At 45.4% G+C, this 70977-nt stretch overlaps 6 protein-coding genes and 1 long non-coding RNA gene across 7 annotated transcripts; all 7 read right to left on the reverse strand.

Annotated features, from left to right (window-relative positions):
- Positions 1–4678: 4678 nt before the first annotated feature.
- LOC309489745 lies at positions 4679–17428 on the reverse strand. The gene is made up of 4 exons (XR_014202506.1): positions 17025–17428; positions 15818–15876; positions 13287–13320; positions 4679–4843 (listed from the first exon to the last, which is right to left on the reverse strand). It is a non-coding gene; the product is annotated as an uncharacterized lncRNA (long non-coding RNA).
- Positions 17429–31989: 14561 nt separating this feature from the next.
- On the reverse strand, positions 31990–33458 carry LOC309491062 (histone H2B-like). Its single transcript, XM_082160483.1, has one exon. It carries the CDS (start codon positions 32822–32824, stop codon positions 32450–32452), a length of 375 nt encoding a protein of 124 aa, XP_082016609.1. The 5' UTR covers positions 32825–33458; the 3' UTR covers positions 31990–32449.
- Positions 33459–33589: 131 nt separating this feature from the next.
- Positions 33590–34231, reverse strand: LOC309491070 (histone H4). Its single transcript, XM_082160497.1, has one exon. The coding sequence runs from the start codon at positions 34176–34178 to the stop codon at positions 33867–33869; it is 312 nt and encodes a 103-aa protein (XP_082016623.1). The 5' UTR covers positions 34179–34231; the 3' UTR covers positions 33590–33866.
- A 1014-nt stretch (positions 34232–35245) lies between these two features.
- LOC309483627 (histone H3.2) lies at positions 35246–35744 on the reverse strand. Its single transcript, XM_082149537.1, has one exon. It carries the CDS (start codon positions 35713–35715, stop codon positions 35305–35307), a length of 411 nt encoding a protein of 136 aa, XP_082005663.1. The 5' UTR covers positions 35716–35744; the 3' UTR covers positions 35246–35304.
- A 12219-nt stretch (positions 35745–47963) lies between these two features.
- On the reverse strand, positions 47964–48443 carry LOC309492418 (histone H2A). Its single transcript, XM_082161381.1, has one exon. It carries the CDS (start codon positions 48400–48402, stop codon positions 48016–48018), a length of 387 nt encoding a protein of 128 aa, XP_082017507.1. The 5' UTR covers positions 48403–48443; the 3' UTR covers positions 47964–48015.
- A 515-nt stretch (positions 48444–48958) lies between these two features.
- LOC309492417 (histone H1-like) lies at positions 48959–49873 on the reverse strand. The gene has a single exon (XM_082161380.1). It carries the CDS (start codon positions 49806–49808, stop codon positions 49182–49184), a length of 627 nt encoding a protein of 208 aa, XP_082017506.1. The 5' UTR covers positions 49809–49873; the 3' UTR covers positions 48959–49181.
- Positions 49874–51348: 1475 nt separating this feature from the next.
- LOC309483631 (uncharacterized protein) lies at positions 51349–54615 on the reverse strand. Its single transcript, XM_082149552.1, has 5 exons — positions 54534–54615; positions 52833–53100; positions 52324–52416; positions 51905–52111; positions 51349–51788 (listed from the first exon to the last, which is right to left on the reverse strand). The coding sequence occupies exons 1-5, from the start codon at positions 54564–54566 to the stop codon at positions 51706–51708; spliced, it is 684 nt and encodes a 227-aa protein (XP_082005678.1). The 5' UTR covers positions 54567–54615; the 3' UTR covers positions 51349–51705.
- Positions 54616–70977: the final 16362 nt, after the last annotated feature.

Raw genomic sequence — 70977 nt, forward strand, 5'->3', positions numbered from 1 at the left:
CTATTGACACAAACCAATCTCCTTGGCGAATCTGCACAAGGATTTGTCTGGTCGTGAGCATCCTGAACTGTCGCTTCACAAGCACTTTGTTCAGTTGCCTTAGATCTAGTATGGGTCTGAGACCCCCGTCTTTTTTCGGTACCAGGAAGTATCTGCTGTATAGCCCTCCTTCGCTCTGAACTTGAGAGAGAGGCTCTATGGCCCCTTTGCTCAATAGTTTCGCCACTTTGGCTCGAAGTAAATGTGCTACTTCTGTTTTTACCGTGGTCTCGACGCGCGCCACATAGCGGCGAGGGCGTCGGCGAAACTGCAGCGAATAGCCTCTTTTTATAATGTTCAGCACCCACTTCGAAACCCCGGGCAGCTTTGCCCATGCGTCTGCATGGATAGCTAGGGGTTGAATACGAAGCGCGCTCCGCTCGTTCAGCGATGGAGAAGCTTCGGCGTGCTGCAACACAAGCATCGCGCTCGTGACATTTGAGGCATGGGGCGCGCTGATAACAGCGGGCAGATTGCCCACGCTCGACTCCTCTGCGGTGGTCAACCGCGAGGGGGAGGGCTGGGCGGTTCCCGTGGGAACTGTCATGTCTATGTGTGGATGTGGGCGCGGGACAGCGGGCACATTTATCACACCGAAAGCATTGTTCGCTTGCTTGAAGCGAGTGCACGTTGGTTTCGTTTTTACAGAAACCGTGAGACATGCATAACGCGGTGTTAGTGGGCACTGGGTAGTGGGCACATTCACCATGTTTGAAGCGCAACCGATCTGAGTCGGTTTTATGTGCGCGAGCCCTGTGTGACAGGCTGTGCTTGTGTGTAGGGATGGGCACTGGGCAGTGGGCATTCTTACTACACATGAAACACCATCGGCCGTGGCCGGGACACCAGAAAATACACTCTTTTGGGGATTTATCTGGGTAGCCGTGAAAACGGCATTTGTGTGCAGGCAAGCGGGTGACAGAACCGACTTGTTGGCTGCAGAAAACACTGGAACAGTCACATTTGCTGGAACTGGACGAGCGAATAGCTTTGGTGTGAGTCTGGCCGCAGCGGGACTTAAACACCGTCGTTTTCCTAGCTGTGCTAGGACGACTTCGGGGCCTCGGGCTTCACCGTAATCCTAGGTCGCGGGCCACGTACGGCGGGGCGGCGACCGGATGAGCGGGAGCGCGGTCTCGCGCTTCGGGCCTGGCGGCGCTGTGAAGTGGAGGCAGTGGACGGTGGCTGTGGCTGTGAGCTCTGAGCAGACGGTTTCGCACGGCCTGCTGCAGAGCTGGAGCGCTTCGGGAGGAAGTGCTTCATAGCCTGTGACGCTTTTTGTACCTCTGCGAATCTCTCCGCGAAATCCTTGACAGAGGATCCAAAGAGGCCTGTGGCGGAAAGCGGGGCGTCGAGGAACGCAGTGCGCTCAGACTCGGCCATTTCCGAGAGCGTCAGCCAAAGATGTCTCTCAGTCACGGTGAGAGAGGCCATATTCCGTCCAATGGCTTGCGCTGCAGACTTAGTAGCACGGAGAGCGAGGTCCGTGGCACTCCTTAAGTCCGGCACGCAGATCGCGTCAGGTCCTTCCTCATCCAGCTTACGGAGGAGATCGGCCTGGAAGATCTGAAGCGTTGCCATGGTGTGCAGCGCTGACGCAGCTTGCCCGGCGGCGGAGAAAGCGCGGCGGAGCAGGCTTGACGTCGTGCGGCAAGCTTTAGAGGGTAGGGCCGGCTTAGCACGCCGTCCAGCGGAGGGCGGGCATAAGTGGGCCGCTATCGCCTCTTCGACCGGCGGCAGCGAAAGGTATCCTTTGTTCTTGGCATCGTCAACAGCGGAGAATGCCAAAGAAACAGCAGGACGCACTCTAGCCGAATAGGGGGCGTTCCAGGACTTGGCGACTTCTTCGTGTAACTCAGGAAGAAAAGGCGCCGGTCTGGACGCAGGCGAAGCGCGCTCCCCAGGCAGGAAAAATCCATCCAGCCGGTTGTGAGCGGGCTGCTCAGGCGAAGACCACTCGAGGCCGAGGCTCGCCGTGGCCTGTGCGAGTACTCGCATGAGCTCCGTCTCGATGGACGCTCTCTTGCCTGACGACGTGCGGGCAGGGGGCGTGGGGTCCTCAGAGTCCGCCCAATCCTCACTGCCTGACGCCAGGATAGAGCAGGAATCATCCTCTCCCAGCAGGGCTTCCTCATCCACGATGTCAACGGAAGCGGTGGCAGACGGCGGCCGCTGTCCGTCAGGAAGCGAGGCTGACGAAGCCGGGGAAGCAAGCGGGCGAACCGGCGAGCTTTGGCGGCTGAGGGAGGGTTCCGGGGCCCGCTGGGCACGGCGCTTTTTACGGCGCGACGCCGCGGCGGGGGGGGGAGCAGTCTCGGTGAAGAAGGCTAGGCGAGTCCTCAGAATCGCCATTGCCATCAGCTCGCAGTGAGGGCAGCCGCCGTCAGCGAGCGCGAGAACTGCATGTTCCTCACCCAGGCAGGAAACGCAAACCACGTGGCGGTCCCCGTCGCTGAGTGTGGCTCTGCACGAGCCGCAGGAAGGCATCTTTAAAAAGACGCTAGCTCTTTTAGAATGTGTGTCGCGGCGACACACACACAAATAGAGTACAGTGTAATCAGAAAGGATATAAGCGCCGGAAAGCGCAGCAGGAAGTCAGGAAGGCGGCGCGGCCAGCGACTTCAGTGACTCGTCCCGCTGAAGGTGCTCTCTCTCAGACGGCGCGGCTTCTTCTCCAGCTCCAGCGATGCGTGTGCTTCGCTTGAAGGATGAAAAATCAGATAATAGCTGCCTGCGAGCGGTATTTATAGGCCTAGACCACGCCCATTTCGGCGGCCTCGCTCGATAGGCTGCTGCAGTTGCCGCAGAGCAGCCAATAGGCGCGCGAGCTGCCTCGCCTATGTCTGCATGCTGCCGCAACGCGTTTTGCATTATTACAAAATTAAGGATAATTTTTGGCTTCAATATCTCGCGGAAAAAGGATTTTCCCCTAGCGTAAGATATCTTACGCAGTACGAGAGACCTCTCGTAAGAGAACCGTTCTAGGTAGGGCTGTTGAGTTACTGATGTTATGAGGTGTATATATATATATATATATACACACACATATATCAATCATGGGTTTGCATACATAATATGGGATTTTATACACAGGAAAAAAGAACCTACAAGGTTGAATATCGTAATATATATTTTCTTAAATAATTAGTTATAATACACTTAAAAAAATCATTTTTTGTTATTTATAGGCCTAGGCCTGAGGGATGAAACGAGAGTTAAATTCATCAAGAAAGAGAGGAAAATATAAAGCAGTAAGCCACTTTTGCTTGTGGCTGAAAATGTTTGGATATAAAATAAAGAAATTAACAACATATTCAAGAGATGACAATTTTGGGATTTTGTAATAAAAATAAATAATATCGTTAAGGATAAAACGGTGGGTCACATTAGTAGGGTTAAATATAACCCAGCGAGCAAAAAGTCGTCTAGAAGACGTCTAAAAGACGTCATTCTTAGACATCCAGAAGACGTCCTCACAGGAGCCAGAATGAAAGTTTTTTATACGTCTTTTCTGGACATTGTATAGACGTCAATTAAAGACGTGCTAAAGACGTCATTCTTAGACATCCAGAAGACGTCCTCACAGGAGCCAGAATGAACGTTTTTTATACGTCTTTTCTGGACATTGTATAGACGTCAATTAAAGACGTGCTAAAGACGTCATTCTTAGACATCCAGAAGACGTCCTCACAGGAGCCAGAATGAACGTTTTTTTTACGTCTTTTCTGGACATTGTATAGACGTCAATTAAAGACGTGCTAAAGACGTCATTCTTAGACATCCAGAAGACGTCCTCACAGGAGCCAGAATGAACGTTTTTTATACGTCTTTTCTGGACATTGTATAGACGTCAATTAAAGACGTGCTAAAGACGTCATTCTTAGACATCCAGAAGACGTCCTTACAGGAGCCAGAATGAACGTTTTTTATACGTCTTTTCTGGACATTGTATAGACGTCAATTAAAGACGTGCTAAAGACGTCATTCTTAGACATCCAGAAGACGTCCTCACAGGAGCCAGAATGAAAGTTTTTTTTACGTCTTTTCTGGACATTCTATAGATGTCAAGTAAAGACTTGCTACAGACGTAATTGTTAGACATCTAAAGGCAGTCAGAATAAAAGTTGTATTAGAAGTGTTTTCTGTAGTAGAAATGTCAAAGACTGTTAAAGACCCATACTGACATGGAAATCCTATATGTGCATTTTTCAAGGATCCTACTTTAAAAAATATTTACTTACAAATATTTACAAAACAGTGGCAGTGAGGGAGCTAGTTCTCACTGAGAAAAACCCAGTTACTCAAAGTTAATGGTTGTCGTGTCATGAAACTGCAGACACACAGACCATAGACCTAAATAAGATTTTAAAGAATATTGATAATATTGAATATTCAATTGAATAACTGTGTAGTGTATATACTTGCATTTGTATATCTTAACAATATAACTGTAATAAACTGCTTACCATTTTCCTGTAAAACAAACTAATCACTCCAAGAAATCAACTATTCAAATCTCAAAATATATTTTTATTACTATTTTGTTCTGCTGGACCAAAACTTAACAGCCGGAAGACTAAAGTATAAATTAACACAATACAACTTAAAAGCCTGAACAGTAAAGTTGTTCAATTTCCCTTTAAATAGTCTATAAAATGTTGTTAAAACAATAACATAACAATTAACAAAATATGGCTGCTATAAGGTTCACAAGCTTCATTTATAGCAGCAAGCAGTTTCAGATGATCGGCTACAGACTTTATTTGGGCCTCTATTGCAGCTGGGTCCCATTTCATGACAGCAGCTACAATCAAAGCAAAAAAATCCACATGTTAAATAAATAAATAAATACAAATGCCACTGTTGTGGTTTAGCTTATAGCAGAGATACATAGTTGAAAATTTTAGTACTCGAATCAATTAAATGAAATAAATCACAAATCAAGTAAAATTACATCAAGCCTGATATAAGGCATTCCACACACACACACACACACACATATAGGTGCCATTTACAACTGCATGCGATTTTAGTGATCGGATAGCTATATGATCTTGAAAAGACCAGGATTAAATGGCCTCCGAAACGCATTCGTGACGCATTTGAATCTGATTGCTCAAACCACTTCAGGAGGTGGTCTGGGCCGCATTCCAGAAGAAACTGGACAAGTGTAAATGCATCTGGTTGTTGAAACCACATGTAAATTTTACTCCTCCCAAAAACGCTCTAAAATAAAGTTGTGAGAGCGTGTTTTAGGCTATATGTCATGTTATAGCAAGTTATGACGACGCTACTGCCGCATCGCCGCTGACCATCTAACGTTATTCATTAAGCCAACGTGCAAACTATCGCAAATTAAAGTGAAAGTAAGTCCCCGATGCTTAACACACAGTTATCATCATTAAAAGTAAAGAAACGAAATGATCTTACCAGGGCTGTTGCGCTCTCTCCTATTGCGGTCTTTGATTTAGAAATTTTAACGGATGATCAATAAAATGCAGCTCATATCTGTTGCTTTCGGTGACGTGAACGCCATTAAATTTGCATAGCGAGGGAATCGAAGATCTGATTTATATCCATTTTGCAAAAACACATTTATGTGACCAGGTGTAAATGGAATTGTTGTGATAAAACAGATAGCTATCCGATCTGAGAAAACGCATCAAGTGGCCAGGTTTAAACAGCCCCATATATACACACACACACACACACACACACACACACACACACACACACATATTAGGGGTGTAAGTTAACGGTTCACAAAATTCATGGTTCGGTTCAATACGATACACTTGTGTCATGGTTCGGTACGTTTTCGATACAGGAAAAAGAAAGAAATGCCAGAGAAATTTCCTTGATTTAATATAAAAAAAAAAAAAAAATTTGTATTAAACGTAACATCATAAAGTATGATTTTTTTTTTTTACTTTGAGGAATGATGAAGCTATAATTGACTCTTAGAAGCATGTAAAACAGCTACTTGAAAAAAAATGTAATGTAATATTGTAGTTATAAACAAAGGTTTATTTTAGTTCAGATTAACTTTGAGGGCAGTAATTTTATTCATGTCAAAATAAAACGTACTCGGTTACCTAACGTAACCTCTGTTCTCTCTAGAGAGGGAACGAGTATTGCGTAAGTTTAGCTTACGCTACGGGTAAAGTCATCTTTTCTCGAGATATGAAGCAAAAAATTATCCTTAATTTTAATATCTTGTCAACGCAGTGCGGCAGCAAGCTGACCTAGAGCAGGCAATCTTGCGTGCTCATAGGCTGCTCTGCGGCAACTGCAGCAGCCTATCACTGAGCCCTTGGCGTGACGTCACGTCCAATGAGCGCGAGCAGCGCGCCTACGCGTCACGGCCCGAGGCGGGGCGTGGCAGAGGGTATAAATACGGGCTGAGAGGCTGCTTTCACTGGTTTTTGTCGCAGAAGCGAGTGAGCTCGTGGCGCGAGCACGGCGGGTTACGCAATACTCGTTCCCTCTCTAGAGAGAACAGAGGTTACGTTAGGTAACCGAGTACGTTCTCTTACGAGAGGTTCTCTCGTATTGCGTAAGTTTAGCTTACGCTACGGGAACTCCCTTGTCAACGCCGTGCGCGCCCGGCATCCACTGAATGAGTCCCAGGGAAGCCCGGGGAACACGAGAGTGTGAGCCAGGCGGCCAATGATATGGCTAGCGCAAGTACATAAGCACATAGTAGGGGGAACAGAACGGCGCGGCCGGTCTGACTAACCAACCCTTATATTGTACAGCTCAACCAGGAGGGCTAAATCAAACAGCAGTAGCCCGCGCACAGAAGTGGGCCGGCCTACGCGAGATTTAGACTGATAAAAGTTTAGCCTGCAGGGCGGGAACTTCTAGATTGTAAAATCTAACAAATGTAGACGGGGAGGCCCAGCCCGCCGCCGTACAAATGTCATGAATAGAAATTCCGCTAGTCCAAGCCCATGACGAGGCCATGCCTCTAGTAGAGTGGGCTCTGATGCCCAAAGGGCATTGCAGGTCTTTAGACGCATAAGCAGCTGCAATAGCGTCCACTATCCATCTGGACAGAGTGTGTTTCGAGGCGGCGAGACCCTTGGTGCGCCCACCAAACGAAACGAAAAGCTGCTCCGAGCGCGTCATGGCGGCGGAGCGCGTAATGTAATTTCTCAGCGCTCTGACAGGGCAAAGGAGATTACTGTCAACTTCGCTGCCGGTAGCCGGCAAAGCTGAGAGAGAAATGACCTGTGCTCTGAAGGGTGTGCCCAACACCTTGGGGACATAACCGTGTCTCGGTTTGAGAATAACTTTAGAGTCATTAGGTCCGAACTCGAGACATGCCGCGTTAACTGATAACGCATGCAGGTCACCCACACGTTTGACTGAAGACAGGGCTATCAGAAAAACGGTTTTGAGCGTGAGGTATTTCATATCCACAGTTTCCATGGGTTCAAAGGGATGCGCTTTCATGGCCTCTAAGACCAGGGAAAGATCCCAAATAGGAACCGAGGGGGGTCGCGGGGGGTTCATCCTCCTAGCTCCTCTAAGGAAGCGGATAATGAGCTCATTCCTCCCTAATGCGCGGCCCAGCGCCGAGTCGGAAAAAGCTGATATGGCCGCAACATATACTTTGAGCGTGGAGGGGGACCTGCCCATGTCCAACAGCTCTTGGAGGAAACAAAGCACACGCGACACCTCACATGTTTGTGGATCCAGCCCTTGGGCGGTGCACCATTTATTAAACACAGACCATTTAGATGTGTAGAGCCGTCTCGTAGAGGGAGCTCTAGACTGTGTGATCGTGTTCACAACCCCTATTGGCAAGTCAACGGGTATCCGTTGACTATCCATACATGCAGAGACCAGCGCTCTGGATGAGGATGCCAGATCGAGCCGCGGGCTTGAGAGAGAAGGTCTCTTCTCACCGGTATCGGCCAGGGGGGTGTGTCCGCCAGCCGTATTAGATCTGGGAACCACGTCTGATTCTCCCAATACGGGGCTATGAGGAGCACCGTGTGGCGCGCTTCCCTGATTCTCCCGATGACTTGTGGCAGCAGAGAGACAGGGGGAAAAGCGTAAAGCGGGCCGCTGGGCCAGGTTTGGGCCAGCGCGTCCTCGCTCTTGGAAAAGAACCGTGGGCAGTGCGCGTTGTCTTTTGACGCAAAGAGGTCGACTTCCGCTCTGCCGAAACGGCGCCACAGCGACTGGACTGTTTGGGGATGCAAAGACCACTCCCCCAGGGGAACATTGTCCCTGGACAGTCTGTCTGGACCCTCGTTCAGGAGACCCGGCACATGCGCGGCTCTCAGCGAGCGCAGTGAGTGCTGAGCCCATACAAGGAGGCGTTCCGCCAGGGCGCAGAGAGTTTTGGATCTGACACCGCCCTGACGGTTCACATAGGCTACCACTGACATGTTGTCCGTGCGGACTAGTACATGGTGGCCCTGTAGGTATGGGAGGAAGTGCTTGAGCGCTTTCTCGACCGCCAGCATCTCTAGACAGTTTATATGAAGGTGACTCTCCTGGTCTGACCAAGGGCCATAGACCGGTCTGCCCTCTAATAGCGCTCCCCAACCTAGGTTGGACGCATCTGTCGAGACAACTTTCCGGTGCGAGACAACTCCCATCGTCACTCCCGTACGATACCATTCGGCTGCTAGCCAGGGCTGCAGGGCTGAAACACAGCCATGATTCACTCTGACTCGTAAGCGGCCGGCCGTCCAGGCTCGGTGAGGCACTCGCGCTTTCAGCCAGCGTTGAAGCGGGCGCATGCGCAGTAAGCCCAGCTGGAGCACTGCTGCAGCTGAGGCCATATGCCCCAGGACTCGCTGGAATGTCCTCAGCGGAACCTGACTGCCCGTCCGGAAAGACGCGGCGAGATGTCGAATGCGGCGCGCGCGCTGCTCTGACAATCTGGCCGTCATAGCCACCGAGTCCAGTTCTATTCCGAGAAAGGAAGTCGACTGGCGGGGTAGTAATGAGCTCTTGGTCCAGTTGACCGAGAGACCCAAGCATTCCAGATGGCTGAGAAGCGCTGTTCTGTGAGACAAAAGCTCTGCCTCTGACTGCGCGAGGACTAGCCAGTCGTCCAGATAATTCAGTATCCGCATTCCTTGTCTCCTCAGGGGAGAGAGAGCCGCGTCCATGCACTTCGTAAATGTACGGGGTGCTAAAGATAGACCGAACGGCAGGACGGTGTACTGATATACCCGACCGTCGAAGGCGAATCTCAAGAATGGCCTGTGACGGGGTATTATCTGAATCTGAAAATATGCGTCCTTTAGATCGAGAGAGATGAACCAGTCTCCCGGGCGAATTTGCGCGAGGATTTGTCTGGTTGTGATCATTTTGAACGGCCGTCTCATGAGAGCTTTGTTCAAATGTCTCAGATCTAAAATAGGTCTCAGCGCTCCGTCCTTCTTGGGTACGAGGAAATAACGGCTGTAAAAGCCCGACTCGCTCTGAGAAGGATGCACCTGTTCTATAGCCCCTTTGTGCAGCAGCTTTGCTATTTCTGCCTGAAGCAGATGCGCTACTTCTGTATTCACTCTCGTCTCTGTCCGTGCTAGAAAGCGCGGGGGACGGCGAGCGAATTGAAGCGAATAGCCGTGCATTATAGTATTCAGCACCCATTCTGACACGCCCTGGATAGCTTGCCATGCTTTCGCACACATAGCTAGGGGTCGAATGATCTCTAGGTTCGGATCGCCGCGCTGGGCGGGATGGGGAACCTCTATCAGAGAGGACGGGGCGGCGCGCGCGCTGCCGGTGCTCGAATATGGGGGCTCGCGAACAATGGTGACTGGCTGTACAGCACATAACGGCTCGGTCACTGGGGACGGGGCACATTTTGATGCTAGAAACCCGTGGCGCGAGAGCGGCATGAGGTTTAACGTGTTTGATAGTAAGTGCGCGCGCTCGTGAGCGGGCACAGGGCTTACATATGCAACACGGCCAGTGTAAGGGAGCTTTAGAGGATCTGCGTCCCGGGATAACTGTGTGACAGAGCGGGCAGTGGGTAGGTGTGGGCTTGGAAGAGCGGGCACATTCTCTACCTTTAGCACTCGAGCGGCGCGTGCCCGCTTTATGAGAGTGCGCTCTGTGAGCGTTACCGGGGAGATCGTGTTTGTGTGTAGTGGTGAGCACTGGGGCGTGGGCACAAATTCTACACTCATGACACCTTCGGCGTGAGCCGGAAAACCCGAAACCATACTCTTTATGAGATTTCTCTGGGTCGCCGTGAAAACGGCGTTTGTGTGCAGGCGAGAGAGTTGTATTACTGGCTCGTTGGCTGCGATGTAAGCTGCTGCAGTAGCCTTTTCTAAGGGGACTGGCAGAGCTGGGCGCTTTGATGGCGGTCCGGCCGCAGCGGGACTCAGCCATCTTTTCCTCCTTGCAGCCGCTAGGAGGACTTCGCGGGCTCAGGCTTGAGCGTCACCTTGGGCCGGGGTCCCCGGGGGGGAGGCGGTTTGTGACGGCTGGTTGAGCGCGACCTAGGGCGGCCGCCCTGTCGTCGCTGCGAAGACGGAGGCTGGGCAGAGCGCTGAGAGGAGTTCCGTGCAGGAGGCTGCTGAGAGCGGCCTGCAGACGAACTCGAGCGGCGGGGCAGGAAGAGATTCATCGCCTGCGATGCCTTCTGCACCTCCGAGAAGCGATCGACGATCCCGGCGACCGCTGGGCCGAACAGGCCGGTGGGAGAGAGCGGTGCGTTGAGGAACACTGAACGCTCGGATTCGCTCATATCCGCCAACGTCAACCAAAGGTGCCTTTCGGTGACGGTGAGCGAGGCCATAGCTCTCCCGATGGCTTGTGCAGCGGACTTTGTGGCGCGAAGGGAGAGGTCCGTCGCGCTACGCAGGTCCGTGAGAACGGCGCGATCCGGGCCTTTCTCGTCCAGCTCTCGGAGGAGATCGGCTTGGAGGATCTGGAGCACAGCCATTGAATGCAGGGCGGAAGCAGCCTGGCCGGCGGCGGAGAAGGCGCGGCCGACGAGTGCTGATGTGGTCCTGCAGGCCTTGGACGGCAGGGCAGACTTTGAGCGCCATCTGGCGGATGGCGGGCAAAGGTGCGTTGCCACAGCATCTTCCACCGGGGGAATTTGAGTATATCCCTTCTCGGCGGCCCCGTCCACTTGGGAGAGGGTCGAGGAGACCGGTGAGCGGAGTCTAGCGGAGAATGGGGCGTTCCACGACTTAGAGAGCTCAGTGTGGAGCTCAGGCAGGAAGGGTGCTGACCTAGAGGCAGGCGCTGGGCGGCGGCTAGGCAGAAAACACCCGTCAAGTCGGTTAGGCGCGGGCGCCCTCGGTGGGGACCAGTCGAGTCCCAATTGTTCGACCGCTTTGGTGAGGAGGCGGAGCAGTTCCGCGTCGACACTGGCGCGGGACCGGCTAGACTCCTGTGCAGAGGAGGTGGAGCCAGACCACTCCTCGCTGTCCGAGGCCAGGATAGAGCAGCTGTCCGTCAAAACAGCGTCGTCCGCTTCATCCCCCGAGGCGACGGCAGTGCGGGCAAAGGCCGGCCGCTGCGCGTCGGGAAGGGGGGGAGGAGATGGAGATAGCGAGGCTCGCGGGAGGGGCTCCGGCGAGCGCTCAGCTGCTGCTGCGGGTTCCGGTGGCCTCTGAGAGCGGCGCTTCTTCTTGCGCGGCCCGGTGGAGGCAGACGGAGAGACAGCTGGAGCGTCGAACAAGGCGAGTCGAGCCCGCAGGGTCGACATCGGCAGTTCTTCGCACATTTCACAGCCACCCGCCGCGAGGGCGAGGGCAGCGTGGTCCGGTCCCAGGCAGAGAGCGCAGATAACATGGCGGTCTCTGTCGCTGAGCGGAGCTTTACATGAGATACAATGCATAATAGAAAGGATATGTTTCGCCGGATAGCGAAGCAGGCAGGGATAGCTGAAGGCGGCGAAGGCGGCCGGCTTCCTCAGGCAGAATCCTCGGCTTGCAAAGCGCTGGTTTCAACGGCGGCTTCCTCAAAGATCAGCGATGCGAAGAGCTTCGCTGAAGAGACAAAAATCAGTGAAAGCAGCCTCTCAGCCCGTATTTATACCCTCTGCCACGCCCCGCCTCGGGCCGTGACGCGTAGGCGCGCTGCTCGCGCTCATTGGACGTGACGTCACGCCAAGGGCTCAGTGATAGGCTGCTGCAGTTGCCGCAGAGCAGCCTATGAGCACGCAAGATTGCCTGCTCTAGGTCAGCTTGCTGCCGCACTGCGTTGACAAGATATTAAAATTAAGGATAATTTTTTGCTTCATATCTCGAGAAAAGATGACTTTACCCGTAGCGTAAGCTAAACTTACGCAATACGAGAGAACCTCTCGTAAGAGAACCAACGTAATGTAACTTGAAAGCATTATAGCCTACTATTCCTGCCAAACTTCCATGGTTACAGTTTGTTTTACTACAGTAAATCCATGGTGAATGTTGCTGATCTGTGGACACTGGATTGTTCATTCATGGCACAATATTTCCATGTCAGCGCTGTTTGATCCGTTAATAACAGAGATATATGAATGCTTCTCAATAGATCTCGCAGCGATGTTATTACTTCAGTGGGGATCTCTTAGCGCCGTGTAGTAACAGTGTCGATTGATCAAGATCGGCTCGCGCTGCACTGGACCAAACTGATAAACGGCCCGTGAAGCACATACAGTAATAACAGCACCTGCTTTCTGGTCAGTTAGCCTGCAGTACCTGCTTTCTGGTCAGTTAGCCTACAGTACCTGCTTTCTGGTCAGTTAGCCTACAGTACCTGCTTTTTTTGTGGAAACCAAATCTTTTGATTGTGAGAGAGCCATGTGTTAAAAGTCAGATGGCACTTTGCTACTTTATGATTTGCCCTATGTCTGAACAAAAGAAATAAAAGTGAACTATCTATACCATATTGAATTGCATAGCATCATATTTTTGCAATGCGTTGAATTGAAATCGAATCGCACCGGATCGTAATAAAAGTGAATCGTATTGCATTGCATCGGTAGCTGGCAGCTGCTTATTTGTATCATTAATGTATTGTATCGTTGGCTATGCATCGAGATGCGTATCGTATTGGCCTCAGTTATGGAGATGCACATCCCTAATACCTATATAGGAAAAGTAACTACATTTACATACTGTGAATCGTTTTTGCATCGAAAATCGCAATTGTATCGAATTATGACATTTTCTTAATCTTACACCCCTAATATAAACACATATAGTACTTTGGAGACCAATAGTGTTGAAATAACATTGAGACAAAGGAGGTAGAGGACGAATACTCACTTCTCTTGGTAGCTGTTCTGATGAATGACGGATCCTGGCCACAGAAAGATAAAAGAGAGAGGTAAAAGGGGGGAATTAATTAGCATGGGTCACATTTCATTCGTTTTGTCTGGTATCTAAAACTTATGTCTGATAGAAAAATGTGCATCACCAAAAGAAGGAACATGTAGATTAACACAGTGGATCTGTCCAAACGGTAATCGTTTTAATAACATTGTCATCTGTACAAAGAAAAAACGTTTCCGTTTTTAGTACATTGTTGATGTGTAAAAGTTCCTTAAGTTTGTGTGTTCTTGACGTCTTTTCTTTTAACCCTGCAGGTAGTTACATTAACGCATCTGTTAATAAAAGTTTTACCTATGGAACTTCGGTATGATGAAAATGTGTGTAATATAGCAAACCCAAACAAACAACTCAATTATTCTATGTTAAACTTAAAGGCACAATATGGGATTTTTTCTCCACTAGGGGTCGCTAACCTATTTACAATAACAAAGGCGTAGATTGATGACGCAACATTTGCTATGAATTATGGATTTTGTCGTCAACGTCAAGCCGACCGATCTAATAATGTATATGGATTACTGAATACATCGATGCTTTTATCATGACTGTGATATGAAGCAGGTCGGGATTGCTAAGAGACAGCTATCAGCTCCACACGCGACGCGAGTCCCGCGGATATAAAAGGAATATGGACATTTCATTCTACCGAACTACACGCAGAATTACTACTCACAGGTCAGTTTATTAGACAAATTAAACTTGAGAGGTAACGCAGCGCTGTTTCACTCGGTCTAACATTACACTATCACACTAAACTGCATTTGAATGTGTTGAAATGTATGTGTTAACGTTAGTTTGTCTGTATGAGACTAGCAGTAAGCTAGATCAACATTAGAATAACATACAGATCATATTCTAACATTTCATCATGTTGAACTATATAACCTTGATTAGTTTTATGTAAATGTGCTCACCTGTTTAATACAGTACATGTAGGAGTTGTCGAAGTCTCGGACATGGAGCTCTCGTTTATATAGTGTCCATGGGAGCTCTCGACATCTCGAAAACACAGCGCTGATATTGATTCTTGGTTTAGTTCTCCTTTTTTATCCAAAGTCTGCTTGCCATGGTCCATAATGTTTGAACGAAACAACAACAGCGTGCAAATAGACATTGCGAACTACACAGTTGTCCGCGTCAGTTTGGTTACTATCAGAGGGCTCTGGTTCATAGCTCTGGTTGCCATGGCAGCACGAGCGGAAACCAGAGACAACACGGATATGACGCCATTGACGGCGACAAAACGGAAATAAAGACACGGTCCGTGTCTTAGAATTAAAATATTAATTTCTCTGGATTTAGAAGTTAATTGGAACTGTCGGGATAATGTAAATACACAACTTTAAAAAATATATAACATAGATATAGTGATTTTTTATATAAAAAAAAAAAAAAAACATATTGTGCCTTTAACTCTTCCACCCTACTTTAAAATGAAACACAGGAACTTGCCATCCTAGGTCACATTACCATAAATATAATATAAAATTACTATAAGATAAAATTACTTCAGTTAATTTACCATCGGATGCATGTCCCCCTTTGCTAACCCTTTTGTGGAAGGGCTCTTTGTGAAGGGATTTAGATGTTTGCTTCGAACACCCCTTTAATTGTACATTTATTAAATCACATGTAATGTTTATAAATAATACTAGGTAAAGGAGAGCAAACTGATTCCCCCTTCATTTTATCTACCTTATGCCGACCAAAAGGTATATGATTTTCTTTCTTCAGATGAAAACACATATTTTAGAAAAAATAAACTAGACTTTTAGAAATATTATCCATCTCTTGTGTTTGTGTGTCAAATAATGCAAGTGAATAGACACCAAAATGCTGAAGGTCGAAAAAGTCCAAGAGCATTGTAAAGCTCACATGATAAGTGCAGAAAACATCTTGTGTGAACAACACAGCAAGCTGTGAGTACGCTGTATGAAGTTTCTGGCGTATGCACTTGCATTATATTGGCTTACAATAATGGATAATTTTTCAAAAAATCTTTGTGGAAAGAAAGTCAGATATATATCTAGAATGGCACGAGAGAAGAAAAAAAGAGATCATTTTTTAATTTCGGAGTGCATTGTGCCTTTAAAATTGACTGCGGATTTAAATACTGGGTTACACTTTATTTCGATAGTCCACTTTAGACATTCTACTAACTATAAGTAACTTTGCAACTACATGTCAACTATCTGTCATTAGAGTATTAGTAGACTGTCTGCTTAATATTTGCTAACACTCTGTTTTGTTGGTCCCCTAACAGACATTCTACTGACTATAAGTTACTTGGCAACTACAAGTCAACTTATTCTCCTAACCCGAATCCTAACATCTAAACTTAACCTACCAGTCTATTGACTGTCTACTACAGCCTACTAATACTCTAATGAGAGTTAGTTGACATGTTAGTGAAAGTGGACTATCGAAATAAAGTGTAACCAGAAGATACTGCAGTGGATACTTACTAGTGATGGACTTGTTTCTCTGTTGGTGCCTATTCTGCTCCGTAAGTCCAATGCTTGATCTAAAAATATATTTTTTTTTTTAAAGAGTTTTAATAGGATTATTGATCGCGTAACATAGGACCATTTTTTAATGTTCCATAAGTGTTATATAAATCTGGAGAACCCTTACTAAAAATTAACAATGTTTTGCGACACTAACCAAATGGTAATAAATTATTGTAATACGTAAAATAGGAAAGAGGCCGCACTATGCATAAACTTTTATTTGCAAAAACAGGTTTCGGCACGTGCCTTCATCAGTTTCCACGTGCCGAAACGCATTTTTGCAAATAAAAGTTTATGCATAGTGCGGCCTCTTTCCTATTTTACGTATTACAATTATCCAGGCCAGCACTCTAAAAGTTTATTAATATATGCAGTGAAGCCTGCTCCTATACTCACTATCCACCATAAAAACATGGTTTCTACACTATAATAAAAAACATGGTTAATTTAGCAAATGTCCTTAAAGGATTAGTTCACCTCAAAGTTGAAAATTGTGTCATCATTCACTCACCCTCAAGTTGTTTTAAACCTGTATGAATTTCTTTCTTCTGCTGAACACAAAGAAAGATATTTTGAAGAATGTCGGTAACCAGACAGACTTGGGTCCCATTGACTTCCATAGTAGGGAAAAAAAATACTATGGAAGTCAATGGGACCCAAGTTACAGACATTCTTCAAAATATCTTTCTTTGTGTTCAGCAGAAGAAAGAAATTCATACAGGTTTGAAACAACTTGAGGTTGAGTAAATGATGACAGAATTTTCAACTTTGAGGTGAACTAATCCTTTAAAAGAACAGCTCATCCAAAAAAAAAAAAAAAAAAAAAAAATAGAGTTATCTCATTATGTAGCTTACTCACCCATATGTTGAAATTGTATGAGTTTCTTATGTAGAACCATAATTAAGATATCTTGAAAAATGCCTTTTATTTTTGTCATAGGCAACAATGCATACAGTTGTTTTATTCCCCAAATTCTTGTGTTTCACAAAAGTAAGTTATACAGGTTTGAAAATACTTTCATTTTGAAAGACATTTATTTTTGGGTCAGCTAGGCCTGTAAACTCAAGAAGATAAAGCTTGTCTGGAGGGTTTGAACCAGTGCATTTGAGCAGATTCACAGATTCTGCCTCTATTTCACGTGTATTTTATGACAATACTCACCGCATCTGAACATCGTGTGGCTGGATAATATTTATTCCCCAAATGCCTGGATCATGAAGGAAACACACACATACACATCAATATTAGTTATTTGTTTTACTTACTTACGGAGACATTTGCAAAAGCTTGCTAAATTGACTCACCAGCTCCAAAACATATTATTACGACTCGTTAATTTAACTGATCGGTTAGCCATCCCGCGATCAATAGATTCATAAGCCTAGTTTGCAGATTCTTATAGTATAAGACTGTGACAGTTCCTTTCTGTCTAAAGATACAATATATATTCTCAGTTCACTCGTTGTAAGCTCCCATGCTGAGTTTTATTTTATCATAAACTAAGTTAGACAAGTTACACAAGTTACATGCTAGCAGCACATAACATTAATACATTGGAATACCGTATGCACTAAACAGGGGCGTCGCTAGACACCTTTTACTGGGGCACGTGCCCCAGTATAAATCTGCTGTGCCCCAGTAAATCTGAAGTTTGAGTTTAACAATTTATTTAATTTGTCAGTGTATTTAATAAAAATTATATTATAGGGTAATAGAAATTCTCTATTTGCAACGCCAAGGGCGAAATTGTCAATCACACATTGGGGGGGACAGCTGTGTACTTGGTACCTCTAGGGGGGTCCGGGGGCATGCTCCCCCGGAAGAAAATTTTGTACATTTTAAAGGTAAATTCATTAATCTGGTGCACTTTGAGTCACCCGAATCCACTGTTAAAAATAAATAATCCACCCGCAAACCGCCCGAACCTATGATATTCTCTGATTTAGATATCTGCATCTGATCATCACATTACAATTATTCAAATTCTTAGTGTTAAGCATGATAATATGGTAACATATCACACTGACAGGCTGATTTAAAATGAACATTTATTTAAAATAAAAGTTCTTCTTTTGGCAAAATTATATTTCCTTAATAGCCTAAACAGAGGCTTTACTCCCTTCAAACTTAAAATTGTCAATTTTTCATTACATCACTGTTTGAAAACACTCAGAATAATTTTTTGTGCCTTTATAAAGGGCATTTCCCCCCCTAATTTTATTAACTGTATGCTCCATCTTTCATTTCAAATTCTTAAATTTGATAAATATATCCAATTAAAATAATAAGACACTAGGCTGTTACCAATCAAATTAAATAATTTACATTGAAAAATTATAACTGTATTAAATTAGATTATTTTAAATATTTTTATAACCGCAACAGAACCATCACGGTGGGGAAAGTGTATCTGACCATGTGACTGTCTGTCCGAGTTTTGTCGAGAGCCGGAGGCGGCACGAAATTTGACGGAGGCAGCCGCCTTATAATTCTTTATGCAGGAAAAACTCTGGCAATACCCATAAATGGAAACATAAATTTACAACTGTACTTCGGTTTCTCTGCGAGGACACCGCCGTGGCGCCGTCACCTGCCATATGAGATTTCACCATGTGAGACGACACCGCCGTCACCTGCTCTGTCAGATTTCGCGCTCCTAACTCTTCTTCTGTTTGGTTTTTCCTAACTCACTGACGGTGCACGAGCTACTAAAGGTATAGGGAAAACATGACATGGATTTCAGGAGAAATAGGTTTTGTTATTGTCAGTCGAATGGATTTGGGAAATGGACCGGCCGGGATTTTATATTTTCGGAGCTGGAAAGAAAGACATATTTGCAATCACATCGATATTGCCCGCATAATCATACAGTATGATCAAATATTGGGGGGGACAAATTGTCCTTCTTTGAATATTGGGGGGGACGTGTCCCCCTGTCCCCCCATAGAATTACGCCTATGTGCAACGCAGTAATAAAACAATCAACGCTTGTAAAAGCAACGCAGTTTAACCGAAAACAGAAACTGAACCGCGCGACAGAAATCCATGTCCGCGCGTGTCTGTTTCCTAGCAACTGCAGTGCAGCGCGCACATATTTGAACACACTGAAGTCCGGTCAGGTGTTGGCACGCTATTAAGCGTTTGTATGGGAAAGCGCCGGCGGGACTGCTTGCGGCGACTGCCGGGAGAGAGAGAACACGCTAGTTGTGAGTTGGAGGGGGAAAAAAAAGAAAAAGATGGAATTGGTTTCAAAGCCAAACGCGACAGCGAGCCCGATCTCATGAAAATGCGTGTCTATACCACGAATGTTATTTATCGTGCCATTTATACGCCAAAAATAGTTTTTGCGTGCATATGATACGCACTTTATGGCGTGTAATACGCACGCACTCCTCACCCCTAATCCTAACCAAGTATTTTCAGTGCGTAGCATATACACGCAATAAAGTGCGTGTAGCAGTAAGTTACAATCACTCGGGCGTTTGTTTAGTCGACAAAGTAACAGCAGGACAGTGCAAAATGGTGTGATATGGCCTGTTGAGGCTTTTTTTATTTGTTTACAAAGGTCCTAACTGGCAGTTTTGCCTGTTATGGAATGTATCACTATTTATGTCTGAGCCTAATGTTTAATATTTTTGGAAGTGCAATTTTGTTTACATCCATTTTATTTATTGTTTTTGGTATTTATTCAAGTGATTTTTTTTGTTAACAGACACTGAGAGTCCATTGCTTTTATTGTTTTTGGTTGTTTTGTTAATTTTTTGTGGATATTTAAAATGTTTTCCGTTTTCAATGTTTAATATTCTTAAGTAATAAAAGTTTATAGATCTTTGAAAAGGTGTACCTGCATTATTATGCCATTATCATTATATTAGATGAAAATGGTCTCGAACGACAATATTATCGTTTATCGCAATAATTTCTTGGACAATTTATCGTCCAGCAAAATTGGTTATCGTGACAGGCCTATATATATATATGTATATATTTACTGTACATACATGCATACATACACACACACACACACACACACACACACACACACACACACACACACACACACACACACAGCGCTTTAGAAATAGAGTTGAGTTTCTCACTTGCCATTTTTGCATATTCAGTGTGTGTGTGTGTGTGTGTGTGTGTGTGTGTGTGTGTGTGTGTGTGTGTAGATCCGTGTATATATATATACATATATGAGCTACAATATATTGTTTCACTGCAGCTTCACAATAGTAACAAATTAAAAAATCGCCTGAGAAGCAGCTTGGCCAACAATAGTGTCAATAATCAGTTAATAGTCACTTCAGTGTAGATTCAGTTTAGTTCAATAACTGTAACATTAATTAAACATCCTGTATAATATATACAGTGTATCTGTGCACATACATACGTGTGACAAACTCCTATACACTCCACTGCACACTGAACAAGCAAAAGACACAAGATAGTAGTGTTTTACGTAATTCATATCTGTGTGTAGTTTGGTGTGTATGTGGGCTAATCATTTTATGTTTGTGTGTTACTACGCAAAAAAAACTTTTTGGAAGAGTTAAAATAGTTTTGAATGTTGACAATACACATAAACATTTTGTAGTGTGGATCATTCATTGCAACATTTATCCTCATTCTCATGTTTAAGAATCTGTTATCTGCTTGATAAATCATTTATGCTATGCTGCCCACTAACATGCTTTTAAAGCTATTGTTATCCAATTTTTTGGCTTTCAAACACCTTAAAATACACATTTGTAGGTCTGAGAAATCCAAAATTTTCTCGGGGGAGCATGCCCCCGAACCCCTCTAACTTGGCCAACTACCCAGCCTGGTGTTTTCGAAACAAACGCCCCTGCCTGCAGCACTGTACAGCACAGAAAATACACACAATGTTGTGTTCTGTACTACTGTCTTTGATTTGTGATAACAATGAATCATTCTTTCGGATATTAAAATGTATATTTAATTGACCTATCGGTAAGCCACGGCTCCTTAGTTACTTTTGCTATCTCAGACAAACAATGGGGGACCTGTGCCCCAGTAGAGCTTTATGTCTAGCAACGCCCCTGGTCTAACATATTTGTAACACGGAGTCGGCTTTGCAGCTTTGGCTAAATGTAATTTACACAAGACTAGATAATGATCTGAGATGTCATCGCTCTGCTGCAGAATTTCAACGGCATCAACATCTATTCCGTGTGATAATATTAGATCTAGGGTATGATTACGACAATGAGTAGGTCCTGACACGTGTTGTCTTACTCCAATTGAGTTTACAATGTATTTAAATGCCAATCCCAATGCATCTTTTTCGTTATCTACATGTATATTAAAATCATCAACAATTACCGGTAGTACTTTATCTGCAGTCAATATTAATTCTGATAGAAAGTCCGCAAATTCTTTGATAAAGTCTTTATGGTGCCCTGGTGGCCTGTATACAGTAGCCAGCACAAATCTCAAACGTGATTTATCATTTACACTATATATTGTTAAATTAAGCACCAACACTTCAAAAGAATTATATTTAAAACAAGACTTCTCAGTAATTCTGAAGATATTACAATAAATTACAGCCACACCTCCCCCTTTGCCTTTCAGACGAGGCTCATGTTTATAAGGCAAGTTTATTTATATAGCACATTTCATACACAATGGCAATTCAAAGTGCTTTACATAGAAGAAATTAAAATAATAAAAAGAAACAAGAATAATTAAAACAGTTTAGAAAAATAAAATGAATTTCACAGTGCTCATTCAGTAAATGCACAGCTAAACAGAAGTGTTCTGAGTCTGGATTTGAATGTGACCACTGTAGGAGCACATCTGATCTCTTCTGGAAGCTGGTTCCAGCTGTGGCTGGCATAATAGCTAAAAGCAGACTCACCATGTTTAGAGTGAACCCTTGGTATTTCTAGCTGATATGATCCTAATGATCTGAGTGATCTGTTGGGTTTATATTCAGTGAGCATATCTGCAATGTATTGAGGTCCTAGGCCATTGAATGATTTATATACCAGTAATAATACTTTGAAATCAATCCTAAATCTAACTGGGAGCCAGTGTAAAGACCTGAGGACTGGTGTGATATGTTCATATTTTCTGGTTCTGCTCAGAATCCTAACGGCAGCGTTCTGTATGAGCTGCAACTGTCTTATGGTCTTTTTGGGAAGGCCAGTGAGGAGTCCATTACAATAATCCACCCTGCTGGTGATGAAAGCATGCACAAGTTTCTCTAAGTCTTGTCTGGAAACAAAGCATCTAATTATTGCAATATTTTTCAGATGATAGTATGCTGATTTAGTTATTGCTTTGACATGACTACTGAAACTAAGGTCTGACTCTAGTGTCACACCAAGATTCCTGACTTGATTTTTAGTTGTTTGACCCCTAGAGTGAAGGTATGCGTTCACCTTGAGAACTTCATCTTTGTTTCCAAACGCAATAACTTCAGTTTTGTCTTTGTTTAATTGAAGAAAGTTTTGACACATCCAACTGTTGACTTCATCAATGCATCGGCACAGGGAGTCAATGGGGCTGTAATCGTTAGGCGATAGGGCTAGGTACAGCTGTGTGTCGTCTGCATAGCTGTGGTAAGCAATTTGGTTGTTTCTCATTATTTGGCTCATTGGGAGCATATACAGGTTGAACAGGAGTGGCGCAAGAATTGAGCCTTGAGGGACTCCGCATGTCATGGATGTCCACTCAGACTTATGGTCTCCTATACTCACATAATAACCTCTCCCATCTAAGTATGACCTGAACCATTTTAGGACTATCCCAGAAAGCCCCACCCAGTTTTCCAGCCTGTCAAGAAGTATGTTATGATCGACAGTGTCAAATGCAGCACTGAGGTCGAGTAGTACCAGCACTGATAATTTGCCTGAATCAGTATTTAAGCGAATATCGTTTATTATCTTTATGAGCGCTGTCTCTGTGCTGTGATGCGGTCGGAAACCAGATTGAAAATTATCAAAGTATCCATTCGAGCTTAAGAATTTGTTCAGCTGATTGAAGATAACTTTTTCAATGATCTTGCCTATGAAAGGAAGATTTGAGATCGGCCTATAGTTGCTTAATATGGTCTTATCCAGATTGTTCTTTTTCAGGAGGGGCTTGACAACTGCAGTTTTCAGGGAGTTTGGAAAACTCCCAGAGAGAAGTGAGGCATTTACCACTTCTAGAAGATCTGCTTCTAAACTGTTTAACACACTTTTGAAAAAAGATGTGGGAAGTGTGTCAAGGGCGCATGTTGATGTTTTAAGGTGCTGTACGGTTTCTTCCAAAATTTTGCCATCAATTTCTTTGAAATCAGACATAGTAACTACTTTCTCAGGTGGTCTGATCTGTCTGACCCCAGCACAACTCAAGGATGTGCTGATCACCTTTCTGATATTATTGATTTTGTCAGAGAAGAAAGAAGCAAACTCACTGCACTTGCTGTTTGAGAGCATTTCACTGGGAATCTGGCTTGGGGGGTTTGTCAGTCTCTCTACAGTAGCAAAAAGAGTGCGTGTGTTGTTTAAATTGCAGTTTATAATATTTGAGAAGAAAGTCTGTCTAGCTTTGCCTAGTTCCATATTGAAAGCATGAAGGCTGTCTTTGTAGATGTTATAATGGACTACAAGCTTTGTCTTCCGCCACATGCGCTCTGCTTTTCTGCATTGTCTTTTCATATTTTGCACTGCTGTTGAGTTTCTCCAAGGTGCTTTTTGTCTGCCACTCTTCTTCCTGACTTTCACAGGAGCAATATCATCAATTGCACTTTTAACTTTTGAGTTAAAAGAATCAAGGAGAAAATCAACAGAGTCAGCAGATATGCTTGGTGTTAAGGATACCAACACATATTACTTCAATTCTCTCAGCTGTAAATGGGGTAAAACTAGGCCAGTTACTCACTGTGAAGGACTCAGATCTAGCTTCAGTGGCAGGAGAGATCAATATATCAAAGAAAATACAGAAATGATCAGACAGTGCTACATCCTTAATAACAATCGATGAGATGTTTAGACCCTTACTGATAAGTAAATCTAGAGTGTGTCCATGATTGTGTGTGGGTCCATGTACATGCTGAGTCAGATCAAAAGTTTTTAAAACAGTTTTGATTTCTTTTGCCATATTGTTTTCTGCATTATCTATGTGAATGTTAAAATCTCCAGCAATGGCAAAACAGTCAAACTCTGAGGTAATTGTTGATAACAGTTCTGTAAATTCCTCAGCAAAGGCTGGAGAGTATTTTGGAGGCCTGTAAATAATGATAAGTAAAATGCTTATCAACACCTTTTAATACAATACCCAGATATTCGAAAGACGTGTAGTTCCCAAATGATATTTGCTTACATTGATAGATATCTTTAAAAAGAGCAGCTAGACCCCCGCCTCTTTTAACAGCTCTGCAGACACTCATAAAAGTAAAGTTAGGAGGGGCTGTTTCATTGAGGATTGTTGCACTGCAGCTGTCTTCTAGCCAGGTTTCATTTAGAAGCATAAAATCCAGGTTGTTTGTGGTTATTAAGTCGTTGACTAGAAGTGATTTATTTTTAAGTGAGCGGATGTTTAAAATTGCTAACTTAACAGTCTTACTTTTTTTCCCCACACCAATCTTAGTTAGACGTGCAATAGGCACCAGATTAGTTGAGTTTGCTGTACGGCTATTGAAGGCCTTAGACTTTCTATCTTGTAATAGAACAGCAATAGAGAAAGATACAGGCACACTGGGTTCCCGCTTGTTCTGTAAACATTTGAGAAAGTTACTGTTATCAAAGCGGGGACCCGACATACATCACTGAGAGCTGGTATCAGTTGTTTTTGGTTCACCTCGAGCAGATGGAGGAGGGTGTGGGCCCTGGCGTTGTGGCAGAGGCCGAAGAGCTCTCACAGAGGCAGGGGGAGGGCGAGCTGGGCCTGCAGGCTTTGGTGGTAGCGGTGCCCGACGTTTTTTGGTTGATATCTGGGGGCTTGCAGCAAAAGAGTGTGATAGTCTGGTTCCAGCATGCACCAGTTCTTCCATTTTCTGTGAGAAGCACAGAAGTGGAGTTGCTGGCGAGAGGGAGAACGTGTCTGGTGAAAGGGGCTGTTGCTCTGGTGTTATAGGAGGCTGTGATATGCTGTCCTGGCTTCCCTGGCTGTTTTCCAGGAAGTCGTCCTTGGGTGCTGAATCTTGGAGCAGTTCTGATGTGTCTGTCTGTGGTGAGCTCTGTGGGCATGGCTCAGCTGAGATTGTGTCCGTGAGCAGAGGTTGTTGTGGCTCAGTGGTGTTATCATTGTCCTTGTGTGATATGTCAACATGTTGTGGCTCAGTGGTGTTATCATTGTCCTTGTGTGATATGTCAACATCATGAAGTGAAGTCCTGTGGTCATTCATACTGTGTCCAGGTGTGTGTGTGCCATTCTGATTGAGTGGATTGGCACACACTGCAGAAGGATGATTGAGGGAGAAGTAGATGTTGTCCTTTAACACTCTTGAACCAAGTTTGTTTGGGTGATGGCCATCCCGATGAAATAGTTGTCTCTGACTCCAGAAGAGATTGAAGTTGTCAATGAAGTTTACTCCTTTTATATTGCAGGTTTTTTGCAGCCATGTATTAATCCCAAGCAACCGTGAAAACCTGTTTGTTCCTCTTGCTGGGAGTGGTCCACTGATGAATGTCTGAACTTTCAGTTTTTTAAGTGTTTCAAAAAGTTCATTGAAATCCTTCTTAAGGAGTTCTGACTGCTCTTTATGAATGTCATTCTTCCCCACATGAATAATGAGTCGATTTGCAGTCTTATGTTTCATTAGAATGTTCTGAAGTTCCCTGTTTATATCAGAAGTTGTTGCTTGTGGAAGGCAGCACGTAGTTGTATCCCTGCAGCTAATGTTTCTGATTATGGAGTCCCCCCACTATCAGAGTCCTGGGCTCGGCTGTGCTCTGAGCTGAGTGCCGCTGTCTGCTCGACCTTGAGCGCCAGTTAGCATCAGTGTTAGCTACTGGCTGATACAGTCTGTGTTCGATCACATTCATCACGTTTGGGGATTCCTCATTTACATTCATTAGTACTTCAAATCTGTTCTCAAGATGTATAGGTGTTGGTGGGAGACCAGTGTTTGCAATCTTTGTCAGAGCTGTATCTGGGGTAGAGGATGCTACTGCGGTAATATGTGAGGCTCGTGACAATCTGATGTCTCGAGTGCCTTTGGGTCTCGCTCCCTGTTTGTGCCATCGGTTTGTAAGTCGATCGGCTTGTTTCTCTACCTGTCGAGGAGCACTAGTTTCATGGGACTCACCGGCTATATGCTGAGGGCGTCCATGACGAAGCTCTGTTGTGTGTTCCGTCTGGTTTGGTGGTCCCGTAAATAACTTTGTTTCAAGAACTGCAATCCTTTGTAAAAGTCTGTGGCAGTTAGTGCAGCAAGTAGATTCCAGAAGAGGCATTTTCTCTCTTATCCTTGTAGGCAGTTGTGTTTTCCTTTCCCCGGAATGTAAGCTGGTCGGGAGAAGAATTCTGCGTTTTTGTAGTAATCCAAACTTTGTCGTTTGAGCACTGTGCTGATTTGCTGAAGTTAAAATTAGGTGATAAAAGGAGCTCAAATTATAAAAGTATAGAAGATAAAATATAAAAGCGATAGAGCAAAGCGCGGAGCAGTAAGCAAGAGCGTCCGAACAGTCGGACGCTGTAGTCGGACGATTATAACTGTAATCTTGTGGGGTGGACTCATTTAAAGTAATGTAATCGTTTGGTTTTAGCCAGGTTTCTGTCAGACACAGCACATCTAGATTATAGTCTGTAATCATATCATTAACAATGAGTGATTTTGAAGTAAGGGATCGAATATTCAGCAACCCGAGCTTTAGCATTTGTTCATCCATATTATATCTGTTTTTTGTTTGTTGAACATCAAAACATTTTTACCCTTGAATGGGTTTAGGAGTTTTTTGTATGTTCTAATTCGGCGAACAGACACAGTCTCTATATGATGATATCTAGGTGAAAGAGGCTCTATGTGATGGGATTTATGTGACCTTGGTGACGCGAGGCCACCAGCAGACGGTCGGTTTAGCCAGTCTGTCTGCTTCCTGACCTGAGCCCCAGATTGTCATGTTTGAGCTCTAAGACTATGTGCCATATTACTAGAGAGAAGAGCAGCACCATCCCAGGAGGGATGAATACCATCTCTTTTCAACAGGTCAGGTCTGCCCCAAAAACTTTTCCAATTGTCTATGAATTCTTTATTATTTTGCAGACACCACTTAGACAGCCAGCCATTGAGTGAACACAATCTACTAACTATCTCATCACTCCTGCGAACAGGAAGGGGGCCAGAGCAAATTACAGTGCCTGACATCGTACTTGCGAGTTCACACACCTCTTTAATTCTGGTGATCTCCGACTGGCGGAGTCTAATATCATTAGTGCCGACGTGAATAATAATCTTAGAGAATTTACGATTTGCATTAGCCAGCACTTTTAAATTTGCTTTGATGTCAGGCGCTCTGGCTCCCGGCAAACATGTGACTATGGTGGCTGGTGCCTCTATTTTCACGTTCCGTGTGATCGAATCACCAATTACTAGGGCACAATCAACAGGATTCTCAGTGGGTGTTTCACTGAGCGGGGCAAATCAATTTGTTATGATAATCGGCGACTACAACGCCTCTCCGTCATCCATTTGCCTTGCTGCACAGGCACTAATTCAGCCGGAACCGAATTACTATCCTCAATTAAAGTTTGGATGTGTGTCTCTAGTTCTGAAATCTTCTCCGTCAGCCTAACTGTCTCCCTGCATTTATCACATATAAATCCTATATTGCCGACAGAGAAGGCTATGCTAAACATGTGACATGCAGTGATAACAGGAGAAGACATTACTCACCGTGTTTGTTGACTGATTCTTACTCACCTGAGCTTTTGATGAACTCAAAGGCACGGGCGTGATTTTATTTAAAAATAAATAAATAACTGAGTGCACGGGTGGCGCGTTAACAGGCTAGCGAATTACTAGCGTGTTGTGCAAGTAGTAACGGAAGCTAGCGATGTCAGGTTAATGTGTGATGTTGGGTAAGCTGTATTTAGTAGTATAAACAACTAGAAATTATAGTAAATAATGGTTCAAAACAGAAAGAAATACGAAGCTAATACGAGGCTTAGACGAAGCGTACAGCCACAAACCAACTCACAGCAACAGCAGTCACAGCGAGGCAGACAGGAGCAATCGATCAGGGAGCAATCGATCGATGATGTGTCTGTCTCACATGAAGATGCTGGGGTTGAGGTTCAACGCCAAGAAGAGTGTGCTCCACCCGTCTCAGAGGACCACTTTTCTAGGTGTGGTGTGGGATTTGACAACGATGCGGGCACAATTGTCACCAACACGTATTACTTCAATTCTCTCAGCTGTAAATGGGGTAAAACTAGGCCAGTTACTCACTGTGAAACAGTTTCAGAGACTGTTGGGTCTCAGGGCAGCTGCGTCCAGTGTAATAACTTTTGGCCTCCTACACATGAGACACCTGCAGTGGTGGCTCAGGACCAAGGGGTTTTCCTTGAGGGGAAATTCGTTTCGCATGATCACGGTCACGCAGCAATGCCTACATGCCTTAGTCATGTGGAACAAACCTTGGTTCCTCGCCCATGGCCCAGTGTTGGGGGCTTCTTGTCATCGCGTAACGCTATCGACGGATGCTTCCCTCAGGTTGGGGGGCGATCATGAGTGGTCGCTCTGCGAAAGGTCTTTGGCAGGATCATCTACTTTCTTGGCACATCGGCTAGAAATGATGGCGATGTTTCGAGCTCTCAAGCACTTCCTGCCAGACCTGAGAGGTCACCATGTGCTTGTCCGCACGGACAACATATCGGTGGTCTCTTACATAATCCAGGGAGTTCTGGAGAGAGTTCGCCGGGACGGGGCCCGTCTTCTGTTAGCCCCGTTTTTGGCAGGTCCGAGTATGGTTCTTGGACGGCTCTCGTCAGGAGATTCTGCTCGGGGGGGATTTTTTCTCTCAGGCGAGCGGGTTGACCCTTCACCCCCCAGAATTGTGGAGACTTTGGACTTGGCCTCTGAGGAGGCCCAGCTCATAAGTTCAGGTCTCTCAACTGAGGTTGTTGAGACCATCCTCCACTCCAGAGCTCCCTCCACTAGGAAAATCTACACCTTGAAGTGGATATTGTTCACTTCCTGGTGCGGAGAGCACCCGCTGGACCCAGTTATCTGTCCTGTCGTTGCAGTGCTGGAGTTCCTGCAGGAGCGTTTCTCCGCAGGTCTATCCCCCTCCACACTAAAGGTGTACATGGCGGCCTTAGCTGCTTACCACGTCCGTTTAAGTGGTGTATCCTTGGGGAGACACCCTCTAGTAACGTTTCCTTCGTGGCACTGTGAGGCGTCAGACCAAGATACTAGGAGTATGGCTGCTTCTAAAACATTATTGTCAGGAGTTTCTCTCCAATATGTTTGTGATGTGGCGGGATGTTGCCTCACCGCACACATTAGTGAGGTTTTGACTGTTTCGCCCTGCCATACTCCCTGCATGCCTGTGATCGACTTGCTTCGGCCTGTTTTCAGGTGTGCTTTATACACTCACCTAAAGGATTATTAGGAACACCATACTAATACTGTGTTTGACCCCCTTTCGCCTTCAGAACTGCCTTAATTCTACGTGGCATTGATTCAACAAGGTGCTGAAAGTATTCTTAGAAATGTTGGCCCATATTGATAGGATAGCATCTTGCAGTAGATGGAGATTTGTGGGATGCACATCCAGGGCATGAAGCTCCCGTTCCACCACATCCCAAAGATGCTCTATTGGGTTGAGATCTGGTGACTGTGGGGGCCATTTTAGTACAGTGAACTCATTGTCATGTTCAAGAAACCAATTTGAAATGATTCGAGCTTTGTGACATGGTGCATTATCCTGCTGGAAGTAGCCATCAGAGGATGGGTACATGGTGGTCATAAAGGGATGGACATGGTCAGAAACAATGCTCAGGTAGGCCGTGGCATTTAAACGATGCCCAATTGGCACTAAGGGGCCTAAAGTGTGCCAAGAAAACATCCCCCACACCATTACACCACCACCACCAGCCTGCACAGTGGTAACAAGGCATGATGGATCCATGTTCTCATTCTGTTTACGCCAAATTCTGACTCTACCATCTGAATGTATCAACAGAAATCGAGACTCATCAGACCAGGCAACATTTTTCCAGTCTTCAACTGTCCAATTTTGGTGAGCTCGTGCAAATTGTAGCCTCTTTTTCCTATTTGTAGTGGAGATGAGTGGTACCCGGTGGGGTCTTCTGCTGTTGTAGCCAATCCGCCTCAAGGTTGTGCGTGTTGTGGCTTCACAAATGCTTTGCTGCATACCTCGGTTGTAACGAGTGGTTATTTCAGTCAAAGTTGCTCTTCTATCAGCTTGAATCAGTCGGCCCATTCTCCTCTGACCTCTAGCATCAACAAGGCATTTTCGCCCACAGGACTGCCGCACACTGGATGTTTTTCCCTTTTCACACCATTCTTTGTAAACCCTAGAAATGGTTGTGCGTGAAAATCCCAGTAACTGAGCAGATTGTGAAATACTCAGACCGGCCCGTCTGGCACCAACAACCATGCCACGCTCAAAATAGCTTAAATCACCTTTCTTTCCCATTCTGACATTCAGTTTGGAGTTCAGGAGATTGTCTTGACCAGGACCACACCCCTAAATGCATTGAAGCAACTGCCATGTGATTGGTTGATTAGATAATTGCATTAATGAGAAATTGAACAGGTGTTCCTAATAATCCTTTAGGTGAGTGTAGTTTCCTGGTCGATGACGTCACCCGACTATGACGTCTCGTCTCTCCATTGGACTGATTATACACGTGCTTCACGACGTTCCCACCACGTCTCGACGCAGCTCGAGTTCCTCTCAGGGAACCAGGAACATATGTAACCTGAGACATTTTCACGAACAGTTTTGACGCGAGGGGTAGTCGATAACGAAGTGATATGTTATAAATGTTTTATTTTCAACAATACAGAAGTAAAAACAAAAAAGTTGCTGTCATTAACAGACTATTATCTCCTACTGAACTGACCAGAACTGGATTCTGTTCACTCAAAGTCACTAGACCTTATTGGTTCAGTTCAACTAGCTAATTTAAAACAGTCACGTTATAAAAAAAAACACATGAAGTGTGTAAGCACATCAGTCTACTCATATTGTGTTAAATGCTCTGAGTAAATTCCCAAGTTGTGTTAATTTTTTTTTTTTTTTTTTTTTTTTTTTGATAGGGACAATGCTCATTGATCAACAAACAAGTTACTTGCTGTAAACAAGCCAGAGTTAGCTACAAGTGCTAGTTTCCATCTGGTGTCCCTAGCCAGGTCTTAACAGGCACCCTAAAATACAAAAGTCAATAAAAATATACTATAAATGTAATAAATACAGTAGCAATGTAATAAATACAGCAGGAATTTTAAAACAATATGAGCATACCCTCAAACAGACAATATATTGCTCACCTCACCTAACCCTCAACTTAATTACAGTATAAAGTAAATACAGTTTAAAAATATATATATATAAAAAAAGGCAATAAAAGCAAAGTATGTTCAACTGTGCAGTCCCCTCTGGTGGTTGCTCTGGTTACTGTGGTGGAGGAGCAAGCCCACGGAGGACCTTAAAGACAAGACAGGCAACTACACATAGATATGTGTAAAATACGTAATTTTTTTTCAACACATTTTTAGTTGATATTGACACAAAATATCTTAAAATAGATCTAATAAGATTATATTTGAAAGAAAAAAAACATCAGTGGCTTCAGTAAATGAGTTGACATATGTTGGTAACACTTAGTTTTTGGTTAAAATTAGTTATACATTAGTTAACAAACTAACAATGAATAACAATTCTATAGCATATACTTAATCTTAATTCATGTTAATCTCAATATTTACTAACACACATTTAAGATCCAAAGTTGCATCTGTTAACATTAATTCACTAACATAAATATGAACACTTCTATTAACTAACATTAACAAAGGTTAATAAATGCTGCAAAAAAATATTGCTCATTTATGTTTGTAAATGCATTAACGGGTTATCAAATTTGATCTTATTGTAAAGTATAACGAATTGGAAATAACTCACTCCACAATTTTAAATAGTTTATAAACTCTGTAAATGTTTATTGCATTCAGAGATCTTTGTTTTCAAGCCGATGGGTATTTTGTCGGGTAAACAAACATCTAAACAGAAAAATAAATACTCCATATTTTCAAACTCACTGCAATAAAATAAAAACTGTAAAAATAAAAATCTGATCTCAGTTTATTGAAGTAGCAGATTTTGCTATAAGTTTTCATGTTTTTGTCTTATCGGTTTCACCTCCTTAAAACTTCAGCTTGTTTTGCCCTTTAACCAAAAAATACCAACATTGTTCTCTTTGATATACATTTGTGTATTTCACTCTGAAATATTTCCGTGTTGCTATAGCTTATAGTCATACATTGTAACAACCACAAATAATTTTCAAAATCGTTCAACGACCAACCATCATAAGCTCTTTTCCAGGATAAAGTGTGTGGCTCTTAAAAGAGCCTTTGTGTGCTGGCCTCCTCGGCTCTACTTGGAGCTGGTGTACTTGGTGACGGCCTTGGTGCCCTCAGACACGGCGTGTTTGGCCAGCTCTCCGGGCAGCAGCAGACGCACGGCGGTCTGGATCTCTCTCGACGTGATGGTGGAGCGCTTGTTGTAGTGAGCGAGACGAGACGCTTCACCGGCGATGCGCTCGAAGATGTCGTTGACGAATGAGTTCATGATGCCCATCGCCTTGGAGGAGATGCCGGTGTCAGGGTGAACCTGCTTCAGCACTTTATAAACGTAGATGGCGTAGCTCTCCTTCCTGGACTTCCTGCGCTTCTTTCCTCCCTTCGCGGCGGTCTTGGTGACGGCCTTCTTGGAGCCCTTCTTAGGCGCGGACTTGGCTGGTTCAGGCATGATGAAGAATGATCTCAGAGCTGACGAGTCAGTGTGAACTCAGGAGCGACTCTGAGGCTTTTATTCGCTGCACTATGCTAATTTACAAGGAGACAAGGAGACCTTCTGATTGCCTGTTTTCATTGGCCAAACCCGTAAACTCGTGTTTCATTGGACAACACAAAGCATCACGAGCGGATCGAGAGCCAATCACAGGCGGTTAAATGATAACCCCGCCTACCGTCCCATGTTTGAACCAGAGCCGTTTATTAAAATATTTTTCAACGGGTTTGAACTACACAGTTGTCTGTTTCATTTCCTGCTCTTTTTATTTATTGATTTTAGTAATATTCTTGATAAAATACACACATAGAGAGAGAGAGAGAGATAGAGAGAACAACATGAGAACTCATATGGCAGGACAGACCACAGACTCCATGCCAATATATAATCATAAACATATTACTTTACTAACTGATACCATACGCTGAGTGTGTGTGTGTGTGTGTGTGTGTGTGTGTGTGTGTGTGTGTGTGTGTGTGTGTGTGTGTGTGTGTGTGTGTGTGTGTGTGTGTGTGTGTGTGTGTGTGTGTGTGTGTGTCATGAATGTATTTAATAACTGAAATGTATGGCAGATGCAGATCGTTTCCAAATCACACACTAAATTAAACCATAATTTCAGATTCATGAAACTGTTAAACTACAGGAGCAGCAACTAAGTATTTTTTAGTGGGAAAATACATTAAAAAAAATTAAAAAAACATTGCATAGCTTACTTTGGTAAGATTCCTGGTCTAATTGTCTTTTGTTTACTTCGTAAAACACATTTTAGCATCTGTAAATGAATATACGGTGTAATTCACTTTGTTAATAATCTCAACATACATTACTGTCAAACTTTATATAAGAACTCATTAATAGTCACTTGTCGGTACAGAAAAATATATATTTTTTTTTAAATCACTTCTTGATTGACTCTACTAAATCATGGACTCTTTAAGTGCGGGAGTGTGTGGCTCTTAAAAGAGCCGTTGGGTCCGTCAGTTTCTCGTGTTTCAGGCGTTTATCCCCCGAAGCCGTACAAGGTGCGTCCCTGTCGCTTCAGCGCGTACACAACATCCATGGCGGTGACGGTCTTCCTCTTGGCGTGCTCGGTGTAGGTGACGGCATCGCGGATCACGTTCTCCAGAAACACCTTCAACACACCGCGGGTCTCCTCGTAGATCAGCCCGGAGATGCGCTTGACGCCGCCGCGGCGAGCCAGACGCCGAATGGCGGGTTTGGTGATTCCCTGGATGTTATCGCGAAGAACTTTACGATGACGCTTCGCGCCTCCTTTTCCGAGCCCTTTCCCGCCTTTGCCTCTTCCAGACATGATGTTTCACAAGATCGTTAAACTGGTCAGTGATAACGAAAAATGGATGACGAGTGTTACAGAAGGGAGACCGTTTATACTTGCTTACAGGACCTGACAGAAACCAGCGTCGCGTCACATGGCACGCCCCGCCCCCAAAATATAGAGCGCGAAACATTTAACCGCCACCCCGATCAGGAGTCTTTCCCTTGTTATACATATAATATTTATACATTTTCAGATACTATGATTTACAGTAGTACTGGTTGATAATTAACAGTGCTGTTCTACAAGTTTAGCAAAGTAAACAAAGGGGGCACAAGACATAAATTACAATATTGTTTATAGTAAAATTGCGAATAGTGGCATTCCTTTGAAACATCAATAATACCTGAACTTCGTATTTTGAGCACTTCTTGCGTTGTTGTTGCTTTTGCCTCTTTATGATGACTCGCTGAATTCAGTCCTAATTTGTAAGTCGCTTTGGACAAAGGCGTCTGCTAAATGACTAAATGTAAAATCTGTGAAAATGTTCTATTTATGCCTCTTTGTGTGTGTGTGTGTGTGTGTGTGTGTGTGTGTGTGTGTGTGTGTGTGTGTGTGTGTGTGTGTGTGTGTGTGTGTGTGTGTGTGTGTGTGTGTGTGTGTGTGTCTGTCCTGGTAAATCCTACATTATAGAGACAAAATGTCCCCACAAAGATGGCAATATCTGAATCCTTGTCTAGTTAAGATTCACTTTCACATGTTCACCCATATTTTGGTTTCGCTAATGTGATAATATGCGCTTACATGATGAAAAGAAACCGAAAACGCTTTATAACCGGCAACTTCTTTCTGCTCAATGAAAATATGTGCCTTGGAAACTTTTAGTTGTGTTAATTACTGGATGTCTGATCAAAATACCATTAACTTTGATCAGATGAAACCGAAATAGCCGATTGTATGTTTTATCATATGGAAATAAACGTTTATGACATGTGCCTATCTTATCTTTTATTTAATCCAGATCCCACACTGCATAAGACCCTATTGCTTCATATTCAGCGTTAAAGTTAAAGTGGAAATTGTCTCGTTTACAGTAGGTGTTGTGGCTCTTAAAAGAGCCGTTGGGGAGTGACGCGCGTGCACAGCACCGGCGGCGGCGGGTTTAAGCGCGCTCTCCGCGGATACGGCGCGCCAGCTGGATGTCCTTGGGCATGATGGTGACTCTCTTGGCGTGGATGGCGCACAGGTTGGTGTCCTCAAACAGACCCACCAGATAAGCCTCGCTGGCCTCCTGCAGGGCCATGACAGCGGAGCTCTGGAAACGCAGGTCCGTCTTGAAGTCCTGAGCGATTTCTCTCACCAGCCGCTGGAAAGGCAGTTTGCGGATCAGCAGCTCGGTGGACTTCTGATAGCGGCGGATCTCCCGCAGAGCCACGGTCCCGGGCCGGTACCGATGAGGCTTCTTGACGCCGCCGGTGGCGGGCGCGCTCTTCCGCGCTGCTTTAGTCGCGAGCTGCTTCCTCGGGGCTTTGCCACCGGTGGATTTACGAGCGGTCTGCTTGGTTCTTGCCATCGCTGCAGTTTCTTCTCTCTCGGTCCTGCTTGCGCTGGAATTAATGCTTTCTGTTACACACCTCCTGCTTTTATAGCATTGGACCGTCACGAGCTCATAGTGTCGCGATGATGCAGAGGCTTGTGATTGGCTAGTGTGTGACGCGCTTATGACTGCTAGCCAATGATTGCGCGTTTCCTCTTTTCAAGCAAGCGGAGGGTTTCCCGCTCAAGACGCTTTGTTCAGTCGTGGACTATTTTACTCATCAATCAGTGTGACTAAGAACAACATTAGTGTAGAGGGGGGAAAAGGAAGGAAAAGTACTTTAGAGAAGTATAAAGAGCTAATTCAGAATGAGGAATACATTAATGACCAATTAAATTTGCCATTTACGAAGATCGAGCTCTCAGAATTACCAAGAAATCAGCTGCAGGCATGGATCAGATCTGCTATATCATGGTTAAACATCTTAGTGAATCATCTAAGGATATTTGATTAAAATGATAGAATTAAGAAATGTTTATTAGGGAGAGTAATACAAGTTAGAATAGGAAACAGTTATTCAGAAAAGTGTGTGATCAAAAATGGAACTCCTCAAGGAAGTATAATGAGTCCTTTATTATCTTCTATTATGATCAATGATGTATATGAGGAGTTGGAGAATGGGCTGGGGTTTTCACTTTTTGCTGATGATGGGGCAAACTGGAAAAGAGGAAGGAACATTGATTTCACTGTTAAAATATTACAGGAGGCTATTATAATAGTTGAAGAATGGTCATATAGGTGGGGATTTAAATTATCAGTTGACAAGACAAAGATAATGTTTTTGAAGTGAGGTAAAGTTAAAACTATATACTCAAGATCTGGAAAGAGTGAAACATTTTAAGTTTTTAGGGTTGTGGTTTGACGAAAGAATTACATGGGTGATGCATTTCCAGAAAATATTGGACAAATGTAAAAAAGTGCTAAATATAATGAGGGGTTTAGTAGGAAGTGATTGGGGGGCAGATAGGATGGCATTAAAGGTCATAGTGGTTTGATTATGTTACAAGTTCTCCCCGTCTAGGGTTGGAAGACCGTAACAGGATTAAATCAAATCAAAACTTAAACGTGGAGGGTTCCCTTCCGTCCCCTGCCCCAGAAATGTGAGCCAAAAGATTGATTGTATAGAAGTGTTCAATCTTCAGGAGAAGGTCACCAAAACAACAAACAAAAGAGGAAACTTACTATTGGAAGGAGAACTAAATGACCTACACAGATAAAAGAAAATAAATAAACAACATATGCTTCCCTCCACTCCCTGACTAACCAAAAACAGGGATTAATGTATTACAAAAGAAAAAGGTGACTCATACCCCTTTTCCACCAAGGCAGAGCTGGTGCTGGTTCGGAGCCAGAGCCTAGTTTCAAATCGGTTCTTTGTTTTTCCACCGCCAAAGCACCAGCTCCGAACCAGTAAAACTGGTTCTTAAGTAGCACCAAATCATTGCAGGGTCTAGAACGGAGCCAAGAAAGAACCGCTTGCGTCAGAGGCTGGGGGCGGGGTTACCGTGGCCAACAAGACTGAAGAGAAACTTGTGACCGCCATTTTTAAATAGCAGCTAGTCGAGCTAATAGCAGCTTGATTATAATATCCGTCTATGTAAGTTACGGCGAGCTGCACGAACGCGTTGGATTCGCCGTGTTTGGATGCCGATTTATTTTCGCAAACCCATGAGCATCCATAGTAACGCAACGTCTATTATTGTTGATGCCTTGTTCGAGATGCATCGGAGCAGCGTGGACCGATCAGAGCTGCGGGAGTGTTTGGAGATCATACGACTCCTTGTGCTTTTTGATCGCTTTCGTAGTGCTTTGATTTCATGTGCTGATCGTTCTGCGAGAAGCCGATGCATCACGAACAAGTCTGGTGTATTTGTGTTTGGCGCTGCCTGCCGCACTAGCGTTGCTGGGCAACATGAAACGTATGCAGTGACGTAAGATATAGCTCTGTTGTGGCTCTCTGGCCGGTGGAAACGCAAACCGGTTCTTAGTAAGCTCGTCAGTAGAACCAACTCCGAAATGGCAATAGCTCTAGCTCTGAACCAGCACCCGGTTCTTGTTGGTGGAAAAGGGGTAACAATCTCCCTACTACTTTCCATAAGAAAAAAAAAGAATATATATATATAAATACAATACCTTTTAATACCGAAACAAAAATGAAGAAAAAAATCACTATCTGATAACAAAGCTATAAAGCTGTTTTGACACCCACACACACACACACACACACACACACACACGCACACGCACACGCACACACAAAAGATGGACTGCAATACACCAGGACAACACACCAATTTCACACTTGGTTTCTACAACACACACCAAGTCTGGTGCAGGGGAGAAGTGAACCTCCTCAAGCAGTGTTCAGTCTGCTCTCTTATAGCGTAGCTGTGTAACACTCCTTAGGAGTATCAGGTGTGGCTAACTGCAAGGGAAGCAGAGTGAGGGAGAGACAGAACAGAGCACGGAACAAAAACAACTATATTTAACAAAGTAAAATACATATCAAAAACACTTCTTACATAATACGTCCCCAGGACGTAACAATTAGATCAGTATTAGATTATTGTTGTGTGGTGTATGGATCAGCAGCAGATACGTCTCTTAGAAAGTTAGACAGTACACAGCATCAGGTATTGAGATTATGTACAGGAGCTATAAGAACTACTACAAGTATAGAACGTAATGGGGGAAATGTCATTAGAAATGAGAAGGTTACAGTTACTGGGCTAATTTACAAGGTCATAGTCAAGAGCATCCAACATTAGACACTTTAAAGCCTAGTTGGGAAAAAGAGAGGAGGAAAACAAAAAGTTTCGGATGGACAGTGATGGGGATTGGAATCCACTGCTGCTTCAATGTATATGTAATGATTAAGGTATTAATCAATATTTTTCCTTCTAAATATCAAATTTACTTTGTTATAGAAGTTACCAGTGTGATTACTGAAATGTTCTTTTCATGTATTCTTTAATGTCAGTATTTGACATCTGAATGCAGCTTGCTTATTTAGCCTGGCTTCAAGAAATGTAATAGGGACATGTTTTGTGTTTGAGGAAGGTCTTCAACGTGTTAAAACGTACTCGGTTACTAACGTAACCTCGGTTCTCTCTAGAAGAGGGAACGAGTACTTGCGTAAGATATCTTACGCTAGGGAAAACCTCTTTTCCTCGAGATATTGAAGCCAAAAATTATCCTTAATTTTGCAATAATGTAAAACGCATTGCAGCAGCATGCAGACATGGGCGAGACAGCTCGCGCGCCCATTGGCTGCTCTGCGGCAACTGCACCAGCCTATCGATAGAGGCTCCTCATGACGTCAGAACCAATGAGGGCGCTTCGCGCCCATTACGTCATGTCCCGCCGAAATCGGGTGGGGCCAGGGCTATAAATACGGCCCAGAGCGGCTGGTTTGGTCAGTTTTTCATCGCTGAAGCGAATCAGAACATGACGCATGCACGGCAAGATACGCAAGTACTCGTTCCCTCTTCTAGAGAGAACCGAGGTTACGTTAGTAACCGAGTACGTTCTCTTACGAGAGGTCTCTCGTACTTGCGTAAGATATCTTACGCTAGGGGAACACAATGTAAAACGCCGTGCGTGCTTGAGACATAACACTAAAGTCCCAAGGGCAGGTGCCCGGGGCTCATACAGTGCCTAATCACAAGGGACTCACAGAGAATCCGGGAAGAGGGGCTAGAATAGCATCATTCCTGTAATATTGAGCTCTGATAAGAGCATGTTATATCAAGTGTTCCACACAGCCAGGGCGAACTCAGCCTGGACTGGTAAATATGGGGGACTTACGTACTGCCCACAGAAGTATATAGGCGATCAGTGATCGACGCTCTAGCAGTTTCAGCATCCCGAGCCGACAGCATCGGGCGGGCAATACTGAAAAATTAAACCGAGAGCAACCTAGCTTGCAAAGCGGGAACCTCGAGGTTATAAAACCTTATAAATGTAGACGGGGAGGCCCAGCCTGCCGCCCTACAGATATCTTGCAAGGCAATCCCACTGGACCAAGCCCGCGACGAGGCCATACCTCTTGTGGAGTGCGCTTTGAAACCTATCGGGCATTGCAGGCCCTTGGATGTGTAAGCTAGCGCTATAGCATCAACTATCCACCTGGATAGACTCTGTTTTGACGCAGCTAGTCCCTTAGAACGTCAGCTGAACAAAACAGAGAGCTGCTCCGTCTGTCTGAAAACAGATGAGCGAGACACAAAGGCTCTTAACGCCCTGACCGGGCAAAGGAAGCCTGCGTCCCCTTCCTCCTCAGATACCGGCAGGGCCGACAGGGAGATAACCTGTGCCCTAAACGGTGTGTTGAGGGATTTAGGAACATATCCGTGCTTTGGTTTGAGTATGACTCTCGAGTCATTCGGCCCAAACTCCATACACGTCGTGCTCGCTGAGAGCGCTTGCAAATCCCCTATGCGCTTCACTGAAGCGAGAGCCAGAAGAAACACTGTTTTGAAAGACAAGGGTTTCAGGTCTATTGACTGTATTGGCTCGAATGGGGCACCTTTCATGGCTTCCAGAACCGTGGAAAGGTCCCAAACGGGAACTGAGGGTGGTCTGGGCGGGTTCAGCCTCTTAGCTCCTCTAAGGAAGCGGATTACCAGATCGTTCCTTCCTAATGACTGGCCAAGCGGTGGTTCAGCGAACGCTGCTATGGCCGCCACATAAACTTTGAGCGTGGATGGGGTTCTGCCCTTATCCAGAAGCTCTTGTAAAAAGGAGAGAACCTCCGGCACCCCACAGCGTGAGGGTGAAGTGCCACTCGCTGTACACCAGCTAGTGAACACAGACCATTTTGAGGAATAGAGCCGCCTCGTAGATGGAGCTCTAGCCTGCGTGATCGTGTTTAACACTCCCGCTGGGAGGTTAATGGGTACCCGTTGATGGCCCACACATGTAGGGACCAAAGCTCCGGGCGAGGATGCCAGATCGAGCCGTTCGCCTGCGAGAGGAGATCCCTCCTCACCGGTATCGGCCACGGGGCGGTACTCGTCAGCTGCCTCAGGACTGGAAACCAGACTTGGTTTGTCCAAAATGGGGCGACGAGTAGCACTGGGCATCCACTCTCCCTGATTCGCTCTAACACCTGGGGTAGGAGCGTGACAGGGGGAAACGCATAGAGCGGGCAGCGGGGCCAGCGTGAGCCAGCGCATCCCTGCTCTTGGAGAAGAATTCCTGACAATGAGCGTTCTCTTGAGACGCAAATAGGTCTATTTCCGCTCTGCCAAATGTCCTCCATAGCATTTTGACTGTCTGTGGATGTAAAGACCATTCTCCTGTCGGCAGATTGTTTCTGGACAGTCTGTCTGGTCCCACATACAGATGGCCGGGCACATACGCTGCCCTGAGCGAGCGCAGGTTGTGCTGAGCCCAGACCAGGAGGCGTTCCGTCAGCCTGTGAAGGATTCTGGATCTGATACCTCCTTGGTGATTTGTATAAGCCACCACTGACATGTTGTCCGAACGGACCAAGACGTGGTGTCTTTTTATCTGGGGACAAAAAACGCCTCAGCGCGTTGTCGACTGCCATCATTTCCAGGCAGTTTATATGCAGAAGCTTTTCCCGTTCCGACCACTGGCCGAATAACGGTCTGCCCTCGAGCAGCGCTCCCCATCCCGAGGTTGAGGCGTCCGTAGACACCACCTTCACACTCAAGGAAGTCCCCAGGCTTACACCTGACCGGTACCAGTCGGTCACTGTCCAAGGTTTCAGAGCTGCGACGCATTTCTGATCGACCTTGAGGCGCGCGAGGTCCAAGCTCTGCGCGGCGCGCGCTTTCAACCAATACTGCAGCGGGCGCATGCGAAGCAGACCCAGCTGAAGCACTGAGGATGCTGAAGCCATGAGACCCAGCATCCTTTGAAACTTTTTGAGCGGGACTAAAGTGCCGTGGCGAAAAAATCTCTGTCATGAGCTGAATACTTAGTCTGCGCTGCGGCGACAGCTGTGCTGTCATAGACAGCGAGTCCAGATCTGTGCCCAGAAAAGATATTTTCTGACTGGGAGACAGTGAACTCTTTGCCCAATTGACTGTGAGACCTAAATCCTCGAGGTGATCGAGTAATATGGTCCTGTGTTCTATGAGCTCCGACTGTGATCGAGCTAGAACCAGCCAATCGTCCAAATAATTCAGCACTCGTATGCCTCGGAGCCTGAGGGGTGCGAGCGCTGCATCCATGCACATCGTGAATACGCGAGGTGCCAGGGATAGGCCGAATGGCAGGACTGTGAACTGATATGCCTGGCCCTCGAAGGCGAATCTCAAAAATCGCCTGTGACGTGACGCTATTTGTATTTGAAAATAAGCGTCTTTCAGATCTATCGACACGAACCAGTCCCCTTGGCAAATTTGCGAGAGGATTTTCTTGGTCGAGAGCATTCTGAACCGTCGTTTCAGAAGTACTTTGTTTAGTCGTCTTAGATCTAAAATGGGTCTGAGACCCCCGTCTTTTTTTTTTTTTTTTTTTTGGTACCAGAAAATATCTGCTGTACATGCCCCCTTCGCTCTGAGCTTGTGATAGGGGTTCTATAGCCCCTTTGCTCAGTAACTTCGCTATTTCGGCCCGAAGTAGGTGTGCTACTTCCTTTTTCACCGTAGTATCGATTCGCGCCGCTTTGCGTTGCGGGCGTCGACCGAACTGTAGCGAATAGCCTCTTTCTATAATGTCTAGCACCCACTTCGAAACCCCGGGTAGCCTTGCCCATGCGTTTGCACGAATGGCTAGGGGTTGAATGCGAAGCGCGCTCTGGTCGCTCAGCGACAGAGGGGCTTCAGTGTGCTGCAACATAAGCGTCGCGCTTATGACATTTGAGGCAGGGGGCGCGCTGATAACAGCGGGCAGATTGCCCGCGCTCGACTCCTCTGCGGTGGTCAATCGAGAGGGGGAGGGCTGGGCGAGTCCCGTAAGACCTGTCATGTCCATGTTTGAATGTGGGCGTGGGATAGCGGGCACATTTACAACACTGAGAGCATTGTCTGCCTGAGCAGAGCGAATGCATGTTGGTTTCGTTTTACAGAAACCTTGAGACATGCAGAACGTAGTGTTTGTGGGCACTGGGCAGTGGGCACATTTACCACATTTAATGCGCAATCGATCTGGGTCGATTTCATGTGCGCGAGCCCTGTGTGACGGGCTGTGTTTCTGTGTAGGAATGAGCACTGGGCATTTTGTCTACACTCATAACACCATCGGCCGTGGCCGGAACACCAGAAAATACACTCTATGGGATTTATCTGGGTAGCCGTAAAGCGGCGTTTGTGTGCAGGCAAGCGGGCTGTGTCGCCGACTTATTTACTGCAGAATACACTGGAACAGTCGCATTTACTGGAACTGAACGAGCGAGAAGTTGCCATAGTAACAGAGAGCGTCAACACGCTGGCGTTTGTTTGCAGGTGTGCGTGTATTACAATAGACTCGTCCACTGCAATATTGACATTTTCCAGAGAAATGTGTGAGAATGGAGGTAGTGACACACGGAAACCATAGAAACGGTGCTTGGGTGCAGGCGAGCGGGTTGTACAACGCGCTCGTTGGCTGCAAAAATACACATCTGCAGTCGCCTTTTCAGGGAACTGACAGAGCGAGCATTGACGGCAAAAAATTTTTTTTTTTTTTTTGCCGTTAGACCTGGGATCGAACGCGGGTCTCTCGCGTGAAAACCTGAGAATCTGCCACTGGGCCACAGGGGAAGACTCAAAGGAATTTATATAGCGCGAGTATTATCAGAGAAACCTGTGTTTCTGTGTAGGAATGCGCACTGGGCATTTTGTTTACACTCATAACACCATCGGCCGTGGCCGGAACACCAGAAAATACACTCTATGGGATTTATCTGGGTAGCCGTAAAGCGGCGTTTGTGTGCAGGCAAGCGGGCTGTGTCGCCGACTTATTTACTGCAGAATACACTGGAACAGTCGCATTTACTGGAACTGAACGAGCGAGAAGTTGCCATAGAAACAGAGAGCGTCAACATGCTGGCGTTTGTTTGCAGGCGCGCGTGCATTACAACAGGCTCGCTCACTGCAGTATGACATTTCCAGTCGCCTGAACTTCAGAGGGGAATGAGAAATGTGTAAGAAATAGAATTCGGCCCGGCCGCAGCGGGACATTATCACTCTTTTCTCCTTTCGCCAGTGACGCACGGGAACCATAGAAACGGTGTTTGGGTGCAGGCGAGCGGGTTGTACAACGCGCTCGTTGGCTGCAAAATGCACATCTGCAGTCGCCTTTCAGGGAACTGACAGAGCGAAGCATTGGAGGCATAATTAATCTGCCGTTAGACCGAGATTCGAACTCCGGTCTCTCGTGTGAAAAACCAAAGATTCCGCCACTGAGCCACAGGGGAGAACACCAAGGCTTTCAGATGCACGAGCATATAAGAGCGTCAACATGTTTTCTTCGGCGTTTGACGCGTGAATGGGGCACAGAAGTAGCTTTCTTGTACGTAAAGAAAACTAACCCCGACCGTCCGCTTCCAGCCTCCCCTGTGAACGGCGCATTTTGCGCGGCTCGAACAGAGGGAGAGAGAAAACTAGCCCCGTGACCGTCCGCTCCTGACATCCCCTGTGAACGGCGCGTTTTGCGCGGCTCGAACAGAGGGAGAGCAGGTATCATCCTCCAAGCAGGCAAGGCAAGCGGGCGCACCGGCGAGCTTTGCGGGTTGGGGGGGGAAAGGGGCGTCTTGAAAAAGACGCCCGGCTCTTTTAGTGCAATGAGAGTGTGTGTCGCGGCGGCGAACACACACACATACACAAAACACAGTAACAGAGAAAAGGATATGTACGCCGGAAAGCGTCAGCAGAAACGGCGACTGAAGGCGGCGAGATGTCGACCAGCAGCTTCAGATGCACTAATCCCGCTGGGTGCTTGCAATCAGACGGCGCGGCTTCCTCTCAGGATCCAGCGATGCGTGAGCCCGCTGAAGAGATGAAAAACTGACCAAACCAGCCGCTCTGGGCCGTATTTATAGCCCTGGCCCCACCCGATTTCGGCGGGACATGACGTAATGGGCGCGAAGCGCCCTCATTGGTTCTGACGTCATGAGGAGCCTCTATCGATAGGCTGGTGCAGTTGCCGCAGAGCAGCCAATGGGCGCGCGAGCTGTCTCGCCCATGTCTGCATGCTGCTGCAATGCGTTTTACATTATTGCAAAATTAAGGATAATTTTTGGCTTCAATATCTCGAGGAAAAGAGGTTTTCCCTAGCGTAAGATATCTTACGCAAGTACGAGAGACCTCTCGTAAGAGAACACATAGGGGTCGTTGAAGTCTATAGTTTAAGGGACCATTTCTCAGTTAAAGCCTATATTTTCCATTTGAACTAAAGTGTCCTATCCTGAGAGAAAGAACTTATCTTGATGTTTTGAGACGACTCTCCTGTTTATAGTTAGAGCCTGGCCAAATCCAACCTTGGGAAAGCTGTGTGTCGGTGTGTGTGTGTGTGTGTGTGTGTGTGTGTGTGTGTGTGTGTGTGTGTGTGTGCGTGTGCGTGCGCGTGCGCGTGCGCGTGCGTGCGTGCGTGCGTGCGTGCGTGCGTGTGTGTGTGTGTGTGTGTGTGTGTGTGTGTGTGTGTGTGCGTGTGCGTGCGCGTGCGCGTGCGCGTGCGTGCGTGCGTGCGTGCGTGTGTGTGTGTGTGTGTGTGTGTGTGTCGGTGTGTGTGTGTGTGTGTGTGTGTGTGTGTGTGTGTGTGTGTCGTGTGTGTGTGTGTGTGTGTGTGTGTGTGTGTGTGTGTGTGTGTGTGTGTGTGTGTGTCGGTGTGTGTGTGTGTGTCGGTGTGTGTGTGTGTGTGTGTGTGTGTGTGTGTGTGTGTGTGTGTGTCGGTGTGTGTGTGTGTGTGTGTGTGTGTGTGTGTGTGTGTGTGTGTGTGTGTGTGTGTGTGTGTGTGTGTGTGTGTGTGTGTGTGTGTGTGTGTGTGTGTGTGTGTGTGTGTGTGTGTGTCGGTGTGTGTGTGTGTGTGTGTGTGTGTGTCGGTGTGTGTGTGTCGGTGTGTGTGTGTTAGTCTTCTTGGTTACAGGTTAAGGAACCACTGGCATTGTTGGAGATTGACTGAGTTGTTGTTCAGGACATGAGTGTCAGCCGCATAATCTATGGAGATATGCTTCTGTCTATCTGTTTATGTGTGGGAAATTACTATGTTTATCTATTTCTTAGACAATCAGAATTATTCAACCTTGTAGATGTTATAACTGCTGTGATCTGTGTAACTGTAAGCGAGGTTACGGCCTACGAACTCCTGTGTGAGTCTTGAAGCTGAACTTCTGCTGATGAAACTGCAAACTATCTTCAGTAAAACTTTTCTTCAATTTTTTGTCTTGACAAAAAAGTCATTTTGATCCACACTTCATACCATTTGGTGGCGGTAATACACCATTTTATTGTTTGTCAACCGTCAATAAAACCTTAAAGAAGAAGAATGAGAACAAAGACATCCATAGGCTTTATTTCCACATTGTGTTATTTATTTGTTCTGAAATACTCGCCTTAATTCTCAGTGGTTGTGGAGATCTCGGATCAGAACAAAATCACATTACAGTCCGTATTAAAGCTCTGCAGCCAGATAGTAAGACACACACACACACACACACACACACACACACACACACACAGATAATATAAAACACAGGATCGTTCAGTAGAGCAGATATTAAGACACACACACACACACACACACACACACACACACACACACACACACACACACACACACACAGAGAGAGATAATATAAAACACAGGATCGTTCAGTAGAGCAGATATTAAGACACACACACACACACACACACACACACACACACACACACACACACACACAGAGAGAGAGATAATGTAAAACACAGGATCGTTCAGTAGAGCAGATATTAAGACACACACACACACACACACACACACACACACACACACACAGAGAGATAATATAAAACACAGGATCGTTCAGTAGAGCAGATATTAAGACACACACACACACACATAATGTAAAACACAGGATCGTACAGTAGAGCAGATATTAAAGGACAAAAGACCCTTCAGTAACACTGATCAATTTCTGTTACACTGGAAATCTTCTGAAGCCGATGTATAGTTTTTGATATTGTATAATCAATTAACCCTGGCCTCCAGGCAACATAGTCTATTTTAGTTTATTTTTTATTAAAATGAGACACCCATTTATTGGCCAAACCTTTCTCAGGGGAGAAATACTGATCAATGAAAGTGCAAAAAAGTGGTCACATGACCCACAGGGGTCCATTTTGTGTCTAGTTTCAGCACATGTGCACAGGTCACATGCCTCCATATTTTTTTCACTCATTTGCATCCAGTTAATTACCCACATAAAATATGAGTCACCTTCACTGGTAAGTAAAGAAGTATTTTAAAGAACTTTACATTATATATCATCAAATGTTTTAGAGTACACAACAGAAAACTGTGTTGCCTCAAGGCAATATTGTACCGCAAAGGAATCGCATACGGCACATCAGACATACTGTTGGATACAAATATATTATATTTGTAAGGAAAAGGGTAAACATTATCTAAAAATATTTGCATTTTTGCATGATTTTGTAATGCACTAATAAAAATAGTAATCCAGATAATAAATGTGCACATATTATGATCTGCACATTTTCTATAGCACCTAAAAAGGTATAAAACAACTGCATTTGATGTGATGAGGAAGAGGAGGATATAGTGACAGTGAATCCTGCAGGGAGAGAGTGAAGATGGAGATGAAGATGGAGAAAATAACTTGATATTATGGTTTGGTAATAATTGTGTTCCTCTATGGTAAAATGTTGCCTGAGAGCAACAGCTGGATATGAAATGTTACTTTTGATTAAATATGGAATACGACCAAAGGCTCTTTTAAGAGCCACTCACTTTATCTGATAGAGAGCGCTTTTCTTTGTTAAAGACTATAAACACCATAACCTGGTATTTATAGTTATATATTGAGTTTTGAATTTTATAATAGGATTAAAATTTTAAATTATAAATAGGATTAATACTATAAAATTATAAATCTTATATTTTATAATGTATAACAGGAATACATTAAAAACTTGTTAAGTGTGTCAGTTTAAGTGTCTGGTTAAAGAAATTGAGAATGTAAATAAATATTTATTTCGTAAGGATTTATCCTCAACCTGTTGAGGTTATGTTGTTTATAGTTATTAACAAAGAAAAGCGCTCTCTATCAGATAAAGTGAGTGGCTCTTAAAAGAGCCTTTGGTCGTCAGTGAGAGACTGCAGCGCTTATTTGGCCTTAGCGGGCTTCTCGGTCTTCTTGGGCAGCAGCACGGCCTGGATGTTGGGCAACACGCCACCCTGAGCGATGGTCACTCCGCCCAGAAGCTTGTTCAGCTCCTCATCATTGCGCACCGCCAGCTGCAAGTGACGGGGGATGATGCGGGTCTTCTTGTTGTCCCGAGCGGCGTTTCCAGCCAACTCCAGGATCTCCGCGGTCAGATACTCGAGCACAGCCGCCAGATACACAGGAGCTCCGGCACCGACGCGCTCGGCGTAGTTGCCTTTGCGGAGGAGCCTGTGGACACGGCCGACGGGGAACTGCAGCCCTGCCCTGGACGAACGTGTCTTGGCCTTCGCTCGAGCTTTGCCGCCGGTTTTGCCTCTGCCGCTCATTTTAACAATCAGTTTCTACAATCTTCACAGTCGAAGTAACTGAATGAAGAGCAGCGCCTCCACACACTGTCTTTAAATGAGAGTGCCAGTCGCCCATTGGCTTAGAGTCTGATAGCATTTAAACCAATCACTGAACTTCCCTCCAAAGCCCAACCCCCCTTTCTGGCGGGAATAGTTATGCGCAAGTAAATAGATGAAATCATTGAAATATTTGTGGTAGAATATTCAAATAGATACAAAAATGGATATTATAAAAGTGTTTCACCCTTACCACACTGTATACTCTGTGCACATTGACCTGATACTGTACTGTGTTCCTCTTGTAATATTGGAGTTTTATCACTGCTTATTGTTTCTATTGTCACAATTCTCCAGTATAGTGTTATGCCTGTGTGTGTGTGTGTGTGTGTGTGTGTGTGTGTGTGTGTGTGTGTGTGTGTGTGTGTGTGTGTGTGTGTGTGTGTGTGTGTGTGTGTGTGTGTGTGTGTGTGTGTATTTATATGTTGTACTGTTATACATCTTATTTGAACTGTGATCACTGTCTGGACCCTCACTAGCGTTTTGCCCCTTTTATTATATGTATAAAAATGGTTTAAGAGTTTTCCAATATTAGGTGACTTATCTTAGTTTTACATTGTTCAGATTGCATGAATCCAAGTAGTCTGGGCTATTTGCTTTCAAAATAAACAAATTATTAAAATAAACAAGTTTTGCTCTTTACTCAGAGTTAGTGGGTGGCTCTTAAAAGAGCCTTTGATGTAATGAAGCACAGTAGGTGTTTATCTCTTCTTGGGAGGTCCCCTTTTAGGCTTGGCGGCTTGAGGCTTTGCTGCCTTCGGTTTCGCCGCCTTGGCCTTTTTCGGGCTCTTGGCTGCTTTCTTCGCGGCCGCGGGCTTCTTCGCCTTCTTGGGGCTCTTCGTCGCCTTCTTAGCGGCCTTGACGGCGGGTTTCTTGGCCTTCTTGGGTGATTTCTTAGCGGCTGCGGGCTTCTTTGCTGCGGCACTCTTGGGCTTCTTGGCAGCGGCGGGTTTCTTGGCCGCGGGCTTCTTCGCTTTAGGAGCCGCTTTCTTGGCCGCGGGCTTCTTCTTGCTCTCGGCTTGCTGCTTGTTGAGCTTGAAGGAGCCCGAGGCGCCGGTTCCCTTGACCTGCACCAGAGTCCCTTTAGTCACCAGGCTCTTGATGGCGATCTTGACGCGGGAGTTGTTCTTCTCCACATCGTAGCCGCTGGCAGCGAGCGCCTTCTTCAGCGCGGCGAGAGACACGCCGCTCCTCTCCTTGGACGCGGACACCGCTTTGACGATCAGCTCGCCGACGCCAGGACCTGCTTTCTTGGCTTTCGCAGCAGACTTCTTCTTGGGCGCTTTGGCCGGGGCGGCAGCAGCCGGGGCAGGAGCGGTTTCAGCCATAATCTCTCTCTCTCCGATCGGATAATCAGCAGCTTTCAAACAGGGTCTGATTCAGCAGTGAATGAACAGCGCACGAGCTGCGCTGCGCCTTTAAACAACACATGAGAACCTCGTAGACTCAACCTGCCCGCTCGCTGTCTGTGCGCGTCCACGAGCCGCGGACTCTTGTGTTTTCTTCTCTTACATTTGGGCCAAAACTAGAGCGATTAAATATTTTTTCGCAGTCAAAACAAAGTGAACAGCAAGCAGAGGTTCTGGGCTTTCATTGGAGACTAAAATACGCGAAGAGGAAATGTTTATTTTGACTCTATCAGATCAAATCCAAGGCGAGCATCTGCCACGGGGAAAAGCCGCGTGTAAATTTGATGGAAAGTTTCACTGTAAAAGAGTGTAAAGTCTGAAGGCGTCCTCTGTGTGTTCAGCAAACAGTCTGAAAGAGACTTTAATGAAATCAGCATCAGTGAGGGTCGAGGGGAGGCTTTGATACAGATGGTGTTTTGGGCCGCTTGAAGCACAAGAACATCAGCCCGAGTCTGTCTGTGACTCTCATCTCTGGCCTTATAATACTCATCATCATCATCATAGTCATAAATACGTCTGATCACACAGTATTAATATTTTAACTTGTTTTCATAAGCGGATTGTACATCATAGCACGTAAAAAAATAAAATAAAATAAAACGTCATTTGTTTCTCAGTCTTCGGCTTGTGAATGATGATTGTGTTAAAGCTCTGAATGAGTTTCTCATTTAAAGCAAGTGCCTTAAAAACAACTTATTGTTCTCCCTATTTCTTATTTCTCTGCTTGTTCCAGCTTGTACTTTTCTGGACAGTGTTTGAAACTATGGATTTCTAGCATTTTGTATTTGCTTTGTATTTCCTTCATAAGTCTCTTTGGATACAACAATCTGCTAAATTATGGAATGGACTAACACATCGACACAATGTATACATAGAAATGTAGAAGCTAATAATGGGTTTTCCATTTAGAACAACAAGAGTGTTGTTACATTTATGCATTTGGCAGATGCTTTTATCCAAAGCATTTCAAGGTCCACATTTTTACCTTCTTATCAGCTCTTGCTTTCCCTGGGAATTGAACCCATGACCTTGGCGTTGCAAGCGCCAGCGCTCTACTGTTAAAGCTACAGGAAAGTTTGACCAAACTAAATTTTTGATAAGTTTATGTGGGAAACCACGGCATGATTATACAAAGTTACCATAAGAAGTAGTTAAGTTGGTCAGCTTTGCTTCTATGGTAATGGTTGAGACCTCTGGTTAGATATAATCTATAACCTTAATCCAGTGTGTTCAGATTTATGGGGACTAAATAATATATTCTAGAATGAGCAAAGTGGAGTACGGCCATCTAGGATATTAGTCAATCGCCTCTGTGTAATGACCGAGACTGACGAGTTTGTGATTATGAGATCGTATAACCAGCCGGTGCGAGACTCAAGTGTTATAGGAATCCGGATGGGTGTAATTTCAATAGAGTTCAACCGAATAATCAAACATTCACATACATTTAACGATTAACAAACATCTATTGGCCTTTTTTATTTTTGGAGTCAGATGAAACAAAGAGGTAATTCAATGAATTTGCCACACTGAAAAGACAGTAACGCAGTAATCTTTCACAAGCTTATCAGAAACTGTTGTTGGACCGATCGGGCGGAGACTTAATACTGTTTTTCACAATATGTCTCATGGCAAAAAAAGTGTCATTAAAAAAAAATAGCTGAGGTAAGACTGCAGAGAATATACAACATGCACATCAATACAATACTTGCAGTTAACATTTACAGTGACACTGGTTTTAAAGCAACATGATGAGCTTAAGTATAGCATTTCTTGTAGTGTATTTGTGTATCCGGATGGATATTCCAGGCATGATTTAGATACGAATCAAGTTCACTGTGGTTCCTCCTCGTAGTCGACTATAATGGCACACTCTCTCGTCCACGTCCAGATGTTCTCCTGAAAATAAATAATTCTAGCAGTGACTGATGTGCAGGCTCACTCATCAAACTGAAGTTTTTAAGTTTGGTGCATCAGATCAACCTCAAGAAACGATTGACGAATGCTGTGTTTACCTTCATAAACCAGAGACATCCTCTCTGGTTTCTTCCCTGCCATGTCACAGGCCTCCTTTAGTAAAACTGAGAGTTTTTCCTGTGGGAACATGTCCACGCCCATGAACTTCCCATCACATCTTACTTTGAGGTTGATCTTCTCCACTTCTGCAATCTCATTAGGGTCAGTGAGGGAGTTTGGGTAATACTGTGATGGGATCTGATGAACTGAAACGACAGAGTTAAACAATGACCTTGAGAACACATACATCAAGATCCCAGAAGGATGTTGTGCATCATAAATCAGAGTTCAGTTCAAACAGGTTTGAAGGCCTGAAGTCAAAGAAACATGGCATTGGTAATGTGTAATATGGGACATATTTCTAAGTGAAACTCAGTCTGTATTTGATTGGGAATTTCATCCCAGAGTGCAGACAGACCTGAATGTGAGTTTGCGGGGGATTGTGCGGGACTGTTCCCCTCCTGGACCACCGACACCAACGCTGGAGCAGGTTTAGTGACTGGGATGTCATCTGAAAACAGAAACTTTTTGATTCAGGATTCTGAGGACAAACCTATTTTAATTGGAATAACATAAGACTGATGAATTGTGCATAATAAGACCAACTTAACTTTAATCAACTTTAATACTGCAGTTAAACTGCTGAATCTGTGGTTACATACTACACATACTGCTAAAAAAAACGACTAATCTAACAATTTAATTAAATCTAAGTATTTAAACTATAAAATAACGCCAGTGGAAGAATGGGAATTATGGGAAAAAATATATTTTTTTATTATTAAAGTATATGCACAACTCATTAAAAACTAAGCAAAAGCATTTAGATCCAAATGGTTTTAAGAAACAAATTCAGTCCAAACCTTCGACTGGTCTAGTGTTATGCACAAACACAACTACAGAGTATGGGCTAGATGTGCGGCGTACGTTTGTCTGAACTCTCCGATGGCTCCGTCTGATCAGGATTGTCTGAACTCTCCGATGGCTTCGTCTGATCTGGATCAGGTTTGTCTGAGCTGTCCGATGGCTTCGTCTGATCAGGTTTGTCTGAACTCTCCGATGGCTTCGTCTGATCAGGATCAGGTTTGTCTGAACTCTCCGATGGCTTCGTCTGATCAGGTTTGTCTGAGCTAGTGTCCGATGGCTTCGTCTGATCAGGTGTTGAACCCCAGAACACTGCGCTGATCTTCTCCCACTTCAAAGCATAATACAAATCAAAGGTTATTTTAAAATAAAGTTAGAATTAAAAGTCTAGTCTTCTGATTTCTCAGTAATCAATAGGCTTGCACAGAATGTGAGAACAGATTTCAGATTGTAGTATTATTCACTAAATTCTCACAAATTCTACACATGCCCACAACTTGTGCTTCTTTGTTTTAATAATACGGTTTATACTGTAAAAAAGTGAAAATGACATGTGTTGTCAAATTACATTGGCTATTAAATATCAATACAATAAAGTTGTTCGTTTGGTATGAGCCACCACACAATGTAACACAAAGTGAAAATAAAAGCGACATTTTGGGGTTATTATGTAAACAAAAGTTACCATGGTGAATACACAACATGAACTGTTAATGAAACAACTGCTCTGCTGACTAATATCATAAACATGCCTGCATACAAATCATTGGTAAAACAGCTAAACAGGCCAATAAGAGACCATTTAAAACGTCTACACATGATTAAAACTGATCAGAGATCAGGTAAAACCCACAGACACTTGTTCAGTGATTCATGGGTTGACAGATCTTCGACCCCACCGACGAAATATTGAAATTTCGAACAGTTATGACGCAATGAAGCCTCGTTTACTTGAAATCACGTGACTCTGGCAGTGTGTACGCGATCGGAACCAATGATTCGGGACAGAAGATTTGTAATGTCTCGAAGCTTCATGAAGCAGGGTTTTGAAATCGTCATCTCTACTCTTTACTTAAAGGGTTAGTTCACCCAACAATTCTGTCATCATTTACTCACCCTCAAGTTGTTTCAATCCTGTATACATTTCTTTGTTCTGCTGAACACGAAGATATTTTGAAGAATGTTTGTAACCTAACAGTTGATGAGTCCCATTGACTTCCATAGTATGAAAAAAAAACCTCTATGGATGTCAGTGGTGCCCCACAACTGTTAGGTTACAAACATTCTTCAAAATATCTTCCTTTGTCCAGGTTTGGAACAACTTGAGGGTGAGTAAATGATGACAGAATTTTAGTTTTTGGGTGAACTATCCCTTTAAACTGGGTCTGACAAAAGCGTTCACGCAAGCCCTTCACAATAAAAGTCTCTCATCAGAAAAACAGAATTACGTTTGTTGTCGTTTCTTTGACTGGAAACTCCGCTACCCACTTGAGAAATACTGGCATATACTTTATATTATATGATTTTTTATGACTTTTGTCATTTTATACACTTTTTTAAAACTGTAATTTAAACCAGTATTTGTAAATGTTACCACCACATAAACCGTATAAACCAAGGTTACCACTTCATTTTGTAAGTGTTAATATGTGTAGCTATTCTGATGAAGCTCTCAGCCACTAAACACTCTCAGCTCTGTTCTACACATGTTACCAGTTAAATCCAATGCAAAGAATCTTGTTTGAGATGAAAATGTAGTCTTACCAGACTCGTGATATAACTGTATAACCTGTCCATATCTCCACACCTGTAGTAATCTCACCGCTGGCTGAAACTGTAATCTCACTGCAGGCTGAAACTGCTTATATACTGGAACTTACTTTCCCTTTCTTTCTTTCTTTCTTCCCACGGGATTCCCCTTAGAAACCCCCTAAGATTCTGCATAACTTCTCAGCATTTGTATTATGCATGCAGATTATACCTTTACATTAAATGTCCTAAAGCAATAGTTTACCCAATATGATTTCATTTATTTTAGTGTATAAAAAGGATCACATATCTTTTCCATAAAATTAGTTTATAGTGACATCATCCAAACTCTAAAAAGAGTTTGCAAATTGTTTTTACAGTTTCATAAAGTGAAATCATTATGTAGAGGTGTATTCATATAAGTATTCAAGATACTTTTTATATTATCTTCATGTTTTCCATGATATATGGAATGTATGGATATATGTTTTCCATGATTTTCCATGATTTTCATATTTAGAGGATGTTGTCCTGTCTGGAATTCACCTCACTTTTATGACATCATCTCAGGTTTTACTTTGTTTGTCAAGTTCATAAAATCACAGTGTATTGTCGAGGGAGAACCTGGTTCCTTTTCTTCTGCCTATAAGAGCTTCTGAATTATTTTGCAGTTTGTGGTTAAACATGCTGTGTAGTGGAGGAGCTCTGGAGGCCTTTAACCTGTTAACTGTCACCCCCCTTGTGTGTGTGTGTGTGTGTGTGTGTGTGTGTGTGTGTGTGTGTGTGTGTGTGTGTGTGTGTGTGTGTGTGTGTGTGTGTGTGTGTGTGTGTAGTTGAGGAGCTCTGGAGGTCTTTAACCTGTTAACTGTCACCCCCCTTGTGTGTGTGTGTGTGTGTGTGTGTGTGTGTGTGTGTGTGTGTGTGTGTGTGTGTGTGTGTGTGTGTGTGTGTGTGTGTGTGTGTGTGTGTGTGTGTGTGTGTGTGTGTGTGTGTGTGTGTGTGTGTGTGTGTGTGTGTGTGTGTGTGTGTGTGTGTGTGTTGAGGAGCTCTGGAGGTCTTTAAAAGCGTTACGGTTAGCCCGACTAGCTCAGACGGTAGAGCACGAGTTGTTGATCATCCATCATAGATCCCCGGGTTTGGTGATTCCCTGGATGTTATCGCGCAGAACTTTATGATGACGCTTCGCGCCTCTTTCCCGAGCCCTTTCCCGTTCTTCAGATCATATAATCTACAGTCGTGCTGGTTGATAATGAACAGTTCTTACTCTACAAGCTCAGCAAAAGTAAACAAAGGGGGACACAAGACATATCATTGATTATAGAAAAATTATGAACGTGGCATCTGTTATATTATTCTGTTTATGCTCCTGTGTGTGTGTGCGTGCGTGCGTGCGTGCGTGTGTGTGTGTGTGTGTGTGTGTGTGTGTGTGTGTGTGTGTGTGAGAAAGAGAGAGTGCGTGTGTGTGTGTGTGTGTGTGTGTGTGTGTGTAGTTGAGGAGCTCTGGAGGTCTTTAACCTGTTAACTGTCACCCCCTTGTGTGTGTGTGTGTGTGTGTGTGTGTGTGTGTGTGTGTGTGTGTGTGTGTGTGTGTGTGTGTGTGTGTGTGTGTGTGTGTGTGTGAGTGAGGCTTGTGAAGTTGAATAAAAAAAAACTTGTTCAAAAGTCATGTAACACAGTCTCATAAGTTTAAATAATTTGTCTAGTTTTAAGGTCTGTAAGAGGACAAACTTAGATTACAATAGAAATTGTTAATATTTTGAATTTTTTCTGACCTGCAATGAACAAATGTCATTTCCACCACATCTCAATATACAGCTGTTAAAAATAGAATAATAATGCCACTCAAGAATTGTCTAAGATCATTTTTTGTAACTAGTTTTATCAGTTTTTCCACAATTTACAATAATTATACATTTGTCAATGAGATAAATTAACTGCCCTAAGGACCAAATGGTGAACTGTACACCTGTCACACTGAAATTTAATATTGGTTTGGGCAAGAGCTTATTAGAAAATAAATAACTTGAATTTTTATATGAAGTAGAGCATGATCTCGTAAATTGTGGATACATTTTTAATGTGTGATGAGAACTTTTTAAATATTTTTTAAAAAATGTGTGTGGTGCTGGAAATGACAAAGGATTAACGTGAATGTAGAGAAACAGTAGATATATTTATTAGAAAAACTCTTAAACTCATCACACTCAGTAAACTCAATTCACAAAGTCATTAAACATAACCACAACTGTGTTTAGTGTAGTGCTGAGCTTGATGTTTACAACTGATTTGTCTCACAGATGAACGGTTACAGTGGATACTGTAAATAACTGACACAACTGATGGCAAGGCAAAAATATAAGCAATAAATGATGCAACAAAATTGAATTTTCATTTATCTAAATGAAATCAATTAATATAAAAGTATAATTTAGAAATAAAAATAATATAAATATAAATATAAAAAGTATTGTAATTTATTATAATATTATAATATAAAAAGTATTACACAAATCTACTCTTGCAATCCATATCAACTGTACTTTGTAACCATAAATGTCATTCCCACATGCTGTCATTTCCACCACAGAGGGCAGTGTGGTAGAGGGCAGTGTGGTGGAAATGATATTTCTGTAGTTTTTTGTAAAAAAATGGAAGATAGCTTCACTGATTAGCTTTGAATTAATACTTAGCATTTCATGTATGCAAAATACTCTTATTTAACTTAAAATGTTTATTATATATTAACTGATCAAGCAATATTTACCTTGATTTTTCTTATTTTGTTCTTGATGAAAATGTAAAATTGCCTCCATGTCCAACATGTGCTCTGATGTCTCTGAACATTTCCACAGAAACCACCTAAACAATCTTTCACACAAACTCTTTAAAGGGACATTACAGTGTTGTGGAGGAAATGACACCAATACTGTGGGACAGCTATATTTTGTATAAAAAGTAATATTGATGGTGGTCTCACATTAAATACTATAATGTATTTTAATTATTTTACTAGTGCTTATTTAGGTATATTAATAGTTACCAGATAAGTCATATTTTTAAACTGTATTTTCATTGTTGAAGTTAAAAAGCCTGGGTGTGCGACAAGGAGAAAACGCTCTCGGTTACTAACGTAACCTCGGTTCTCTCTAGATGAGGGAACGAGTGTTACGTAAGCTAGCTTACGCTACGGGAAAATCCCTTTTCTCGAGAATACTGAAGCCAAAAAAATATCCTTAATTTTGCATTAATTTAAAACGCATTGCTGCATAAGCAGACCTAGGCGAGGCAGCTCATGCGCCTATTGGTTGCTCTGCAGCAACTGCTGCAACCTATCGAGGGACTGCCTGTGACGAAGCACCAATGAGGGCGCGGGCGCCCGTGCACGTCACGTCCCGCCAGAATGGGCGTGGCTTAAGGCTATATAGCAGAGTCCAGATTCTTTGGTTCTCTTACGAGAGGTTCTCTCGTATTGCGTAAGTTTAGCTTACGCTACGGGTAAAGTCATCTTTTCTCGAGATATGAAGCAAAAAATTATCCTTAATTTTTATATCTTGTCAACGCAGTGCGGCAGCAAGCAGACCTAGAGCAGGCAATCTAGCGTGCTCATAGGCTGCTCTGCGGCAACTGCAGCAGCCTATCACTGAGCCCTTGGCGTGACGTCACGCCAAATGAGCGCGAGCAGCGCGCCTACGCGTCACGGCCCGAGGCGGGGCGTGGCAGAGGGTATAAATATGGGCTGAGAGGCTGCTTTCACTGATTTTTGTCTCTTCAGCGAAGCTCTAGGCATCGCTGATCTCTGAGGAAGCCGCCGTTGAAACCAGCGCCTTGCAAGCCGAGGATTCTGCCTGAGGAAGCCGGCCGCCTTCGCCGCCTTCAGCTATCCCTGCCTGCTTCGCTATCCGGCGAATATATCCTTTATTTGCTCTATGTGTGTGTGTTGTGTGCTCGCCCCGCGACACACTTTGCATCTAAAAGAGCGCGAGGCGTTGTTTCAAATGCCTCGCTCATCCTGTGGCTCGTGCAGAGCCACGCTCAGCGACGGAGACCGCCTTGTGATTGCGCTCTCTGCCTGGCCTTCTACCCGGGCGGCTGCGTACAGCGAGCCGGGTATGACAGCTGAGCGCTCGCCGGAGCCCCTCCCGCGAGCCTCGCTCTCTCCTTCTCCCCCGCCCTTCACCGACGTGCAGCGGCCGGCCATTGCCCGCACTGCCGTCGCCTCAGGGGACGAAGCAGATGACGTCAGACCCCTCTGTCAAGCCGCGCAAACGGCGCCGCTCACAAGGGATGTCAGAAACGGACGGTCTCGGGCTATAGCTTCCTTTACGTTACAAGAAAGCTACCCCCCCGTCACTGGCTAAAGGAGAGTAGAGTGTTAGCGGACTAACCTCCATTCCTGACATATTTCTCAGTCCCCTCCTAAGCTCAGGCGACTGGAAATACATATATTGCAGTAACGAGCCTGTTTTTTTGCACGCACGCCTGCAAACTAACGCTACGCAAAACATGACGACGCTCGCCCTTCCTGCGCTCTTCCCCTCTGTTCGAGCCGCGCAAACGCGCCGCTCACAAGGGATGTCAGAAGTAGGCGGTCACGGGCTGGCTTCCTTCACGTTATAAGAAAGCTACCCCGCGTCTCGGTCGTGCGCGTCACCTACCGGCCACCTCCATTTCTCAGTCCCCTCCTAAGCTACAGGCGACTAGAAATATCTATGTTGCAGTAAACGAGCCTGTTTTCATACACGCACGTCTGCAAACTAACGATGTCACAGCACATGATGACATCTTCCCGCTCTCTCTCCCTTTGTCCGAGCCGCGCAACCGCGCCGTTCTCAAAGGATATCAGAGCGGACGTCACGAGCACCGGCGAAAAGAGGAAGTCCCACCCAGGTCGGACTAAACTCCGTTCCTGACATATTTCTCAGTCCCCTCTAAAGTTCAGGCGGCTGGAAATACTAATACTGCAGTAAACGAGCCTGTTTAAGACACGCGCGCCTGCAAACAAACGCCGAAACGAAACACGACGCTCTGTGATATGCTCGCGCTAACTGAGAGCTTATGTGTGCCCCTGTGGCTCAGTGGCAGAACACTAGGCTTCCGTGCTGGAGACCCGAGTTCGAATCCGACTCTGGCGGCAGATAAATATATTTTTTCTGCTGGCTTCTCCGAGCTCGCGGCAGCTTTCTTACATACAGAAAGTGAACCCGCATCTCGCACCCTCCCGCTCTCAGGATGGTGCTTGAGTATTTATGAGCGTCTAAACATATGAGCCATCAAAGCATTCGCTCTATCAGTTTCCTATAACGCCAATGGTGTTATAAGTGTAGAATATGTGCCCACTCCCACGTGCTCACTGCTACACACAAACACGGTCTCCCCGGTAACGCTCACAGAGCGCACTCTCATAGCGGGCATGCGCCGCTCGAGTGCTAAGCGTAGAGAATGTGCCCACAATTCTGTGCCCACACCTACCCACTGCCCGCTCTGTTACACAGTTACACCGGGTTGCAGATCCTCCAAAGCTCACAAACATTCCGGCTCTGGCCGAAGGTGTCATAAGTGTAGAAAATGTGCTCACCACTACACACAAACACTATCCCCATGGTAACACGCTCAGAGCGCACTCTCATAAAGCGGACACACGCTCGAGTACCAAGTGTAGTAAATGTGCCCACAACCCTGTGCTCACAACTACCCGCTGCTTGCTCTGCCACTCAGTTACCTCGGGTTACAAAGCTCCCAAACACTGGCCGTGTTATAAGTGTAAACTCTGCGCCCGCTCACGAGCACGCGCACCCACTTTCAGACATGACAACCCCCACGCCGCTCTCGCGCCAGGGGTGTTTAGCAGCAAAACTCGCTCCATCCGTAGCGATCGAGCCATCATATGCTGTACAGCCAGTCAGCACTGTTTTCCAGCCCCCGTGTTCGAGCACTGGCGGCGCGTCGCCGCCCCATCCTCTCTGATACAGGTTCCCCATCCCGCTCAGCGCGGCGATCTGAACCCAGAGACCATTCGACCCCTAGCTATGCGTGCAAAAGCATGGGAAGCTATTCAGGGCGCGTCAGAATGGGTGCTGAATACTATATAACACGGCTATTCGCTTCAATTCGCTCGTCGCCCCCCGCGCTTTCTAGCGCAGACGGAGACAAAAGTGACTTTAGAAGCAGCGCACCTGCTTCAAGCAGAAATAGCGAAGCTGCTGCGCAAAGGGGCTATAGAACAGGTTTATCCTTCTCTGAGCGAGTCGGGCTTTACAGCCGTTACTTCCTCGTACCCAAGAAGGACGGAGCGCTGAGACCTATTTTAGATCTGAGACATTTGAACAAAGCTCTCATGAGACGGCCGTTCAAAATGATCACAACCAGACAAATCCTCGCGCAAATTCGCCCGGGAGACTGGTTCATCTCTCTCGATCTAAAGGACACATATTTTCAGATTCAGATAATACCCCGTCACAGGCCATTCTTGAGATTCGCCTTCGACGGTCGGGTATATCAGTACACCGTCCTGCCGTTCGGTCTATCTTTAGCACCCCGTACATTACGAAGTGCATGGACGCGGCTCTCTCTCCCCTGAGGAGACAAGGAATGCGGATACTGAATTATCTGGACGACTGGCTAGTCCTCGCGCAGTCAGAGGCAGAGCTTTTGTCTCACAGAACAGCGCTTCTCAGCCATCTGGAATGCTTGGGTCTCTCGGTCAACTGGACCAAGAGCTCATTACTGCCCCGCCAGTCGACTTCCTTTCTCGGAATAGAACTGGACTCGGTGGCTATGACGGCCAGATTGTCAGAGCAGCGCGCGCTCCGCATTCGACATCTCGCCGCGTCTTTCCAGACGGGCAGTCAGGTTCCGCTGAGGACATTCCAGCGAGTCCTGGGGCATATGGCCTCAGCTGCAGCAGTGCTCCAGCTGGGCTTACTGCGCATGCGCCCGCTTCAACGCTGGCTGAAAGCGCGAGTGCCTCACCGAGCCTGGACGGCCGGCCGCTTACGAGTCAGAGTGGATCATGGCTGTGTTTCAGCCCTGCAGCCCTGGCTAGCAGCCGAATGGTATCGCACGGGAGTGACGATGGGAGTTGTCTCGCACCGGAAAGTTGTCTCGACAGATGCGTCCAACCTAGGTTGGGGAGCGCTATTAGAGGGCAGACCGGTCTATGGCCCTTGGTCAGACCAGGAGAGTCACCTTCATATAAACTGTCTAGAGATGCTGGCGGTCGAGAAAGCGCTCAAGCACTTCCTCCCATACCTACAGGGCCACCATGTACTAGTCCGCACGGACAACATGTCAGTGGTAGCCTATGTGAACCGTCAGGGCGGTGTCAGATCCAAAACACTCTGCGCCCTGGCGGAACGCCTCCTTGTGTGGGCTCAGCACTCACTGCGCTCGCTGAGAGCCGCGCATGTGCCGGGTCTCCTGAACGAGGGTCCAGACAGACTGTCCAGGGACAATGTTCCCCTGGGGGAGTGGTCTTTGCATCCCCAAACAGTCCAGTCACTGTGGCGCCGTTTCGGCAGAGCGGAAGTCGACCTCTTTGCGTCAAAAGACAACGCGCACTGCCCACGGTTCTTTTCCAAGAGCGAGGACGCGCTGGCCCAAACCTGGACCAGCGGCCCGCTTTACGCTTTTCCCCCTGTCTCTCTGCTGCCACAAGTCATCTGGAGAATCAGGGAAGCGCGCCACACGGTGCTCCTCATAGCCCCGTATTGGGAGAATCAAACGTGGTTCCCAGATCTAATACGGCTGGCGGACACACCCCCCTGGCCGATACCGGTAAGAAGAGACCTTCTCTCTCAAGCCCGCGGCTCGATCTGGCATCCTCATCCAGAGCGTTGTCTCTGCATGTATGGATAGTCAACGGATACCCGTTGACTTGCCAACAGGGGTTGTGAACACGATCACACAGTCTAGAGCTCCCTCTACGAGACGGCTCTACACATCTAAATGGTCTGTGTTTAATAAATGGTGCACCGCCCAGGGGCTGGATCCACAAACATGTGAGGTGTCGCGTGTGCTTTGTTTCCTCCAAGAGCTGTTGGACATGGGCAGGTCCCCCTCCACGCTCAAAGTATATGTTGCGGCCATATCAGCTTTTTCCGACTCGGCGCTGGGCCGCGCATTAGGGAGGAATGAGTTCATTATCCGCTTCCTTAGAGGAGCTAGGAGGATGAACCCCCCGCGACCCCCCTCGGTTCCTATTTGGGATCTTTCCCTGGTCTTAGAGGCCATGAAAGCGCATCCCTTTGAACCCATGGAAACTGTGGATATGAAATACCTCACGCTCAAAACCGTTTTTCTGATAGCCCTATCTTCAGTCAAACGTGTGGGTGACCTGCATGCGTTATCAGTTAACGCGGCATGTCTCGAGTTCGGACCTAATGACTCTAAAGTCATTCTCAAACCGAGACACGGTTATGTCCCCAAAGTGTTGGGCACACCCTTCAGAGCACAGGTCATTTCTCTCTCAGCTTTGCCGGCTACCGGCAGCGAAGTTGACAGTAATCTCCTTTGCCCTGTCAGAGCGCTGAGAAATTACATTACGCGCTCCGCCGCCATGAGGCGCTCGGAGCAGCTTTTCGTTTAGTTTGGTGGGCGCACCAAGGGTCTCGCCGCCTCGAAACACACTCTGTCCAGATGGATAGTGGACGCTATTGCAGCTGCTTATGCGTCTAAAGACCTGCAATGCCCTTTGGGCATCAGAGCCCACTCTACTAGAGGCATGGCCTCGTCATGGGCTTGGACTAGCGGAATTTCTATTCATGACATTTGTACGGCGGCGGGCTGGGCCTCCCCGTCTACATTTGTTAGATTTTACAATCTAGAAGTTCCCGCCCTGCAGGCTAAACTTTTATCAGTCTAAATCTCGCGTAGGCCGGCCCACTTCTGTGCGCGGGCTACTGCTGTTTGATTTAGCCCTCCTGGTTGAGCTGTACAATATAAGGGTTGGTTAGTCAGACCGGCCGCGCCGTTCTGTTCCCCCTACTATGTGCTTATGTACTTGCGCTAGCCATATCATTGGCCGCCTGGCTCACACTCTCGTGTTCCCCGGGCTTCCCTGGGACTCATTCAGTGGATGCCGGGCGCGCACGGCGTTGACAAGGGAGTTCCCGTAGCGTAAGCTAAACTTACGCAATACGAGAGAACCTCTCGTAAGAGAACGTACTCGGTTACCTAACGTAACCTCTGTTCTCTCTAGAGAGGGAACGAGTATTGCGTAACCCGCCGTGCTCGCGCCACGAGCTCACTCGCTTCTGCGACAAAAACCATTGAAAGCAGCCTCTCAGCCCATATTTATACCCTCTGCCACGCCCCGCCTCGGGCCGTGACGCGTAGGCGCGCTGCTCGCGCTCATTTGGCGTGACGTCACGCCAAGGGCTCAGTGATAGGCTGCTGCAGTTGCCGCAGAGCAGCCTATGAGCACGCTAGATTGCCTGCTCTAGGTCTGCTTGCTGCCGCACTGCGTTGACAAGATATAAAAATTAAGGATAATTTTTTGCTTCATATCTCGAGAAAAGATGACTTTACCCGTAGCGTAAGCTAAACTTACGCAATACTCGTTCCCTCTCTAGAGAGAACAGAGGTTACGTTAGGTAACCGAGTACGTTTTCTTTGGTTTTTCATACTGAAGCGAAACCAGAAAGTAGCACAAGCACGGCAGGGTTAAGCAACACTCGTTCCCTCATCTAGAGAGAAACGAGGTTACGTTAGTAACCGAGAGCGTTCTCTTACGAGAGTACTCTCGTGTTGCGTAAGCTAGCTTACGCTACGGGAACCCAATGTAAAACGCTGTGCGTGCTAGTAATGTCCACACATATATTCCCAAGGGCATGTGCCCGGGGCTACACATAATAGTGGTAATATCTGGGCCGACCAGGGTGGGCCTAAGAATATAATTAACCATTCCTGAGAAGGGGGAATGGGTGCTTAGTACGGTACAACAGCCGGGATAGACATCCGTGGGCTGAACCTCATAAGAATGATTTAATAACTGCTTTGTCAGTCAGAAGACATCTGAACCCAAGGGACAGATGTGAGTGTATAATCACAGTCAGGGGGAACGATCAGCCTGATCTGTCGATCTAGTTTCCTTGCCGGCAGCACGTATATAATATACAGTCTGCGCAGATCTGAGTCGAGCAGAACAGTACGTGTTATGTTAGACTGACAACAGCTTATCCTGTAAGGTGGGAACTTCCAGGTTATAAAACCTTATAAATGTAGACGGAGAGGCCCAGCCTGCCGCCATACAAATATCCTGGAGTGAAACTCCGCTGGACCATGCCCACGAAGAGGCCATGCCTCTGGTGGAATGAGCTCTGATGCCCAGAGGACATCGAAGGCCCTTAGACCCATAAGCTAGAGCGATAGCATCAACTATCCACCTGGATAGGCTCTGTTTCGACGTGGCTAGCCCTTTGGTACGGCCATGAAGAAACAAAGAACTGTTCTGACTGCCTGAAGCAGCAGACCGTTCAACATATATTCTTAATGCCCTGACAGGGCAGCGAAAATTCACATCGCCCTCACCATCAGATCTTGGGAGAGCTGACGGTGAAATGACTTGTGGTCTGAACGGAGTGGAAAGCACTTTGGGGACATAACCGTGTCTTGGTTTGAGGATGACTTTGGAGTCATTAAGCCCAAACTCAATGCACGTAGCACTCACAGAGAGCGCGTGGAGGTCACCCACTCGCTTAAACTGAGGCGAGAGCCATGAGGAAAACGGTCTTAACGAAAGATACCACAGATCCACGGACTGAAGTGGTTCGAAGGGTTCACCCTTCATGGCATCCAGGACCATGGAGAGGTCCCAGACCGGAACCAGAGGGGGCCAGGGAGGGTTTAATCTCCTAGCTCCTCTCAAGAAGCAGATGATGAGATAATTCCTTCCCAGTGACTGGCCATGCATAGGTTTTGTAAACGCTACTATAGCTGTGTCCCAATGTGAAGACTGCATCCTTCGAAGGCTGCGGACTTCAAACGATGCAGCCTATGCGTCCTCCGAATGACACACCATGTAGCCTTCGTAGGATTTCCTAATTGTGCAGCCAGGTGTTCCCGATTACCGCTCCAGGCGCCAAGCAACGGTGCGAGAGTATGCTGCCATCCTGACAATTCATTTGATATAATTAAGTAAACAGCTATGGAGCCAGAATTGGCTATTTTCATTTTTATGTTTTATATTTTACTGGAGGACCAGGTCATGTAGGCCTACTTTCGGCTTAGCCGAAGATTCAAATGTTCATTTATATCTTACCTTGATGCGATTTTGTAGGCTAGTGTATTCTTTTTATTATGCACATAAATGGACCATGGTAAATATATTTACACAGGTTTTCAACCCTATTTGAATATAAAACTCAGTTGAATATAAAAAGTCCAGTGCGAATGTTACTCCCACTCGTCATCGGCAGCTGTCAGTCACTGTTGCTAGGCGACAAGAACAATCCTCCGCCGCTAGACCGGTCCGAGCGCTTCAGATGCACTCTTTGAAATGGGACAGTGCTGTAGTTAGCAACAATTTGTTAATATTGTGACAATAGGCCTACATTTTGTTAGTTTAATTTTCAAAATAACCAGTGGTGGTATGTAAGGAACTACATCGTTAATACTCGAAGTGATTTTCCCACACAGGACAGCAACACTACAAAATTATTTTACAATATGATGCATTGTTTTACAATAAACTACACAAAAGTATATAGTTTAAATGTATCAACCTTGAAAATATTCAGAAGTAAAATGCAACATATGCAGTAATATAAAAGCAGAACCATCATAAAAACCCTGACAAGGTTTTTTTTCCTCCAGAATTCCTTTACTTTAATGTACTTAAGGTATCAAGAGTAAGAGTATGCAAGATAAGTTTGCTTAACTAAGGTTTGAAATATATGACTAGTAGTTTTTCCCCAAAGCGGTATTAGTGGTTATTTAAAGTACTTCAGTGTAATAAAGTATCTCAATATTTATTCCATGAGTCAGCCCTGCAAACCTGTTGGTAGACGTGGATAGTGTAAATATGCAGTCAAACACTCTGGAGAGCATCCCAGATGATGTCCCACCAGCAGGAGGCCTTACCAGGGTCTCTATTGTGGAGCCCATCCCGGTCCAGCAGCAAACCAGGGTCTCCCTCTCAGCTGAATAAAAGTCTACATCATTTTTTCTTATTTTATGTACTGTAAATTTAAAAGTTTATGTTGATTTTGATATGTTTAAAATATGTTGTAAATAGTTGGGGGAAAACAGTTATAGAAGAATTTGTTTCATGTAGAAATGATGACTGTCATTACAAAAATAAACAATGTCCCGAGCAAAGAATTCTCTTTTATTTACACATTTAAAGTTGCATAATTTTTTTTTCCTTTTAAAAAATATAAGTGAAAAAAAGTTAAACAAGAATATATATATATATATATATATATATATATATATATATATATTTCTCAATGATTCTTTCAAGAGGAGAAAACAGCCTGTCCATTCTCTCTTGTGCTCTCCTCGCCTCTGCAGTCCCATGTCTTCTCTAATCAAGTCCAAAAACTCGTCCTCTCTGTCTTGCCTTCATCGTGGTGCTGGTGCTGATGCTGATGCTGCTGGTCCTGGTGCTGATGCTGATGCTGCTGCCTCTGGCTCTTCCTCTTCTTGGTCACACACTGCTGAACTCGGCCCTGATGTGTCCTCAGGGATTGAGGCAATGAGGGTGCAATGCCTCTGTCCCAACATCTCATCCATGAGGACAAACCAGGGCCAAGTTTCAGCAGTGGGTTTCCCACTCACACCCTCTCCTGTCCCAGGACACGTGCAATCCTAAGGCAGAGCAAATTAACCATGGCTTGTTAATAACAACAGCACAATACATTTCAGCAAAGATGTGATCTCAACTTTCTTACTTTGTATTTTTAAAATCATATTCATGAATACTCAAATTTGGTTAAGCACAGCACTACAAAAACACATAAAAGTGAAACCTCATTGCCTTATCTACTGCTTTTCTTATTGTTGTGGGCTTTATAGGGTGAGTGATATTTCTTATTTACACAAGTTAGACAGACTAGTGCATATATTACAATAAAATGTAATTTAATTTATTTCGTTTATTTATTTTTTTAATTGCAGTTTAATAAATTGAGCTGTCTGCTCCTTGCTCCCTGAAACAATTATTAAACTAATATTAGCACAAGTTTTGCCTCAGACCACCTGACAAATGAAGCCACGCAATGGTGATTTTAAGTTAAGATGAAGTTTATAAGAAAGAAAAACTTGTGGCTTTTAACTGTGGTTTCACTAGCTATTTGAGTAAATGAAAACATAATACTTACATTTAAATGTGAATTTGCCGTCCACCAGCGAACTCTCGGCCGTCATTTTTTTTTTTTTATAAAAATGCTGTCGTCACCGACGCGCGATGACTTATGGGGTAGGATAGTCCGCTAAGTGTCCATTTATTTACATTTACATTTACATTTATTCATTTAGCTGACGCTTCTATCCAAAGCGACTTACAATTGCTATATATGTCAGAGGTCGCACGCCTCTGGAGCAACTAGGGGTTAAGTGTCTTGCTCAGGGACACATTGGTGTCTCACAGTGGATTCGAACCCGGGTCTCTCACACCAAAGGCATGTGTCTTATCCATTGCGCCACTACCACCCCTTGATAAGTGTAATAAAGTTGGAAGTTGGAAAATAAAGAAGGATTTATGTATCCTTCCTTTCACGGGGAATCGAAGGGTGCATTTGGCGTCGCTTTAGCCTTCGTCGCGCCGCGATTACGCAACCGGCCTTCGAATACGGACTTCGGAGGATGCAGAATTGAATTGGGACAGCCTTCATCGCGCCGCGGTGACGCAATCGGCCTTCAAATGCGACCTCCGAAGTGTGCAGCCTTTGAATTGGGACATCCTTCGTCGCTCCGCTGTGACGTTTCGACGCGCCGCTGTGACGCAATCGGCCTTCAAATACGGCCTTCGGAGGATGCAGACTTCACATTGGCTGCCACGTATACTTTGAGCGTGGAGGGGGACCTGCCCTCATCCAAAAGCTCTAGAAGAAAGGGGAGAATCTCCGTAACGCCACAGCGTTGTGGATCTGTGTTTCGAGCCGACCACCAGCCAGCAAACACTGACCACTTAGAAGCGTAGAGCCGTCTAGTAGAGGGCGCTCTAGCCGGTGTAATTATGTTCAACACTCCCGCTGGGAGATCAGTGGGTACTTGTTGATAAGTCGGGGCGCGGGTGCCAAATCGCGCCCTTGGCCTGGGAGAGGAGATCCTTCCTCACCGGAATCGGCCATGGGGTCGTGCTCGCTAGCTGCATCAGCTCCGGAAACCAAACTTGGTTCCTCCAGAGCGGTGCCACGAGGAGCACAGAGCATTCGTTCTCCTTGATTCGCTTGATCACCTGTGGTAATAGCGCGATCGGGGGAAACGCATAGAGCGGGCGGCTGGGCCAGTCGCGGGCCAGCGCATCCCTATCTTTCGTGAAAAATATTGGGCAGTGCGCGATCAGAGGTCAATTTCCGCTCTGCCGAAGGTGTCCCATAGTGACTGGACTACCTGAGGGTGCAGGGACCATTCCTCGGGGGGAACATTGTCCCTGGACAGTATGTCTGGAACCACATTCTGGCAGCCTGGCACATGCGCTGCTCTTAGCGAGCGCAGATTGAGTTGGGCCCACACGAGGAGGCATTATGCCAGCGTGTGGAGGCTCCATGACCTGAGACCGCCCTGACGGTTTGTGTAAGACACCACCGCCATGTTGTCCGTACGGACTAAGACATTGTGGCCCTTTAGGAAGGGGAGAAAATGTCCCAAGGCGTTCTCGACCGCTTGCATCTCCAGACAGTTTATGTGTAAGCGCCCTTCCTGGGCTGCCCACAGACCAAAAAACTGGCCTGCCCTCGTAGAGGGTGCCCCAACCTGAGTTGGAGGCGTCTGTCGAGTTTACTTTTCGTTTCGAGACTGTTCCCAGATCCACGCCTGACTGATACCAGTCTGTCACCTTCCAAGGGTCCAGTGCCTGAGGCGAACGCGGCCGGAGGTCCATGCTTGAAGCGGGACCCTCGTTTTCAGCCAGTGCTGGAGAGGGCGCGTGAAAAGCAAGCGCAGTCAAAGCACTGCCAAGGCCGAACCCATAAGACCCAGCATCCTCTGAAAACTCTCGAGAGGAAAGATGCTGCCGACCTTGAAAAACGTTACTGAGCGTTGAATTTGCAGCGCGCGCTGTGACGTCAGCCGCACTGTCATTGACACTGAGTCTAAATCTGTCCCCAGAAAGGAATTTTCTGGCTGGGAGACAGCGGACTCTTGGTCCAGTTGATTTGGAGACCCAAATCCTGTAAATGGTCGAGTAATAAAGCTTTGTGGGCTATCAGCTCTGCCTCTGACTGTGCTATAATCAGCTGACATCTCAGGGGAGCGAGCGCCGCGTCCATGCACTTTGTGAATGTACGAGGTGCCAAGATAGACCGAACGGCAGGACGGTGTACTGATAGCTCTGACCCTCGAAGGCGAATCGCAAGAAAGGCCTGTGATGGGGCGCTATTTGAATCTGAAAATAGGCGTCCTTCAGATCCACAGAGATAAACCAGTCTCTCGGGCGAATTTGCGCGAGAATTTGTCTGGTCGTGAGCATTTTGAACGATCTCCGCATGAGGGCTTTGTAAAACCGTCTGAGATCTAGGATGGGTCTGAGACCGCCATCCTTGTTTGGGGCGAGGAAATACCTGCTGTAGAAACCTGACTCGCTCTGTGTCAGAGGGACGGTTTCTATAGCCCCCCTTTTTTTTCATTTTTTTTTTTTCAGTTTCGCAATCTCTCTGCAAAGTAGGTGTGCCACTTCGTCTTTCACCGTGGTTTCGACCCTGGCTCGAAAGCGTGGGGGTCTGCGAGCGAACTGCAGTGAATAGCCTCGTTCTATAGTGTTCAGTACCCAGTCTGACACGCCCGGGATCATCTCCCATGCTTTTATGCTTAAAGCTAGAGGGAGAGTGGTGTTCGGACTCTGGTCACTGTGTGTGGTACATAGCATACAGTGTTTGCTAGTGAGCGCGCGCTCTTCACACACAACACAATTTGTGTTTATTGTTGGGTTCTCTGCACACAGAACGCATTTTGTGTTTATTAACAGGGGCTGTGAGTGAGCGTGTGTCACAGAGCGACCTGTGTTTGTGAGTAGGGGTGAGCACTGTAAAGCGGGCACCTTTTCTACATTTAAAACACACGCGACGTGAGCCGGTTTTATTGATGTGGGCCGTGAATGAGTGTGCAACACTGAACAGGCCGTGCTTATGTGTAGGAGTGAGCACTGAGAAGTGGGCACAGAACCTACAATTATTACACCATCGGCGTGAGCCAACACTTCCGGCATGAGCCGGACCAACAGACATAATGAGATTTATCTGGGTTGCCGTGAAAACGGCGTTTGGGTACAGGCGAGCGGGTTGTATAACGGGCTCGTTGG

This window comes from Leuciscus leuciscus (genome assembly GCF_965113295.1).
Source record: "Leuciscus leuciscus genome assembly, chromosome: 2".
Lineage (NCBI taxonomy): Eukaryota > Metazoa > Chordata > Actinopteri > Cypriniformes > Leuciscidae > Leuciscus > Leuciscus leuciscus.

Excerpts from the sequence above, each read along its gene's own strand:
- LOC309491062 (XM_082160483.1), bottom strand. The coding sequence starts at position 32,824 with ATGCCTGAACCAGCCAAGTCCGCGCCTAAGAAGGGCTCCAAGAAGGCC.
- LOC309491070 (XM_082160497.1), bottom strand. The coding sequence starts at position 34,178 with ATGTCTGGAAGAGGCAAAGGCGGGAAAGGGCTCGGAAAAGGAGGCGCG.
- LOC309483627 (XM_082149537.1), bottom strand. The coding sequence starts at position 35,715 with ATGGCAAGAACCAAGCAGACCGCTCGTAAATCCACCGGTGGCAAAGCC.
- LOC309492418 (XM_082161381.1), bottom strand. The coding sequence starts at position 48,402 with ATGAGCGGCAGAGGCAAAACCGGCGGCAAAGCTCGAGCGAAGGCCAAG.
- LOC309492417 (XM_082161380.1), bottom strand. The coding sequence starts at position 49,808 with ATGGCTGAAACCGCTCCTGCCCCGGCTGCTGCCGCCCCGGCCAAAGCG.
- LOC309483631 (XM_082149552.1), bottom strand. The coding sequence starts at position 54,566 with ATGGACAGGTTATACAGTTATATCACGAGTCTG. Across the intron at positions 53,101-54,533 it reads ACAGTTATATCACGAGTCTG|TGGGAGAAGATCAGCGCAGT; the intron begins GTAAGACTACAT and ends TATGCTTTGAAG. Across the intron at positions 51,789-51,904 it reads GATGTCTCTGGTTTATGAAG|GAGAACATCTGGACGTGGAC; the intron begins GTAAACACAGCA and ends ATTTATTTTCAG.